At 45.6% G+C, this 60948-nt stretch overlaps 3 protein-coding genes across 5 annotated transcripts; all 3 read left to right on the plus strand.

Moving 5' to 3' along the window:
- Nucleotides 1-28760: 28760 nt before the first annotated feature.
- Nucleotides 28761-34958, plus strand: aay (phosphoserine phosphatase). Its single transcript, XM_084599487.1, has 6 exons — nt 28761-28811; nt 29015-29253; nt 30122-30256; nt 32875-33020; nt 33627-33775; nt 34171-34958. The coding sequence occupies exons 1-6, from the start codon at nt 28776-28778 to the stop codon at nt 34279-34281; spliced, it is 816 nt and encodes a 271-aa protein (XP_084455613.1). The 5' UTR covers nt 28761-28775; the 3' UTR covers nt 34282-34958.
- Nucleotides 34959-36117: 1159 nt separating this feature from the next.
- LOC146197581 (tRNA wybutosine-synthesizing protein 5-like) lies at nt 36118-43160 on the plus strand. 2 transcript variants are annotated; one of them, XM_084599486.1, is made up of 7 exons: nt 36118-36443; nt 40122-40276; nt 40359-40428; nt 41347-41529; nt 42494-42581; nt 42699-42794; nt 42877-43160. In XM_084599486.1, exons 1-7 carry the CDS (start codon nt 36363-36365, stop codon nt 43122-43124), a joined length of 921 nt encoding a protein of 306 aa, XP_084455612.1. In that variant the 5' UTR covers nt 36118-36362; the 3' UTR covers nt 43125-43160. The 2 variants fall into 2 exon arrangements, with proteins under 2 accessions (XP_084455612.1, XP_084455611.1); XM_084599485.1 differs by having other exon boundaries at nt 36119-36443; nt 42699-42815.
- A 3254-nt stretch (nt 43161-46414) lies between these two features.
- On the plus strand, nt 46415-58542 carry Cdc42 (Cell division cycle 42). 2 transcript variants are annotated; one of them, XM_084599488.1, is made up of 6 exons: nt 46415-46557; nt 47300-47355; nt 47444-47564; nt 48894-49076; nt 53003-53200; nt 57076-58542. In XM_084599488.1, exons 3-6 carry the CDS (start codon nt 47460-47462, stop codon nt 57163-57165), a joined length of 576 nt encoding a protein of 191 aa, XP_084455614.1. In that variant the 5' UTR covers nt 46415-46557; nt 47300-47355; nt 47444-47459; the 3' UTR covers nt 57166-58542. The 2 variants fall into 2 exon arrangements, with proteins under 2 accessions (XP_084455614.1, XP_084455615.1); XM_084599489.1 differs by lacking the exon at nt 46415-46557 and adding an exon at nt 46595-46837.
- The last annotated feature ends 2406 nt before the right edge of the window (nt 58543-60948 follow it).

A 60948-nucleotide genomic window follows, 5' to 3' on the forward strand; every position in this document is an offset into this window, starting at 1 on the left:
GCAGAGATGTATTATTTATAGTTTCAAAAGCACTATTACCTCTTTCCGGTACAGAGGTAGTCTTCCTCGCCGCAGGTGTCCCGACAGCGTATTTGGGTTTGCTCGGTACGGTGGCTCCGCAAGGGACAAAACGACAGAAGAGACGAAGAAAGCGGGCTGTTCCGACTAGCATCTACCGCCCCCAGGAGCCGAGCAGCCTAGCGATTAGCGGCGCATGCTTTTTCAATGGGCGTCATGTTGAACGCGGCACTAGCTTGAGAAAGCCAATACTACTGCTACTACTGTTACTACAACTACTACTACTACTATTATTATTATTATTATTATTATTATTAGTAGTAGTAGTAGTAGTAGTAGTAGTAGTAGTAGTAGTAGTAGTAGTAGTAGTAGTAGTAGTAGTAGTATAGAGGAAGACTCGTTTCACTAAGTTGGCCCTGAATTGTCTTTAGGTAACGGCCAAATTAACTGGCTAAATATTATCTTCCCAGTTTTAATTATTAATGATAATAATTATTGGTTCACAGGAAGGGAAAGGTGCAGTATCTGTCACACGCGTGTCTGTGGACACCTTCATCCCTTGGTGTCCACAGACACAAGTGTGATAGATACTGCGCCTTTCCCTTCCTGTGAACCAATTATTATTATTGTTATTAATTAAAACTGTGAAGATAATATTTAGCTAGTTCATTCGGCCGTTAACTAGACAATTCAGTGCCAACTTCATGAAACGAGTCTTCCTCTATACTACTACTACTACTAATGATAATAATAATGTTAATACTACCCCGCCGGGGTGGCGCAGTGGTTACGGCGCTCGACTACTGTTCCCAAGGACGCGGGATCGAATCCCGGCCTCGGCGGCAGCTTTTCGATGGAGGCGAAAAGCAAGGCGCCCGTGTGCTGTGCGATGTCAGTGCACGTTAAAGAACCCCAGGTGGTCGACATTTCCGGAGTCCTCCACTACGGCGTCTCTCATAGCCTGAGTTGCTTTGGGACGTTAAACCCCACAAACCAAACCAAACCAATGTTAATACTATTATTAGCAGAGAAATAATACTGCGTATTATTATTATTATTATTATTATTATTATTATTTAGTAGTAATAGTAGTAGTAGTAGTAGTAGTAGTAGTAGTAGTATTAGTAGTAGTAGTATTAGTAGTAGTAGTTGTAGTAGTAGTAATTGTATTATAGGCTCTCTCAAGCTAGTGCTGCGTCCAACGAGACGCCCACTGAAAAAGCATGCGCCGCAAATCGCTAGGCTGCTTGGCTCCTGGGGGCGGTAGATGCTAGTCAGAACAGCCCGTTTTCTTCGTCTCTTCTGTTGTTTTGTCCCTTGCGGAGCCACCCTACCGAGCAAACCCAAATACGCGTCCCGACAGCTCGTTCACGTGCACGGAGCGTGATCCTTTGCTGCTATGCAGTATAGAAGAGCCGTCCTGGTCAACAACTATCCGTGACGAAGCGTTCTCCTGCGCTCAGCCTCAGATCTCCTTACGAAAGACCCATTGTCTCTCCGCGACACCCGTGACACATGTTCGCCTTGCCTTTAGCCTCCATCCAAACGCGCCGCCGCTGCGAAGATCGAATCCGGGTCTCCCGGCTCAGAAGCCGAGGACCCTAACCTCTGAGTCACCGCGGCGGGTGATTAAACGTAAATTCAACACATATATTTCGATATGCAGCGATCGCTAGCACATAACCTCTGACGTCACAGCCTATGGCGATGAATAGAAAGGTGAAACAAAGTGAATAGGGAATATGACCATCGCTGACCCTCTATTAACATAAATATTGCTAAAAGTGTCGCGTCGGCGCCCAGTCCAGATGTGCGTCGTCCATCAAACTTGAACGTTTTGTGCAAAATTAAGGCGTAATCTTGTATGCAAAGTTACAAAACTTGGCTCGTTTCACTGCGAACAACACAGCCGCAGTCGTAACAACCGCAGTGTCGACTGCGAGGCGCGTATCAGAGCTGCGCAGGTAAACATCTCCGAGAACGACTATATTGTTACGTGGTGACAAGCAAAGAGACGGCACAACATGGCGACAGGATGAACTATGATTTAATGTACGGCCTAGCGCGAGGGCTCCTCTCGCGCCACTGCCGATGTTATTCGCAACAATATGTTTATGTCAACGGTTACTTCTACTTGCGTTAAAGTGTCGACCATATATATACATGGACGTTGTCCCATACTGTTGATCCGTGCTAACAAAACGTTCGGGCCCTTCATGCACTCGCAAAGCACATACAACAGTGTCCGGCTCCGGTGTCCGTCTTCTGCGCAGAATATCTGTCCTGCTCGCGCTGCTAAATATAGCACACATCGGCACGGTGACGCCACCATTCTGCTCTCGCCGGTACGCTTAGTACCTGAAGATCGCGCTCGCTTAAAGAACCCCAGGTGGTCGAAATTTCCAGAGTCCTCCACTACGGCGTGTCTCATAGCCTGAGTCGCTTTGGGACGTTAAACCCCACAAACCAACCAAACCAACCAACCAGGAGCGCTCGCATGTAACGTCCGTGAAAGCTATGTATACCGCGGCCACACTTTCTAATGCAGTGTTTTTCCACCTTGTTTTGTGTACAAATGCCACCAATTATTTGCATTTTGTTACTATAATATTATCACGTCTGTGTATTTTTGGTGTGTGTTGCGCTCCACTGCGCCACTGTTACAGCGTCCGGGCCTCGTCAGGCCAATAGCTTTTTGTCTCGGCTCCTCTTTCTGAGGAAAGGAAATAAAACTTCAATCGGTATATGGAGCAAGAAAAGCCAATTCGCTGAGAAGTTTGTCTGCAATGAGTGCTCGTGGCTGGCTCGTGGATGATTCTGGTTAATTCGAATTCCCGGCTTATTGAACCGACAATTCATTTGTTCCATCGACATCAAACGAACTTAAAAGGGTCCCCATACTTCGAACTCAGTTCGAAGAAGTTTCCGGCTCTCTAGCTTCGGGTTTCAAATATGCACATCCGACTTACGCGCAAGAAAAAAGCTTCGCTAATCAATACAATCAGTGCTCGAAACCGGTGCTACAGCTTCGACAGCCCTGCACGGTTTCTAGCTGGGGTATAGTTATAACGAGAGCGTGCCGCCGGCGCGGCGTGCGAGAAGGCTCGCTCGGTAACAGCAAAATGCAGTGTGCTGCAAAGCAGACCTCCTGCGAGACTGCAGGCCCGATTCTGTCTCAGTTCACGCTGCTACCCACAGCGGGACACCGCACAGTAATCCACGTGCACGCGTATGCCACATGCTTTGCCTGGCGGCGTGTCAAGGTGCACACGCTGCCGGCGAGAGCACTCGATGATGGAACCCTGTTTTTTGAGCTGCATTACGCAGCGTACGACAGACGCTTAGCAACAACACTGTAGAAGCAATTTAGTTGTACATTTTTATCCCGCTTCTTTCCTCGCCTCCGGCGCCGGCACCGCGCCGCTCTCGGCCAGACTGCGTCACCCGACTCCATCTGATGCGTCGACCTCCGTTGCCGTACCGCAGCCGCCACTGCACTTTTTTCGCTCTTTTACGTTTTTTTATTGCTTTCGAATTCTTGATTTTCTTTCTTTAGGCCGCCATAGGAAACGGCGAGGGCTGCAGCAGCGGGAGGGTGAGAGAGAGAGCGATGGACGGGCAGCAGGACGATGGAAAATTTCCACGGTTTTTCAGTACAGTTCCGCATCGCGCTTAATATAACAGGCGAATTTAAGAGGTCGTTAAGGCTTCAGGCAGGAACGCGCGCTAAAATCGACTGCATGTGCAGATGCAATAGTGCACTAATTCTTGCAGCTACAAGATTCCTAGGGCCTCGCGTTTACAATTATGCCAAGAGCGGCTTCGTCCATTGCAAAAACTACCTACGTGGACATCTATTCCTCTAAGTGCTAGAGGTTTACTGTGAGAGTTTTACTTACCAAGGTTGTCGAGTGCCTCATTCATGCTGATATATATGCCGCAGATTCTTTATTACTGCTCCTATATTTTCACTCACCGTTGTAATGAATGAATAAATGAATGATACGCAGGCTGGAGCAACGCGCCCAACTGTGATATACCGTGCTTCAAAACTTAGCATTTGTAGTGAAATATGTCAGCGGTACAACTATTTCCAACTTTAAAAAACTAGAGCTTTTGTTATTTTTTAGCCGTTAAACTCAGGAGGCTCCTTAGTGCTACATAAACTCCACCAGGGTGGTGCAGTGGCTAGGGCGCTCGATGCGGGATCGAATCCCGGCCTCGGCGGCAGCTTTTCTGTAGAGGCGAAAAGCTAGTCGCCCGTGTGCTGTGCGATGTCAGTGCAAGTTAAAGAACCCCAGGTGGTCAAAACTTCAAGAGCCTTCCACTACGGCGTCTCTCTCATAGCCTGAGTCGCTTTGACACGTTAAACCCGATAAACCATACCAAACCGAACCTATTGCCACATAAAGAATGCTTGCATCGACGGTTCCGCCAAGATTCAGGCACAGAGCCTAGAGCATATAGCAGTGACGAGCGTCTTGGGTTTTGGAGAAAGCGACCACCGATAATTTCACAGTCACGAAAAAAGCGCGCAGAGAATGTCCGCATACTCGACATGTATACGCGCGAATCGCTGACGCCTGAGCGCCCGTTCGTGCTCATACATGCGCCTGTACAAAGCGATATCACAGGAAACATGCGAGCGCAGTCCGATGTGGGCCCGTCGCAGTACGTCTCACAGTCGTCACAAAATCCGGCCTTCCACTGGGCCTGATTTCTTTTGTACCTTCTCGATGGAAAATGAGGGTGCAATAAGCACTGTCATGATCTTTAGATGCGCACTGCCTCATTTACCATCAAATAACTGCTCCTTAAACTGTTTATTATTTTGAAATCGGAGGCTGGTCCCGTCGCTAGCAATTCGCAGATCAGCCACAGGCGCGCACCCCATTTGCGCAGGCACACGCTCGAGTATTCTATGCTTGCGTCTGTACTAGTGATCTCAAAAAAAATTTGAGCATGGGACTGTGCAAACACCAAGAGTGTCAAGCTCAACATCCGGTGTCCCACACGCACCCAAGCTAGACACGTGCGCATCCGCTTGCAAGGCGCACCGCGAAACGAAATTTTGTTCATTCGTGCGCTCCGTTTATTTTGGGGGCGCTAGTACGCGCATGTTCGTAATGTGTTCGCGTTCGAATACACGCTATACGCACGCTCTGTCTGTACACACGCCAGTGTACAGGCAGTGCTTACCGCACAGTGAATAACTAACTATATATATATAACTAGCAGCCCATGGTCTTCGGGTAAAGTGTCATTTAGGTCCATGCCAATCTATTTCAGGCGTATCGTCGATTCCCGAAACTGGCGATCGATCAATTTTTTCGCTGGCCATTACACTGCTCAAGCGCTCTGCACAGAGGCGTGTAACGACAGAGCATTTCTGCATGTTTTCGCATCCGTGCTAATAAGGAGAAAGTAGATCGGGAGCGATCAAAAAGTGGGAAAAGAAACGTAAGCCAAAGGACAGGAAACACAAGAGGCCAAGCTACGAAGTGAAAAAGAGTGGGAGATAGCAAAAACAATGCCGCGTCCATGACTGAACGAACCCGCGAAGGCCGACGCGCATAACACACGCAATGCCCCAGCCGGCAGTGCACAGATCGCTGTTCCGATTGTACAAGGTTCCCCTTGAACCGTCAAACGCACTCTCGCAGCTGCACGCCGCTGAGAACGCCGACTGAGGGCGAAGAGAAAAAGGCAGGTAACGCAGGAACAACGCCAGCGTAGGAGGTATGAAATAATGAATGGACGCGTGGCGCGGGAAAAGGCGCCACCCTTCCCCTGAGTCGCCGTGAAACGACAGCGGCAACCGAGGCCTCTGCGTCCACGCACGGATGTCGGCGGGCGAGGTCACCGCATTTGCACAGCTGGTCATGTTCACCTCTCTCGGATGTACAGATAGATACTTCCGTTTGGGCGACCCGCTTAATTTATCATTTATTTATTTAATATTCCCCTAAAGGCCTTAAGCGGTGCACAATACAGAATAGAGAAACAAAATAACAAAATACAAGAACAAAGGTGCAATAAGCAAGTAAAATCACAAAATATAAACCAGAAAATAGCTATTAAAAAGTGCGTTAGATGAATAAGGTACTGTTTGTACGTACAAAAGGACCAATACACCTGGATGAAACAATCGGAAGAAGCAATGAACAATTGCAGAAAGATATTTGTGTTATGTTATGAGGTCCGGAAACTTGGTAAGGTATCTGTGTATCTGTATCTATGTAGAATGGCAGATTATTCCAGTCGACTGCGGTACGAAGTATGAAAGATTTTGCAAAATAAGAAGTGTGGCATGAAATGCGTATAACTTTGAATGGGTGATCGCGGCGCGGAGAAAAATATGCTTCTGATGATTGGAAGAAATCGTCATGGATCATAATATCATTATAAATTTTATGGAAGAGAACCAAGCGGGCAAGTTTACAGCAATGTGATTAGCTGACGGAAACTTAATAATAATTGGTTCACAGGAAGGGAAAGCAATCGTTATTAATTTTCCGTCAGCTAACCACATCGCCGTAGACTTGCCCGCTTGGTTCTCTTCCATAAAATTTATAATGATGTCTTGCTCCATGACGATTTCTGCCAATCATCAGAAGTAACTTTATTTTCCTTTCCCTAACCATCGATTGGTGAGAAGTGCCGTCTAATTTCTTATTGGTTGCTGTCCCCTCCAAGGGCGTAGACAAATAGGCTTTAGTAAAAGATCTGGGTTAAACCAGGGGCTGATTTGGTCTAATCAACGGTTCAGTATTTTCTCCTAGCTCGTTTCTTCTTATTTTATTTATGTCGTAAATAAATAGTTAACCGTTCCTTTCCGCGAGTAACGCGAACATTTGCGAGTCAGAAAAGGCGATGTTAAAGGCATCTACTCTTTAGGTACATAGTACAGAATACTTTAGACGAAGCTTGAGAATGCCCCTTTTTCCCCTCCCTCGTGCGCCCAGAATGTGAAGAGGGATTTACCTCTCTGCACTTTACCAAGTTGCCAATCGAGACTTCACAAGCCAACCCCGGACGCAGGTTTCTTGCTTTGGGCATTGTAGACTGTTTTCAGATATGCCACGCTTTCAATGAAATACTAAGATCAGATTTTTTTGCCGCTCCCGGTCGCGGCCATTTTCTGTCGACCAGCGCGCCGCCGCACGGGCGCTTCCTTGGGGACTGCGGGGCCGCGGTATCGCGGCGGCCGCGCCTGCACGGCAGCCGCGTTTAGCTAGCCTTCGAGGGTGGTCTTCCCCTACATCCCCAAAGGGTGTGTGCCAATTTGGTCGTTACTGCACAGTCGCAATTGGGGCAAATAGGGTCGTAGTACCCGTCCGTAATCAGCTCCCTCCGAGGAGGGCTGGGACCAACTTCTTACCTGCTGTCGTGACCCAGGTTGTGTGTTGTAGGCCCGGTTGGTAGACGGGGCAGAAACAAGGACGAGGCGGCTGGAAACGGACTTCGAAGTGAGATGGGAAACTTTTATGTACAGTAGTTACATGGTAGCGTTGGTTAGTGGGCGACTGACTAGAGGAACAGTCTCCGTTTTACGACCCACGACACACACTTGTCGCCAGTTTTTATAGGGTTGATTCCCTATGTTCCCTAGAGGAGAGGCAGGCCAGATTACGAGGGAGTGTCTTTGTCACCTCACTCTCCCGCACTCTCACATACACGCACCAACACTGCTCGCACTCACTGATACGCCCCTCTGACTGGTCCTGGCTTGAGGGTGAGGAGGTGGTCTAGACTGCGTAGATGGCGTCAGCAGGTTATCGCTGTGCGTGTTTGCACCTGGGCTGGCTCATCGGTCCCAACGCCGCCGGGCAGCATTCAACGAGGCAACTTAGCCGAAAGCTGTCCCCGTGGCCCACACACGGGAAGAAAGGGAAGAATGCACGTCCGCTCTCTGTAGCGGTGCTCGACACTTGAAGGGACCGGAAATTGGTCGTTTCGTGTCCGGTAGCCGACTTGTTGGTGTGACCCCTGGTATGCTCCAAGCAGGTAAATGAAGGGGAAATGAGAGTGCTCGTTATAATACACGAAGGAAAGAAGCCAACAGTCGGCGAGGCCAAGGAAAGCGTTGAGGATTGTACTTTGTCTTTTTTTTTATTTTTACTTCGGTAGTCACATAAATTAGTATAGTAATCTGTTTAGGGGGAAGATAAATAAACACAAAGTAGAAGGAAAGACAACGTGCCGATGGTGGGAACCGAACCCACGACCTCCGAATATCGCGTCCGGTGCTCTTCCGAGCTACATCGGCCGCTGTTCCACTTGCTACTTTCTTGGGTATTAATGTTGTCTGTATACGAACTTGAGAGTGTTCACCAGCGCCACCCTCAGCCATAGCGGCGGACGTGGAACGTCCTGTGTTACCGCCAGCGTCACGTAGAACGTGATCAAGAGCGAAGGCGAAAGTGCTAGAACCCTCTTACGCTACCTATATGGCTTCAAGACTGCCATAACCGAGACCCATAACCGAGCTTACGTGGATCTCGGTTATGGCAGTATTGAAGCCATAGGTAGCGTCAAAAGGTCACACGTACTTGTTCTGTGGACGCCTGAACCACGCAGTAAGGGAAGGCATGAAAGGGCATGAAAGTAGAAGAGGCGCCGTAATAGAGGGCTACGGACTAATTTCGACCACCTAGGAATCTCTAACGTGACATCGCACAGCACACGGACGCCTCTCAGTTTCGCCTCCATGTAGCGGATGTTTGGCTTTTCGAAATGGATAAGATCCTTGGTCCGTGGCCACGACATCCGACTGCCTTCATAGCATACAGGGCACTCTTTAGTTATCCGGCCGGTCCCTTTTCTCTTCCTCTCTTTAATCCCCTTATACCTCTTCTCCAGTGTAGGATAGCTAACCTTAGGCCTTTCTGGTTAACATCCCTGTATTCCCTCCTCTCTATCTATCGAAATGAAGCGTGGCATAATTCTGATTTGAGTTTTTCGTGGTCCGTGGCTCATATTGATGGTGGCATTTAATGTTCCTTGTGGCAAAAAAAAAATAAAAATGAGAACCCTATCGCAGGTCTCCCCACAGTGGCGGCATTGTTCATCCGGGTTAGGACCGCAATGTTTGATGATATTACAGGGCAGAGTATGCAGAGTACCTGTTTGCGGGCTCCTTAAAGTTCGCTCCTCCGTCTTACTCAGACCATTTTCAGGAGAGTTTCAAATTGGGCTGGTGGTTGTTATTCCTGTGCATTGTTGCGCTTACGTAGGAACTGGGACACAATCGGAGACGACACAGAACAGATGTGCGCAAACTATCAACTGCAGGTTTATTTCTGAGTGCATGTATGTATAGGCATTGTCAAAACAAAAAAAACGAAATTAAAACATAAAACAAAAAACAAAAATTCCGCGATCACATCGTCAAGGCAACATATCTTTTAACGTTCTGTCCAGCATTTTCAGGAGTCGAGAAAAGGCAGTTGTTGCTAAAATGTTTTGATGCGACTGGTATGTCTCCGTGGAAAAAGAGCTGTGATGGGGAGCCAGTGAGAAAGCGCTCGAGCAGACGCGTTAGAGGCTTTATTACCCCGTACCAGGAGCCCAAATGATTATTTTTGGTGTTGGATAAGTCGCAGTACGTCGACTAGCCAACAGGGAGATCTCCTCTGCCAAGAAATGGTGAAATGAGTCCATGACGATGATTCTCGAGTTAAGGTCCGCAGCAGCAAGCGCTATTGCTACTTCCTCAGCTCGCGTTGAACTGTGGGCTCGGAAAGAGTCCATAAACGTGCTTTTCCTGGGGGACGACACCGGCCGTGCAAAATACCGTTGTCGACGGCCCTGCTACGTCTAAAGTACGTACAGTGGATCGGGAGCCGTGTTGTCTCTCAAGTGCGCGAGGCCGCGCTCGTCGTCTGCTTTCGTGAGTGTCGGTGACCATGTTACGTGGGAACGAAGAGACCCAGACCATATGACAGCGCGCGAAATCTTATATCTTGACGAGGTTGTTGACGTGAATATTTTTATCTGCAAACATGCGCACTTGGTTGTCAGAACATTTTGTGCATATACGTGTTATTCCAACAAAGCAAGCATTTGATAGATAGCCAGCCTTTCCCTGCCTACTCGCTTGTCCGCTGAGTCTTGTTTAGAACACAGAGCAATATGGCGCCACTGTTAGTAGGTACGCTTCGCCCCCCTCTGTAGGGGCCCGGGAGCCGTCTGCATGAGCCAGTGGCGGCGTCTGACGACACCGAAGCCGACCAGTGTCCTGAAACTACAGTCGTCGCAGCTTCCACTGATCCACTGAAATGGTGACGTCAGCACGGAGAACAAAATGTCACCAATTCACGTTCCCGACGCCAGCTTAATTTCATTTAATTAACTCTCAGGGTATTCTTATTGTGCGCAAGCGGTGAAGGAGAGCGGAAGGGGAAGAGGGGGGTAGTACTGTAATCCCGTAGCTGTGAAGCAACTAACAACACTGACAAAAGGGAATCAGATATCAGATTGGTATGGAAGCAACAGTAACAATAAACATGTTTTGTAAGGGATGAACGAACGCAGCAGATGCCTGAATTTCAAATATATAGCTATGAGAGAAGAGCTGCATACAGTGCGTCTGTTACACATACGCGTGCGTTACAGGCCATAGTTCCTCCAGACGCATATTTGTCGTGCACGTATTTTCTGTACACTGCTACAACTACGTAGTGCACATGTGCAACGGCTCGCCGACACGCGAGACAAGGCATGCTCGCCGATTCCACAGCGCACAGTCCTCGCACTGTCCAGAATTATTAGCCGCCGCCGGCCTGGTTTTGGCGCCAGTCCTGGCAGAGCCAGTTCCGAGCGGAGCCGGCCGGCACCCGGCCTGCCCCTGTTATGGCGCGCTGCACACACGCGGGAAACCGGCGGCGCCGCCCTGGCTCGAGAGTCTCTTTGCTGATGATAGCCTGCCGACAAGGACGACCTGCTGACCCCCCTGCCCTGAGACGACGCCCCGGTTGGGCGGTGCAGCTTCCTGCAATGTCTTGTGAACAACAACGCAAAACACAAACGTACTAGACAAGAGCGACGAACACACGCAGGTATTAAGCACGAAGGTCATTCATCAGCATATAGCGTATGGTAAGGAGGGCGATCACTACCGTCAGCCGGATAAGACAACTGCTTAAAGGCATCTTCCAGCCTTATCCACCTCCTTTAGAGCGACGGCACCGCTTTCACTGCCTGCAGTTTCCCGCCGGTTTTAGCAGCTGCACGTTTTCCTCCTATCGGCGCCTGTTTTCCACCAGCCTGCTGTTAACGAATCCTACCAAGTTCGTTCCCCCTTCTTAATCAGTGCTATCAACGTGCGGCTCTTCCCTGTAATTTCAGCTGCTCTAGTACTATCTTCGCTTTACGCATTTGATAATTTAGCGCGGGCATGGTCCATGAAGTGGAGATTGCAGAGCTGCGGAGAAATGAAGCACGACACTGAAGTGTTGTTAAGCTGTGGTGTTGCGTCCAAATAGACAATACTTCCGAGGTGCGCAGATTAATTGCTCCCTAAGGCGCATCACACGACGTGGCCACGGGCAACAGCCCGCGGGCTGGCATTGTGTCTTAGGTCATCTTGGCGGCTGTTTGTTTACATTCACCCGCCTGGGCAGCCCATGCCGGAGGCACCGGCTGAAGTGCTTCGTCCAACTGAATAAACGGAAGAGAGGTGGAGTTCTGAGGCACGGCATAAACAAAGGCCTGGCGCGGTCTCACCACCACAGCAGATTACGCGCATATACCATAGGCTGGGAGAGGTTATAGGTGGTGATCCTGCACGCTGCCCAAAGGACTGTTCACGTTGACTCGGTGGGAAACGAACCCGGCTGCGCGTTCCGTTGAAATCTCTGCCCGGCGAACAAGGACGCCATTTGTTATCTCGCCATCTCTCGCTGCATTGGCCGTAGTGTAAGTTTGCACACCATGCAGCTGTGCAATCCGGCTGTTGATGGAACTGCTACGCAAGCTGAGGAGCTGCAAACAAAGGTTGTTTTTAAAACGGGGGCCAAATCGATAATGTCCACGCAAACCTGCCACTTCGTCGCAGCAGCGAAAGCGTCAAGCCTACACATTTCGAGCGCTGGGATCACGATACATGAATGACGTGCTTATTTTTTTTTTGGGTTCTCAAAGACATCAACCAGTAGACAGTCTTTTTAATCCAAGAGCTACTCTGTTCTGTACCCTCTCGCCTAGTGCTACTAAAGGTGTTACATTCAATGCGTGACAGCTCACGAAATGATTATTAGCAAAATACGCGACTGTAAGCACAGATTTGTCACACCCAAAACCATGGAGTCAAAAATACATATATGTTTTAGAGCTTAATTCTAAGAAACTAAGAAAGAAATAAAGCATGCTTCAGTCCACAATTCGTTTCCGAAGTCCACATATCTCAAAACTGTCTAGAGCCTATGCGCGGCTTTGAAGAGTGCCTGCAGTAAGTAGCAGTGAGAAAACAACTAGTTGGCTTGTCGTAAGACTTCATAAGACGTACATAGCCGTAGTGCAAAATTTTCTGCATATTGAAGGCTTCTGTAGAAGCCAATCAGCAGACGTCCGGAATTGCAGAGTAGCAATCAATGATATGAGCCAAAGCCACTGAGAAGGGGACGCTGCCCGAGATAAACATTGACCCTTATCTATAACAAAATAAGAACATGGAAGGACCAATAAGAAATCACAAAAATAGGAAATTATCAGTACTTTTTTTTTTTTTAAATAAATATCTGCTGAAGATCCCCTAGTATATACCAGGCTTGGCCGCATCCGTCCAGGAAAGGTGGGGGGTGGGCGAGATCAGTCTCCTCGTTCTGACTGTAAGCGATGTGCACTCTGCGAGCTGTGTGCCTTGGTCGATGACAAGAAATATGGCCGCTTCTCTCAGAGCGAGACATGGAACCGACTTAACGATGTGATCGGTTAAGCTATTGCTGTGTCTGAGCTGTATGTATGTGAGGCGCCGTTGATGCTAAGGACGGCAAGGAAGAGCTCGAAGGCAGATCGCAACCATGGATTTGCAACAAGCACGCGTTCACAAAGGCTGTCGTTGTGTGTGACCGGAGCTCCAGCTTGCGTCGTTACAGATATCCTAACACGGCCGTTGTTGTTGTGGTGGCTGTAGGAAGAAGGAAAAGAAAATGCACGGGCCTGCATGCTACTGGCTCTGTAGCTGAGCCACCTCCGCTGCCTCGTGAGGACAGAAGAGAAAATAAAGAAGAAGAAGAGGGAGAAAAATACGCGCGCCGCAACAACAGCCGTCGTCCACCACCGAAGCGGTGGCGGGTGCAATGACGGCCTACGACAGATAAAAATTCGGTGGCTGGCTAGCCCCCGCCGCAAGCGCCGTTGACCTACCGTCCCAGCCCCGTAGGGCCAGGAAATTACAGGAGGCAACCCTTGAAACGGCGACCTACTCAAGGTACAGCCGCGTAGAAATGACGACAGCATCGCCGGCCTCATGTCGGCTTCAGTTTACCGTAAACCGCCAGTAGGAAAACAACATTATGCACCCGTGAGGAGAAGGCCTACAGACATATGCCAGGACGAGCGGACACGCCAGGAACACGATCTTCTGTTTAGCAGCGTGAGGAACCGTGGTAGCCTGCCAAAGGCTGGTGATGTGTGCGACAGTGCAGTGGCCCACGTGCAGCAACGCGGCGACGGACCTTATGATGCCGTGTGGAAGGAATGAGTTTGTGCTCTTCGATTGTTGCGTGCCCAAGGGCAACGGATTCCCTGCCTAGGGACTCGTGGATATCCCATGGCTTAAAACACGTACCGGATTTCCATATTATTGGGGGCATTCTTGTGAAATATCTACCAACATGCAAAGATGTAAATAAATTCTTTCTATAATTCGCCTACGAGAGGTCCTAGCCTCCGTGGTTCCTCGACTCCTTCGCTGCCCTCGACTGCAACCCTAAGTGCGGCGTCGCGAGGCAACTTGTCATTGAATACATGAGGAGCCTCAAACACGCAGCCCGCAGAGCTGCGGGTGTGCTGTCCGTCGGCCCCACAGATGTTGCGAAAGCACCTGCCAGCTTCACGAGTCAGCTTCAGCATCATGCTTTTTTCCCGGATATAGCAACCAAAAGATATATTTCCAAAGCGATGCCCAGCTCTCCTTCCGGAAAAGAAAAGAAGCAGGGTTTTTAAAGTCTGAGTGAACGTCGGATGGATGTCAGCCGCCTTCAAGAATGCAGAAGCAAGGCTTTGGAACTCCCTCTCTGACTCGTGTCTTTTTTTTTTTTCTTTTTGAGTAGAGCCGACGATGATTTTAACAATTTTACATGTCCGATAGCTGTGTCTGAGCTATCCTGAAGTGACAATAACAGTTCGGAGTTGGCGCTGAAAGAGGCACATGCCCCTATTCCACAAAGAAATGGAGAGTGTGGTTTGGGGACCTTCTGGTTTATTTTGGCGGCAAAATAAGCCTTGCTGACAAGGAGATTAACGCAAATGGTCCATTAAGAGCTTGATTTTTTGTCATTACATCCTCTCTTTTTGCAGACCTTTACAATCTCACAATGGCCGCTTGCTCATGTACCATCAGCAGCTAGCCATACATGGCGCTAAAGCAGGTAGTAATTTTCTAATTGCCTTTATATTTGACATGGTACAAGGCGCAAGAAATGAAGCGGTAATGAATAAAAATCATGAAAGAAAACATGATGAAAATAAGAAATGACATCCGTATACTTCAGGTCAAATCGCGATTCTGGCAGCGCAGGAGAAGAGCGAACAAGCTGAGCCAATTGAACCACCGCATACATTTCTTTTACTTTTGGTCGACGAAATGCAACTCAGCAAGATTCACGGAATGAAAAGACGGCGTTATAGAGTCGCGGCTACAGGTATGCACTTTCCTTTGTCCAAAAACCAACTTAAACAAACAAGAAATATAAAAAGTATTGCCGGAATGAAAAGAAGGAGTTAAAGGCGCTTCGCGACTTCTCTTAAGCCGAAACTTGAACGTCTTCCTAACCTTAGAGCTTTGTTTTCGTCGTGGTACAGGGGACGGAGGAGAATGTTGCTGTTGTCGCTTGCCTGCAGAAAAAGTTCAGCGCTCTCCGAACGACTGTGAGCTACTGCAGAGAACGTAAACAGGTACTAAATAAAATATAGCTATAGCTCGTACATATTATGCGGCTATTTCAAGCATCAGCAATGTACGTGTGATAGAGTATAGGTTATGCGGGTCGCGTACTAACATAGATGCCATACTGACGTTTGCTCCATCTTATCTCTGGGATTTAAAACTATTTTTTATCGATGTCCTCATCTGCAGTGCGAGTATCCGGTCAGTATACCATTTTCGTATTTTATATTTTAAATGAGCGAAGTCACACTAAAGGTGCAAAGGAAATAGATCGCTTCCGAGGATCGATTTGATCATGGCCACAATTAGAACGAGCGAGATGTAACAGTGCCGACGTACTGACATTCTAGCCCGCATTTTAAAAAAATTGCAGGGGTGCACTTAAGCCTACTTACGTGCATTGAGGGTTTCATGCCTGTTCCGTTACGAGTTCTGCGTTTCGTTGCTTAGTTGCATGCCGTTTATATTGGTCAAATTCGGACGAAGTCAAACATTAGGAGTCAAGGGACCAAATTTTGGCCGTGCCCCACCCAAATTTAGAAGTTACCATTGAGTTGACCATATTCAAATTAAATTAGATGCCAATTTTGATCAAATTCGGACGAAGTGAAATGAAATGAAAATGAATATTTAGGGGGTTCAGCTAGCCCACGTAAATTTGGGAGTCGCCACTGAATTAGCCATACATGAATTAGTTTAGATATTGATATTGGCATATATTCTGAAGGGGCCTAATTTTGGGGGTGATCCACCCAAATTTGGAGATCACCAGTGAATCGGACAAATTAGACATAGGTTAAGCATCATATTTGGTCAAATTCTGAATTGAATAAATTGAACAAAACTTATATGTGGGCTAGATAGTGTATACATAGCTTCCGAAGGGGAAATAAAGCGCACCGAAAAACACACACGGTACGAAGAAAAAAAAAAGAGAAGCGCTACTCTCACCTATTTCATTGGCGGCCACGCCGGCAAATATATACGTAAGCGAAGACACGCGCAGAAACAAACGTCAAATCCACAGGCTTTTCACGAGGCGCGTTCAAGATAATCGATTTCTTGCTTCAAAAGCTTTATCGATGTTTTGCTGACGCACTCTCATCCGTTCCCAATACGATATGTCACTAATGAACCAAGAAATGTTTTCGCCTGCCCTCCTTTTCTGGGAACTTTTCCTTGGCAGTAAACTTTGCAAAGTATATATGATTATTAAGAACTCTGACCAAAGACGCGGGCTGCAGGTCGCTTTGGATCTGCTTCTTCTGCCCGCCGATCTTCTGCTGTGGCGAGCTGCGTGAGTAGACTCCGAAATAGCCGAGAAGTGAAGAAAGTGGCAAAGGAATTTCTTCCAGCCCACTATCTTCAGTCCTAAACAAAACTGGGCGCTCTGCTCGGAACCCGCGGGCACATGAAAATAATGACTTTCAGACTTGTTATTACAGTGTACTACAATATGTAGGGCAATCATCGACCGTGAAATAACTATAATTTGCCAATGGAAGGCAACTGCAGGGAGAATTTCAGCCGGGACATTTTGCCAGCTGCATCCCGGACGGACATACTTTTCATGGCATCGCATGAAGAAAAATTACTCGTACGCTGTCGGTAACATGCATATATGGCCCGGCTGGATAGTTTCCACACGTGTATACTGCACATATGTTTACTGGCACATCAAGTATAACGATTCGCAAGCAGTGCACGTGCACCTCTCCCCAAAGGTCGAATCGCGCAAGCAGAAATGTTCGCGTTTGGTGGAAAGCGTTCACACATATAGTAGTAAGTTCATTATCTTTATGGCTCTCCAGAAGAAGCCGTTGTCGACGGACACGTCACAGCAGTTCCGATCCAAAGCTTTATTGCTTCAAACGTTGATCACATGAAAACAAGCGAATACTAACCTGATATACTGACATTTCTACTTGTGCTGCACTGCGGCACACTGCACATTCGCTTAATTTGGTACTTATTCACCGTTGAATCAGATCCAAAGACAAATGTGTGGAGCTTCGCGGACTTGCGCCGAGAGGGCGTCGCTTTCGACCCCCTTGTCTACCGCCACTTTTCCAGTATTAAGCAACAGCGTTAAAGACCCATTCTGCATAAAATCCGGCGGCCATGTTACTCCTTGGCCGTCGTGGTACTTTATATCTACGCCGGGACGACCGGTACGCAGACAAAGTGGTAGCTTAGGACTATATGCTAATAAGAGTGTACAAGATACGTGAGCGACAAATTCATTTTGTGAGCGGCACAGGACTGGACTGGAGCTTGTGAGACAAGCTACTGTTGTGTCTTTCTTCATACCTCTTCTCACTCATCACCACCCATCACGTTCCTCTCCCTTTCTTCTTTTCCCCCAGTGCAGAGTAGCAGGCCAGATATTAAGCTTCCAGGTGACGACCTCTCTGTCTTCCCGTTCAATAAGCACATCTCTACATATACGCGAACGAGGATCCGCGAGAGGAGCCAGCTCCGGTAGCCTGTGTCGCTCTTCGGGCCTGCTTCACCGGCTGAGGCTGATCATCCGGGCGCGAGGTGGTGGTCAGCGCGAGTTCCCCATTGAGCAGAGGAGGGTATGGGACAGATTGCCAGAGCGCTGTGGCATTCCCAAGCGGTGCGACAGAAACGCGTGTCGGCATAGTAGTAGGGGCAAATGTTGCGTGGGGACTTCTCAGAGAGACAGCATGCAACAATGACGCACGTGTCGGATTTCGGAAACAGCCATCATCAATAGTGCGGCAACTAAAGCAGGGTTGCAGTATGGAGACCGACCCCACAGTGCTGTAAATTTATGGCACGCTTATCAGCCTCGTCATTTCTTGATCTAGCTTCTCCCAAGTCAGCTATATGTATAGACACTTTACTAAACCGAAACCCTTGCCTTTCAGTCTTTCACAAAAGTGCCCATGTTTGGGCTGATGCAACGTACAAATGGCAATAGTGCGTCCTCGCGCAACGTGCAAAACACATTTGGATGGGCCGATCGGTAAAAAGGTCGGCCTGAGGGTTTGCGAAGGGCTGTCGCTTTTGGGCTCGCTAGTTGATTCGCCTTATCAAGAACAGTTCGGACTGCAGACAGAGGGTTGGATATATCTCTAAGATATCTGAGAGCATACTTCGCGCCAGTTTTACACGATGCTTCCTGGGAATCTCGCATATGTGCAGTGAGACTATAACGGTGCTGAAAATAGAAGTGCTCACGAAAGGTGCGCCCTGTAAATCCCGTGCGCTTGTTCGTCCCTTCCCGTCCATCCGTCGTTATTTCTTTCCCCTGCTCACCTAATGTAAGCGTTGGTGCACTGCGAAGATGTGTGAAACCGTTGATGATATATCACCTTTGCGAAGTTTTCCAGATTTTGCTTTCGCCTTCCGAATTGATGTCAATCAGTCAGTCAACCAGTCCCGTTTCACATCAGGAATGTAAGAGGCGAGGACAGAAAGCCTATGTGTGGCTTGACATAAGGTCCCCGCCTTTTACAGCAGTTTTATTGTGCACAGAACCTAAAAGAATGCAACACTCCAACACATACGCATATATCGACATATTTAAAACATAAAAGGAACACATGTTTCGTAACACACATATTCAAGACGTAAATAGGGACATAACCATAGCATCATAGCAAGGTTCAACTTTGTATAGCATAGAATTCAGTAGTTGATCGATTTTCGATAACAGAGAATGCACACACAATGGATTCTGTAAAGAAAATCAGAGTTCTACGCCAATTACGATTAATCGACATTGTTGAGAGTTCACGGCTAATTTTAGGACTACATCTGCCAGCCATAGCTTGCGTCCAAGGTAAAGACTCTAATGCGTGTATTGTGCGGGAGGGTTCTCTGCACATAGCCTAGATAAATTAATAAGAAGCACATTTCCTTGACTATAATGCTTGATACGTACAATTATGCATAAAGACAAGGCACAGTTGCATATATAATAGGTACAATGAATAGTGCTTCAAAGGCGGGTTCAACGTGAGCAACATGACAAATGGTAACTGCACAAACTGCTTTTTTGTCACACGGACTCAGTTCGTTGTATCCGAACTTCGTAGTAAGTGAATTTGCTCGATTTGTGAGAAACAAAAATGTAAAGTTCGACAAAAGTGACATTCATTTATTTAATATGTCGCTTGCGGATGTCTGTTTCTTCAAATTAGATACTGTCAAACCACTTTCCAAGCTGCGTGATCATAATAATGCACCCGGCCGAGACACTGACTGAGTGGGATCCAGCCACTTTACGAATTAACACAACAATATCGGTAGAAATTGAGGCATTCACGGCATCTGGTAGTAGATCGGCATTCACCTCTGATTCTCGATGAGGAAGCAGCGGCGAAGCTTGCACAGCACGAGTGCGCGCAGGATGTACAACATTGTGATGCTAGTTATGGGCCCAGGTCCGTTCAGGAGCTCTGGGCAGATACCATATCAGATTCACGGACACACGCGCGCTTTTCTTTTCTTGACCATTAACGTATCGCGGGTCACACACGCATACAGCCTAGCCTAATGTCTAATGGGACATGTCCAAAAAAAACGCCCTACTCCTGTTCAGTCTGCTCGCGGACTCGGCGCCGGTGCAGGCGAGTCCGACGGTGCTCAAAGTCCGGTTGAGGCGAGTCCTACGATGCTCGAAGTTCGGTTGAGGTGACAGAGACCGGTGGCCAGGGTATGACGCGGGCCCTGTTCATGCCCAGGCGTCCGAGTACCCGGTAGCGCGGCAGGCCACGCCCGACGTCCCAGTGCTCGGCACTAGGTACTGCGGTGGGCCACGCCCGGATACTGCGGCGTCATATGTGCGGCAGTCAGGCACGGTGGTGCAGTCGAGCTGCCTCCGGGAGTTGTTCACAGGATAGCGAAGCGCTGTGCGGCACCAGACCCCGGACCAAGTGCCCGGCCGGTGCTGGCGAGCCGGCCTTTGACGCCAGGCCCAGAATGATGGTGGTGGTGGTGAATTCAACCGCCAGCGACGCTCAGAAACGTTCCTCCCGGACGTTCTCCTGCCTCGAACAAACTCACGCGCACTGGCTTACCCCGCACGCGGCCGCACTTCACTTCTTCTCGAGCAACCCGCGCTCTCGCACACACTATCAGCGTCATCACTAACATGTCTGCTGCAAGCGCGCTGCCTCCACGCAACAGCAGCGCAAAAGGCGGAGATTCGACTCAGCCGGCGACTTTCTTCCTAGACTGTTAGGCCAGTGACTAGTATTCAGAAGTAATGATGATTGATCGCCGGCTGTGCGCAGCAGTTCCCTTTCAATCATGCCCCTTTCCCACGCTTATCGCTGTTTTGCTTCCACGTTACATGCTCTACCCTGTTGTAGCCTTGCTACCTTGTCTTTTTAATCAGATGGTCGACACTTTCGTTTGGGGGGACAGAGAGGAGGGGACCTGGGAGATACTCTTCGGTCTTCACGTTGGCTGGATGCGTGCGTCTTTCGGCTCATGGGCCGAGTCTCCGGGTCTCTCCGTTCGTTATAACCGAGTGGTGCGACCACGGTGTTCGTTTTATCTGAGACGAAGTGTCATAGTTCCAATGCATATATTGACGGTAGCTCCACCCTCGCTCGTTATACTTACTCGTTACACTAATTCGTCCTATACTTGAATATAGCATAATCGCCTGGTTTCCATATACGAAATAATTTATGCAAAAATTAGAGAATGTCCAACGCAAATCAACGCAAGATTTATATACGATAGATATCGACGTGATGATTCACCAACCGAACTTTTGAATCAAGCTGGCATTCCAAATATAAGCGGTCGTGCCAAGTTCATGCGCCTTAAGTTTATATTCCTCCTTTTAAATGGTTATCTCAAAACGGACGCCAGTCAGTATCTTGTACCCTTCGACTTCACGCAATACACGTAAGAAACATTGTAAGCATTTAAATGAATATAGGTTCAACAATGATACGTTTAGGTATTCATTCCTTCCCCAAGCGTTAGAGACTGGAATTCTCTGCCTGATGATATTGTTAAGACTACTATGCTTTCTTCATTCATCTCTAAGTTGTGTAGTATTGTATATGATTCGTAAGGACGGTTAAGTTGAAACGCGTCATTGATGTGAGTGTTGTTCAATATGTGTGTGTTTTATTTTAACAGTCCATTAATTGACTAGTTTTAAGTCACTTGTTCGAATTGTTCGATGTTTTTTGTTGCTTTGTTTTGTTCCTGAAGGGCACCTACATTTTCTGTTCCCTCTTTTTGCATGTTCCTTTTGTATAATACAATCTCCCAAACCTGCGACAGCCTCAACCGAGGCTAGCAGTACGTTGTAAATAAATATAAATAAAAGCGGCTGTTACAAGTGGGCTTGACTGTTTATGAAGTTTTGTAATAGTGTAGACAGTGGTTGTGTACGGAACTAAAAAAAAACAGTAATTAATCAGACTGGATAAGAGTGAATTGTAAAGAAGTTTTTATTATGCACTCCAACAAGTGCCGAACTTTGACAGGGTATATCCTGTCTACAGCCCTTGAAACTTTAGCAGCTGTATCGTCTACGTGAATATCCCATAAGTTCCTCTGAAGTGTACCACATAGGATTTTATCTCAAGAGGAGATATGTATCTTTGACGAGCTGGTTGATAGCGCTGGCTCAAAAACAGACTGATTAAAAGGGGTCTTAAGATCACAGCTTTCTTCTTTTCTATATTGATAACCAGTTAAAATGGGACAAATAGTGCAAAGAACGCAAGCATCTTGAAGCCTCTACTTCCAAGCTCGATACACATGGCGTTCTAAAATATAAAATAAAAAATAAACAGGCTGGTGTCGTTAACGTAAATGACAAAAGTTGTATTAAGGTAAATATTACAATATTTATGTTGAGACCGAAAAGCAGCGGTCGTAGTAGGCTTCCCTGGTGTACGCCGGCAAGAATACGGTTGGGGTCAGATAACGTATTATTAATTACAACGTCCTCAAAACGAGCCTCTAATAGAACTTATAATTATTAAGCGGAAAAAAAGCAACCTCAGATGCCGTATGTATCCCAGTTTGCTAGTAAATTTTCGTGGCTTACCCGATGAAACGCCTCAGGAAAATTTCAAAAAATAAAATGCCTAGCATTAGCTCTTCGTATTCAGAAGAATCTAGAAACAGCGCCTTTTGTATCTCGGTGCAGTTTACAGAGTGTTATTGGCTTATGCGTCTCACGGAAACCCAACATCCTATCGCGAAATAAAACGCTACACCACGTACTCCGGAGGTGCGTACAGTCCGTAAAAGGGTGCCAAGGTTGCGCTGCGTGGCGTTTTCCTGGACGCATCTCGACTGCGCTCCTGGAAGGCAACGCCGTTCCTCTTAGGGAATTCAAGGTCACAATCGGCGAAAGTGCCGAAAATAGTTATGCACCGAAATCCCACCGGAGGCGGGGGTACAAATCAGTTGTGCGTTAACTTGGCCGAGTGATGTACGTCCACTATGTCTCTCTGCCGGCTACTGGAACACGGGAGGCATGCATGCTTAATGAATTACGAGGGACTTTAGCGACCAAAGTAGTGAAAGGCGAAAGCGAGTGCCGCATTCTGCTACGCAACTGGCACTAATGAGGAGTTAATCATTTAATTATTTTAGTGATTCTTTAGTTAATGAATTGCTTAGTCATAAATCAGTAATTAATGAGTCAAGTTATTAGTCATTAATTAGTAATTAATCATTGATTGGCACATGGTCTTATAAGGCACGCATTCGCGCATATTGTGGTGATGCTCTGTGATTGGTCCAGACCTCTATGACGTCATCCCGCCTCGGCCAATCAGAGCCGCCGCAAAAGCGGGACACATTTTGTCCACTACAGCATGAGCCATTAAAGGCTTTCGTCTTAAAACACTTAAAACACATCGTCAGTAATGGTTCCTGCTGCGGCAGTAGCAGCCCGCGCGGGGAGGATGCGAGTACCATACATGGTAAAATTCATTTTTAAAAGGAATTAAATTACATTACTAATTACATTGCTGAAAATCGCAGAAAAGTAATTAAATTACATGGGTAATTACTGTTCCCGAAAAGTAATGAAATTACATTATAATTACTTCTACTGAGTGATTCAATTACTTTAAAATTACTTTCTAGTTTTTATCCAGGCAAAAACCAAGTAAAGCTAGTAAACAAAACAACTTGTTTCCAGACGCGAAGTACACACATTATTTCGTCTTCCCGCCGAATACGTCCCAGAGAGCTACTCATTCCCCATTTCCTACAGCGCTTGCCATTACAAAAATAAGACGACAACAAAACAACCAAAGCAGAAGAATGGTTGAACGGTGCTTGGGAAATGGTTGCAACTGTCCATGGGATAGCCGCACTAAGTGACACTGCTAGACAAGAGGTCTCAGACGCCGAGTTCTGCCCAATTCTGTCTCCTTCCGATCCGTTACGCTGGCTTCGGCTTTCCGCACGTCGTTTCTGCTTTCGCGGCACTCTACTGTGAAGGAGTAGGGGTGCACTTTAGTAAAAGTAATTTCCAAAGGAATAAATTACTTTTGCTCCGAAATTTTTTCCAAACGTAATTCATTACATTACAAATGAAATTACCAGAAAAGTAATTAAATTATGGTAATTTCATTACTGTAATTCAATTACTGCCATGTCTGGCGAGTACAGCAGGTAAGAGGTGAAGGAAAAGCCGGTGTAGTACAAACCTCCTCCGAAGATCTCGTTTTCTTTTATTTTGCGCTGTTTTTAGATTTCGCAAAAAAAAAAAAAATACAGCCATGACCGGAGGGTGGAGCGGAGGGGCAAGGAATAGTAATCCACATCGGACGATCTGAATTAAGAAATCAACAATCGGCGCCAGTCGCGGGAGCAGCCGCGTACGTCAGTGGCGGACGCAAAGCGACGGGAAATGACGGCCGGCTCACGCAACGCAGATAACATGGGGTTCTTACCGTCAGCGTCGAAAAGGCGAGAGTGGCGGGAGAAGGAGGAAAAGCGAGATGCGAATGAGGCTTTTCGAGCGGCGCACGACCGTCTCAGTAGCATTCGCAAAAGCACTGTCCACGGGCCGGCCTCAGCGTGCGAGACTTGACGGGGAGGGGCTGCGCAGTACCGCGATATCCGCTATCTTGCCGTCCATCGAGGGTTTCTTTGCGTCTGCCATCCCCACCGCTGTCTTATCTGCGACACGTTTCGAGAGAACGGCCGGAGCAGCAGCAGCCGTGGCACAACGTTAAGTAGGGGCACGAGGCATGACGAAGCACATTTTTTTCTTTTGCATCGACGGCGACCCTCGACTGTTCGGCAACCGCTGGCGTGACGACAGCTTGGCAGCGGTCGGCGAAAACGAACGCTCCTCGAGGGCTCTTGCATGGACAGCAAGATGTGCGCCCAAGGCGGAAACGTGAATTGACCGGCCTGGTCGAACGGTGTCGCGCGTCCACCCAACCGGTCGCGGGAAGAGAGCCACAGGCGAGGTTGTTGAGTAGCTGTTCGCTCCGTGCGCTGGCGGCTGCGGCCAATGAGTACGTATTTGCGCTTTCCGCGGCAATTTGGCTTCGATGTCGTGCAGAGCGAAGTGGAGCGCCGTTTTGCGCGTAATGCGCGGGCGATGCAAACGTCCGAATATGTCGAACGACAGGAACTGCTGCAAAGCTGGTTCCGATTGTCGTGAGCTGTAAGAACGCAGATGGAGGCGTACATTTGGTCGGTTACTGCCCACACCGTTATTATAACTGACATGCAGTTGATTTCTGAGCACGGCATAATCGCTCCAAAATAGACGCGCGCGTACGTGGGGCGCAGCAGAAGGACGGAAAATCGGCGACGAAATCAAGTTCACACATGCAAAGGGACATGAACGCGAAAAAAAAAAAAAATGACGATTTGACCACGTCCGTAGCAGTCCCAACGCAACACATTTCATAGCGGCCATCATGGAGTCCCGGGCCACGATCTTCCCCACCGCGCTTACTTTGGACAGCATAATACAGAGTCATAACAGGCGAAAAATTCTGAAAATAAAGTTTCGAGGACTGCATTGCGATTTAAAAAGTGTATATAGACGAAAAGACCAGCACATAGTTCCTGCTAATGTCGTGCCTATAATTCTATGTTGCTATATGCGTTAGAAATAAGTAACGCGGATAATAAATACGACACGCTCTGCTGAGCAGGAACCAAGATTTATTGATATACGACATACACATGTGTGCGCTCGATAAACCTAGCATAAACTCCATTAAATCACTTCGTTATTTCTTTCATGCATGTGTCCAAGTGGCGTACGTGAGCCATTAAAAATTCTTATGAATAGTCAGCAGCGGGCCCTCTTGAGCAGTTCCACACAACGGACCGTTGTGTGTTCATCGTGAAAGAGACTCAGCTGTGAACAGCTAAACTACTGAGAAATAAAGTTGAACTGATAAATGCCGCTGTCCCTCAACAGTTTACACAATTCGTAACTGACATCGTAGGCACCCCTTCCGGAATGTAAACGGAACGTAACGGGCACACACGACAGAAAGATGACATCCGTGCTGGTGGACCAGTCGTTGCCGCAGATGGGGACTGAATGAAACAGCGGGCAGACGTAGAATATAAATATATCTGACCAAAAACTACTTTGACAAATACACTTCTAATTAAGTTCAGCCAAGCGAGTCATCCCTCTCCTTCGCTCCCTCGTTTCTGGTGAAAGGCACGCCGGCTCTTCTTTTTTTTTTGCTGATTTATTTGTTTTTTCATGTGGGCAAGTAATGTAGAATTTTGTGTGACATGCGCACTAAGCGACCAACGGCCGGTAAGCGCCGCACCTGCCCTCTTCCAAAGCTGTCCCGTTTTTTTTCCGTCAACCGAATAATTAACTGAACGGTCACCGCTGTCCTTAATTTAAATGCGACCAGTCGCGCTGGGCTTGTCCGCCCTGATATCAGCGTACAGGGAATTCCACGCATTTCGTCCACTGTCATCCGGACTAATGCACTTTTATTTATTCTTAAGGGGCGCCTTTGGGGCATTACATATCTTTTATGACGTTCGCCAACGCCGCTGTAATATTATAAGCCGCAAAAGCCATCTTAAAAAATAAAAAGAACAAGTGTATTATTAGACATTAGTAGCGCGGTTCCCTGGAACACCCCGTATATTTATCTTATCAGCGGGAGAGCAAGCCTTTCCAGTAATGGATGCTGCACATGTCAGTTAGATTTACCACCAGAAATCCGGGTACTGAAGTCAGAGTTGGCCCTAGTCGGCTGGCGGTGATGGCGCGTGCAGGTTATGAATTTTAATGCATTTCATGATCGACACGATGTGATTGCGACTGCAGACTGGAGCGCCAGATTTCAGTGTAAAGAATATGCCCAGAGTGAAGCTCAGGGTCAGCGAGGGGACTGCAGGCAACCTTGTCGTCCCACTATGACTGTCACCAGATGATACTTTTCTTTCCTGCGTCTGCTTGCGCGGTTAAACTGCGCATTCCAATTCAAATGACAAACTAGCCCACCTGTGCTAGCTGCCGCCTATCGCCTTGATATCATATCAAGCCGCGTGAGCTAGCCACACCAACCTGATGACGCACAAGATAACGCGCAGTGTGGCCAGAAAGATACGACAGGTTATACCCGGCAATGCGGATAGGTATCGGACGTCTAGCACACAGTCTGGGCATGAAGCAAGGTAAACTCGAGATGCTGATGAAAACAGGAGGAGTCTCGAGCAGTAGGAGGCGGACCAGGCACTCAGTTTCACCTGGTGAAGGCCCGCCGGGCAGCGACCGGAACTTCCGAGAACGATCCCTCTAATCTGAAGAGATGAATAAAATGTTATCTCTCTAGCTCTCAGCCCAAATACTTAAAAATAATTCGATATTAGCACTCAAGGGAAGAAACGGCTGCAGTGATTTGGAGACAAACGCTTGAAGAACAGCAAGCGCATTCACACCGGAATTGTGGCAAGTGATAATTAGTTACGTCGGCTTGAAGCAACCAGGCCATCAATGGACCAGGCATCAGTATTGGAGCTTGTTAATAGGGCAGGTGGTAATAACAGTCTCGGATATTTTATACCGTCTTCATCTATCGATAAAAAGGCATGCAAGCCGGGTGGAGGAAAAAAAAAAAATGCCGTAGGACTGTTTCTCTTCCTTATTCTAAATTTAGCGCATCTTCAGTCTGGCGTTAGCTCAATTTACAAAAATCCCCCCCCCCCCCCCCATCTCTCTGACGCGCCTTTCTGCAAGAGACATCAGTCTACTTTATTGCATCCACTTTCCTTTTCGTGCTTTTCACTTAATAAGTATTTATAGCTTATTCACGCGCAGTATCCAGTCTTCGAGACATCATCTGGTCGAAGTGCCTTCATCTGCCCACAAGACAGATTAGACCCAGTAAAAAAAAAAGAAGAAAATGAGAAAAAAAAAAATGCCCTGCCAGAACTGTTTCTCAAAAGACAACAGGAAAGAGTTGAGAGAATCAATAAGAAAAAAAAAAGTGAAAGTGAGCAAATTGTACGACGGATACACCGTTTCAGGAAAACCGGAGGGGCCGTGATCGCAGTCAAGGTTTCTTTTTTCCCGCCGAAGCTCACTGCGTTCAGCGAATCTGGCTTGGGGGGCGGGACATCTACGTAATAGTAGTAATAGCGATAGCAGCTGTTCTGCCAGCGGAGCTGAGAGGAGGACGCATGAGCGAGGATGAAAAGAGAGCACTCGCGTCTTCATCCGCGTTCACGTGCTCAGCACGTGTTCTGCGCTAACCGGAAATGAGCGTGGCTCTCGCGCCGGTCGCGCGACCGAAGAACGGCTGGCGCGAGCGCGTCTTCGCTGACTCGTTTTTTTGTTTTTGGCGCAAGCGAGTGTCTGATTGATGACAAGCCTTCGGCTATCGCAACCAGCGGAGTGTTATTTATTGGTGCCTCGCATTCCGGTAAAAAATGCACGTCTAGCACGCTAACGAAAGAAATATTACAAACAACTTTGTGTTGTTGTCCGCTACCTTCGAGGAAATGGCGAGGCGGCCGACCCCCTCACGCTAGCGCCAAGGCGAACGACAAGACCCGTAGGCAACGGTCCAAGTTCCTCTCCGACCTCTCGCAACGCCTGCAGTTGTGCAAGATAATTAGGAAGCGCCGATGACGAACTGTAGGCGGTGGCTCGTTACGGGACGATACATAATGGACAGCCATTTACTCTTCGGCTTCGTTTCTTTCTTTTACTCGACAGGGAACGACGGACAAACAAAACTCCAGCGTCTCGCCCTTGAACCTAGGGAAGCCTGGAGACCGTGTCACCAAGGGCACCCAGAGCACGAGAGGCAACGCTCTACCTACCTCGCCCGCTGCGGCCGACGCGCGCCACATAACTGCAAAAGAAAGCAAATGACCGCAAAGACAGCATACCGGCGGCGAGGCCAAACACAGCCGCTGGCAAAGCAGCAGTAAAGAAAGAAAAGACGAGCAAAGGCGATCGGAGGAGGGGAAAAAGGAGTAGTGGAAAGTTCCCAGCTGACTGGCATACATACACACAGTGTGGCGGGAAGAAAAAAATATCACCTGATGAGCGCTGGTCGCCGCCGCCAGGGGGAACCGAGCGCGGAGAGTGGCTGGCCCACCGCCGCCCCGCGCGCGACGGGCCCTGATTGGCCGTTGGGAATCTATTTTACGCTACCCTGTCCTCATGCTCAATCTCTTCGCGAGATTCTTGGCCATCCGTGTAAGTATGGTCATACCCTCTCTCGATACCAGTGCAGAAACCGACGTGTAATCAGCTGTTCGCGCGCGACAAGCAACTCCATTCGCGATCGTCTGCTCGCGAACATCGTCTGCTAGTGCCAGGAGCTTTGGCCACCCTCCCACGCCGCAACAGCTGAGCTCTCATTTTCTCTTCTCTTTTCCGTCACGCTGTACCAACCTCAGACGGTGGGCCACCAACAACGGCAGCTGTGGATTCGAGTAAGCGTCAAGCTGAACAGCACACCAAGCATTAGCACCATGCCCGGGTCGGTGACAGAAAGCAACTTAACCGAGAGCCAGACGCGTGCCATGTGGAGGGCCGCCGACTGTGTCTGCTTCGACGTCGATTCCACCGTGTGCATGGATGAAGCCATTGACGAGCTGGCCCGGTTTGCCGGCCGGGACAAGGAAGTCGCCGACCTGTAAGTAGCCCCCGATGTCTTTACTTGCACCCGACTCGAGTTCGCGCCATTTCTTTATTACAACTTTATTAACACGCAAAAACACCGAATTATCGAAGCCAAGAAAAGTGCAGTGAAGGCAGCCCCTGCGCGCAGGCTCTTCCACAGAGCACACCTGTGATCCTTCCTCGCACTGTAGCCCCCCTTCTCTCCGCGTGAGCGGCCGGCCGGCGCCGTCCTTCCTCATCGCACCATCTGGCCCGCAAGAACATGCCGCAGTTGGTTCCGGAAAGATGTACATTATGATGACGCGGTTTTTCCTTCCGACAGCACAGCACGAGATGCTCTGTTGCTTACAGACCGAGGCTAGGGCGCGCATGACTCGACAATAATAATTCAGGGCACCGATCACACGGTTCCCGGTCTTCGCTTGGAAAAAACAAAATATATGGGAGGACCCATAGCAACGTTCGGTGAACAGGGGTCAATAGACGCGCGCATGAATGCGTAGCTCATACAAGTGTGTTTAGCGGCCAAACTTGAGCCTTGATTGCAACGAACTTGCACCTGCTATCAATATACGCCGCGGCCGACTAGCGCAAACTTGCAGCTGGCCAGAGCCCGTCAAGATAGTTCCGGCCGTGACACCATAAATATAGGCATGCAAATTCATAAAAGATGTATTTCTTATAGCATTTGCCTGACGAACGAAAAAGGTTTTCTGTGAGGGCAGCCATCCGTTTTGTTAAACTTTGAAATGTGTTGCTCTGTGTAATATAACCAATATGTTTCGAGGTCCCGATCCTTATGCAACAGCAGTCTGGTGAGCTGCACTGGAAGATCTAATTCATATTTCATCATTTTTTTTTTTTTTTTTGTTCTTGTGCAGGACCAACAAAGCCATGCGTGGAGGCATGACATTCAGGGAAGCTCTGGAAAGGCGCCTAGAACTCATCAAGCCAACTGCTCGCATGCTTCAGGAATACATTGAGCAGAATCCACCACGGCTGTCTGTTGGCATAGAGTAAGTGTCACAGGATGCTTGCATAAAATTTTCCGCATGCATAATCAACACAGCAGCTAACAATGCCCCCCTTCCCCCCCCCCCCCCCCCCTCTCCAAGTTGCAAGCACTTGAACGCTTTGAGCACTGCAACATTGTTTAGTTTTGAATTGCATTCGTGTGCAACTCATTCCTTAGGTGCAATGAAAATTTTATTTCTGAATTTACATTATGTGACAGCGTCGCGGTAAATGTCTGCAATACTGGAGTGGATGTTTCTACTCGAAATACTTTGCACATTAGGTTTGAGCCGCTTTGTAGGGCCACTAACCCACATAATGACATAACTTCAGTAGTGTGAAAAAATTAATATATTCTTTTATGTGAAATGTTCATTCTGCTTCTCAGTTCAGTACCACCCATTTATTGCCGGAAATAATTTTCTCAATGCCGACTTCTGAGCCTCTGCAATGTAGGATACAAGGAAATGCACTACCTCATCATCATCCTCAGCCTGACTATACTCACTGCAGGGTGAAGGCCTCTCCCATATTCCTCCAATTAACCCGGTCCTGTGTGAGCTTCATCCACTTGACCCCTGCGAACTTCTTAACCTAATCCCCCCACCTAATTTTCTGCCGCCCCCTGCTACGCTTTCCTTCCCTTGGAATCCAGTTTGTTGCCCTAAGCGACCATCGGTTATTCTTTCTTCGTGCTACATGTCCTGCCCATGCCCATTTCTTCTTGATTTCCATTAGAATGTCAGTGACTTCAGTTATTTTTCTGACCCACTCTGCACGTTTCCTATATCTTACATTATCCCTACCATTTTTCTTTCCATAGCCCTCTGCATTGTCCTCAACTTAAGTAGAACCCTCTTTGTTAGCTTCCACGTTTCAGCCCCATAGGTAAGTACAGGTAAGGTAAGGCATTGCGAAATCGGGGTGTAGACAAGCCATACGTGAAAGTGCTGGAAGATATATATAGAGGGTGCACAGCAACCATAGTTTTGCATAAAGAAAGTAACAAAATTCCTATAAAGAAAGGTGTTAGGCAAGGAGACACGATCTCCCCGGTACTATTCACAGCTTGCCTAGAAGTATTCAGAGACTTGGAATGGGAGCAGTTAGGGACAAGGGTATATGGAGAATACTTAAGTAATCTGCGATTTGCTGATGACATTCCCTTGCTAAGTAACTCGAGGGATGAAATTCAAAGAATAATTGATGACCTAGACAGGAAAAGTAGAAAGGTAGGCTTGAAAATCAATATGCAGATGACTAAGGTAATGTTCAATAGCCTAGGGAAAGAACAGCAGTTTACGTTATGTAGCGAAGCACTGGAAGTAGTTGGCGACTATATCTATTTAGAACAGGTAGTAACCGCAGATCCGGACCATGAAGGAGAAATAACAAGGAGAATAAGACTGGGATGGAGCGCATTTGGCAAACACTCCCAGATAATGACTAGCAGCTTACCGGTATCGCTCAAGAGGAAAGTATACAACAGTTTAATCTTACCTGCACTACCTCATATGTGTGCTAAGGCTCCAAACATTTGGCATCCAATTTAAAATTGCAGTTCTTTTCATGCACTGTGGCTTCCTTATTGTAATATGCAAACATTGTTGTTTTTTTTTTTCTTTGAAGTATGACAATGTAGTCATTGGTGTCAAATCTTAAATGGCATTCAAAGTAGAGTGGTTGACCATGCAACACTCACAAAGGAAAAGTTTAGAGCCTGTTGAACCTACACTAGCGGATACAAGCCTCTTAACAATAAACAGGTAGTAACCGCAGATCCGGACCATGAAGGAGAAATAACAAGGAGAATAAGACTGGGATGGAGCGCATTTGGCAAACACTCCCAGATAATGACTAGCAGCTTACCGGTATCGCTCAAGAGAAAAGTATACAACAGTTTAATCTTACCTGCACTACCTCATATGTGTGCTAAGGCTCCAAACATTTGGCATCCAATTTAAAATTGCAGTTCTTTTCATGCACTGTGGCTTCCTTATTGTAATATGCAAACATTGTTGTTTTTTTTTTCTTTGAAGTATGACAATGTAGTCATTGGTGTCAAATCTTAAATGGCATTCAAAGTAGAGTGGTTGACCATGCAACACTCACAAAGGAAAAGTTTAGAGCCTGTTGAACCTACACTAGCGGATACAAGCCTCTTAACAATAAACATCTAGAGTTGGCACAAAAAAAGGCAGTTTAGTATGCATGTAGAACATAGGCATATATAGGTTAAATGTGCTCCAATTTATTTGTGTGCTATCTCAGTATAAAGATGTCTAACCACACTTCACTATTTTGTCTCAGAAGTGCCTGAATTTGCCATCTGCAGTGTGACCTTGTGTTCGACTTCCATAATTACACCCGATTATATTTTAACAAGGTTTTGTTAGTGAACGTGAATTACTTTACCGGCAGAAATCTTTCATTTTGTGCAGTGGACACATTAATTTTTCATACCTATTCAGAGACCTTGTGCAATATGCTACTTTGACTCCGTAAGCATTCATTTCTGTGTGGACTTTGTCGCCCCAGAGTGTGTTTTCCGTTACCACATGTCAACATTTTAACGTACGTGATTATAGTGCTCTATAACCGTCTTTACTTTGCTTCGCAGGGAACTGGTGGCACAGCTACAATCTCGCGGAGTAGCTGTTTATTTGGTCTCTGGAGGTTTCCGGTCCATCATCGAGGGAGTGGCAGACGAGATTGGCGTTCCTCGCAAAAACATTTTTGCCAATCAAATAAAGTTCTACTTTAATGGTATGTTACACTATCCCACATATACTTGCTTTATATATGCTATGTAGCGAGTTTCCTTTGCAGTGAAGTAGCACACAGGCATGTTTTGATTTACATTAAGTTGGAATAAATATTTATGAAGAATGCATCCCTCTTGACAGAATGGTAGAAAAGAAATGCAGCAACATCTTGCAAAATACTCAGGCTACTTGAAACTTCTTTGATGATGTCCTAAAGCTTAAGGCTGTTCAAAGGAACAGATCAACTTTGCAGAGAAGTATTATATATGTGTAAATAATGCTGAGCTGCTTCTGGTAGGACCCCTGTTGCAGTCATGTCTGCTTTGTACAAATCAAGTTAAACTGTTGAAGTACTCTTGCATGCATTTCAGCCAACAGACACTACCAGCTTCCCAAATGGTTGCTCTGTGCCTGTCAGAAGCAGTACTAGAGTAGCGATGTGACTGTCAAATGCGTTGCTGAGCGGTTATCAACCTCAAGTGTTGCCATACTTAGAAGCCTGTGGTGTTCCCATCTCAACACTGATTACATTGTACAGACTGGCTAGATAATGTAGTGTGCTGCATCAATTTTTCCGTGCTGACTGAAGGCTTTTGCTTTTTTCCAGGAGAGTATGCTGGTTACGATGAAAAGCAGCCAACATCCCATCAAGATGGCAAAGCACGGGTTGTGTCATTCCTAAAGCAGAAATACAGTTACCAGCGAGTCGTTATGGTTGGCGACGGGGCTACAGACCTGGCAGCCTGTCCTCCAGCGGTATGCCCATCAGCTTGATCTGATATCTCTGATGTCAAGATACCTACCATAAACAAATAAAAAGACTAAGGCATGCTATTTAGACAGCACTGTGAACAATTATTGGAGGGTATGTCACCATCACGCACTTAGCAACTAGCAGTTTGATGTGGCAGCGGTATCGAGTAGCTTCTGAATTAAATTTTAATTGTACCTCATGCAAACTTTTCTCTTTGGTAACAAGGTACTGCAGAAAAAATGTTGCTCCTTATCATATTTAAAAAAAAATGTGCAAGGCATTTTTTAAAACTAAAATAGATTAAGCAACCTTGAAATACTTGGCTGACTTGAAAAGTGTAAATCATCAATATTTGCACAGTACTTATGGCAGCTTCTGTTTCCCACTTCATTTTCAGGATGCATTTGTCGGATATGGTGGAAACCAAGTCCGTGAGAAAGTCAAGAAGGCAGCCTCGTGGTTTGTGTACAGCTTCGATGAACTTGTGCAAGAGCTGAATAGGAACTGACCCGACACTAGACATCTGTTTGTTGTGCTGTGTATTTATTTCTGTACAGTCTATTGTATTGCCCTTTAGCCTGTCTTTTAAAGTCTCATTTCTTCCTTTACATGCGGAAAAGCTTTGTGAAAAGTAGTAGCTCGTCATGGCTGGACTTCACGACTTTGAAGCAGTGGCATAGCTGTTCTCACCGGCTGCTGTCAAAATTTCAAAACAGCTGCCGGGTTGCAAATATTTTTCGCTGTGTGCTATTCAAAATAATTTGGCATGACACTGCATTAACTTTCCAAGATTACCGATCATGCCAACCGAAGGCAGCTCGGGCAATCAAGTCAGTCACACCCTCCAAAGAAGTGTAGTACAGCTAGTACTTTCTAGTGCATTTTTTTATCCATTTTGATTGCAAGGAAAGATCTGTTCCAACACAATTGCGTGCATCCATACTTTCTGTATTGTTTTTACTTTATTTTTTAAGAGTACCTCAGATAGTGACATCATCGAAGGGTCTTTCACTGAAGGCTAGAGTTTTCTTCATTACGGCAAGTCAAATGGTACCTGAGGGAGAACGGCAAACTATCAGTTTGCTCCAGGCGCGCAGGGGTTAAACTCGGGACTCCCGTCCGAGTGCAGTGAAACATTAAAAGGCCTTTGACCTTTGCACGAAATAAAAATTTTGCGACCAACGACTCATGCGCTTTTCTCGCGCTTGACGCGTAGAGCAGTAGGCGGCTATGGCTAAATGGATACGCGCATGGAACCGAGCCGCTCAGACAGGTACGTGCATTCGAATCCCCGCAAAGACTCCCATCGCAATTTATGGCTGTGACATCTTGGTATTAACGCCATTTAATATAAACACGGGTATTTGAAACTATGCCCGAGTGAAAACTGCATTTTAAAGGTGAATTTAAAGCAAATCACCTGAACTAATGTTTCAACTGAACTGTGATGTTGTAGCCGAGTGACGTTTGATAGATCCATGTTCAAGTAATTTCTCTGACCAATCCTTGGAGAACAATTCTTTTACTACATCTTTACACATTTATATTTTCACGCAAGCTAGAAGAGCCAAATTTCTTTACTTGGCATGTCCCGAGGCGATAATTCCGAAAACACGAAACCATTCCATACTCGGCTTACGGTTTCCAAAAGTTGGTTGCAGAAAGTGGTCGAACAGTCGGCGCTGCACAAGCGAAAAAACAGTTATGTTCGATTGCAAGCGCGAACAGTGGAGTCTTCTCGGAATTCTGAAAGAGAATAGCTTCCACGACCTGCCCTACTGCTTCACCAACGTTCTCATCTTTTAGTTGATTCAAGAAAAGCGCAAAACAATGTAGACGAGAGAAACGGATGCTCGTCTTCGCGTTCTTTAGCGTTGTTCCTTGTAGTGTTCTGTCCCTGTAGTGACTGTGTCACACGGAGAGTTCTGATTAACAAGAAAAGAAACGCGCCAAATTTGAATGGTTAGGCCGCGCTTACACAACAAGGAGCAAATACTGTCCTTACTTTTGCCACCACTCACAGTAATTGTTCCAACGACGAACGGTGACACCACGGCATATTACTCGCCTACGGTACGCCATAGAGAAAGAATGGCTACGCGATCAGACAAAGATATTCGGCTTGTTCGCATCTTGTTTGTGTGCCATCTTGTTCAGCTTTCTTCCCATGTCAACAAGCTTGTGAATAATTATCACAACTGTCATAAAACTCCACGCGGTCTTTTATTTTGACATTTTATCAAACCTTTTTGTGGAATTTTTTTATTTTATAACAATAATTTAACCCTTTTAGAAACCCTATTGAGCAGATTAGTGGCGCCATCTTGGTGTGCACACTGCTGTTTCTTGTGTCGCTGGTTTCGAACAGCTCACGTGCGTGAACTGTGAACATAGCAATAGCGGTGCTTACGATCTACCCTGGTGCCTTGGTTACCTTGGTGCTTACGATCTGCGATACTTACGAATGCTGCCGCAGCAGTGCCTTTGTAGCATGAATGTATGCACGATTTATAAGCCGTTTTTTGGCCCCTGAATCCTGATTTCGCAAAGAAAGACGCTTACGTTGTCAACGAAAGCTCAAAGGCAACGATGGCTGCTACGGCCGTGAAACCCATTGCTTGTTGGGATAAGGTTGACGAAGAAACTTTCCGCACGGAGATATATCCGTTGGTAGGTGTGTGTATTTATTTTTTGTCGTGAAACGAATACGCCCTATGTCATTGTTCATTTGCAAACGCTGCGGGTTATAACTGGTGCTGTTTCCTTGCTCAGTTGAGTCGGCGTTGCAAGCACGGACTTGCGCACACACGCTGTTAGTGTACGGAAAGCCCTGGGAATGAATGATGTGATCATAATCAGAATTATCTATACTAGCTTGCACTTAGCATAAAAATTATGGGCATCATGCTATAGAGAGCTAGTAACGTTGTTAGAGAGCTTGCATGAAGCGATGCATGCTGGGTAATCTGCCATGATGATGTCGTTGGCAGCAGACGATGAAGCACAGCACTACCACTGCATGGTCGCGTAGTGCGCGCAGGCGATGCTGGCGCGATCGGACCGGCCGACTGCGGGAATTCTTCACGATTCCAACAATTCGTCTGCATGAGGGCGAGAAGGCAAGTGATTCCTCTAGCGACGCCGATGCGAATGGCTCGCACGGGCCAACGTACGCGAGAACGACGCCAATCCGGACAAGTATAAAACTACTTGCTAGAACTAGAAATCATGAATGTCGACGCGGGCGGCCAAGTCCAGACGCATAGGGCATTCAGTCGTCGCGTAGCTTGAATAGGTCCGCGTCATTGCATTGCATTTCTTCATAGTGCACCCGATTTTCCGGGCACAGCGTCGACGCGTACTTTCCTCAGGTATCTGCTGACAATTGCACGCACGTAAGGGCAGCGCGCGAAAAGCCGAGTATTTGCACGGTGAACCATCGAAAATACAAGGCACTCAGCTCAATTCACCCCGGCTGTGCTGCCCGCCGTCTGCTGCTAGCGACAACATCATGGCGGATTACCCGGCATGCATCGCTTCATGCAAGCTCCCTATATATTTCGGATGAATGGAGCACCTCACTTGCGTGTCGTTTCTCGGCTGCATAAATATTATGGGCATTAGAGTTGTTCGTTTTCGAGTAAAACCCTTTCCGGTTTCTGGTACAAATGTGCCCACGGAACTTGTTTAAAGCTCGTTTTAAACCACCAAAGCAGAAGCTATTCGAGTGATACATTCTGATAAAAAAAAAAAGTCCTTTATGCGAAGGCAGTCTTAATGAGAGATGCACTCGGGCCACTTTTATATGTCTAGAAAAAGCTTGAAAGTCTGATACTAAGCTTCGATCACCTTGTAAACGTCAAGCTACAGCAGACTGTCAATGAGTTTTCCCCGATGATCGGTAAAAGCGATCGAGCAAAAGGTGTTTCGTCTATGTTACCTAAGAACAGTGACACATTAGTAAAAACTTGTGAAGAGTTTTGCGCAAAAATCTCCATAAAATGGGGCTGCGCTCTAAAACCGAACGTGTAAGACAAAGAAAACCAGTTGACAATGTGGAAACTGGGTGCCGTACACCAACCATTCCAGAAGCGGCTGCTGAGTCAGTTGTTTGATGACTACCGACCTATTTCCGTGACGGACGATGTAGGCTCGCTTCGCGGAGAGTTTCTGGAAGTAAGCCCCACAAATAGAAATTGCACTAATGGACTATTGGAACTACGCAACTGTGCGCTACCTCAGGCTAGCAAATGCAGCATTGACATTGTTGTGTCTAGCTAATGGCAGTTATGACGTTGAACGAACATTCTCTCATGTAAGATACCTCCAGGCACCGGACAGGTCTAGGATGGAAACCGAAACGCGCCTGCAGATGATTATGTATGTTAATAAGGGTGTGTAAAATGTCTATGACCAGCTAACATTGAGTTAAATGTTTCTTGTCCAAGGAGTGACCGTTGCACATCACTGAGAGTAATAATTACGACAGAAACGCCGAAATATGAAATACTTTTTTAAAAGCAATCCAGAATGTAACCCTAAATGTTACCCATCATTTATGAGAAATTGAATAAATTATTAATTTGTTAATTTAACCCGATGAAACCCGAATTTTGTAGTGTTTCCACAGAAAACCAAAATTTCTCCCCTATTATTAGGGTTGTTCGTTTTTGGGTAAAACCCGATTTTACCCAGTTTTTGCACCCCGAACATCTTCCTAAACCCAATTTTTCCTGGTTTTTTGAACAACTGTGCCCACGGAACTTGTTGAAAGCTCGTATAAAAGCACCCTAGCAGAAGCTATTCGAGCGATACTTTCTCATAAAGAGGTTCTTTATGTGACAGCAGTCTTAATGAGAGATGCACTCGAGCCACTTTTAAATCTCCAGGAAACGCTTGAAAGCGGAAAACTTCTGATGCCAAACTTCGATCACCTCGTAAACGTCAAGCTACAGCAGACTAATTTTCCACGATGATCGGTAAAAGCTGTCGAGCAAAAGGTGTTCTGTCTATGTTACCTAAGAGCAGTGCCACATTAGTAAAAACTTGTGAAGAGTTTTGTGTGAAAATCTCCACAAAATGGGGCTGCACTTTGAAACCGAATGTCTCGCGCAAAGAAGAAAACCAGTTGACACTGTGGAAACTGGGTGCCTTACTCAATCCATTGCAGAAGCAGCTGCTGAGTCAGTCGTTTGATGACTACCGACCTCTCTTTATTTCTGTAACGGGCAATGCAGGCTCGCTTTGCGAGGAGTTTAACCAGTTCTTCCTGGAAGCAAGCCCCTCAAATGAAAATGTTGAAGTGATAGACTATTGGATCGACGCCATTGTGCGCTACCCCAGGCTAGCAGATGCAGCGTTGACATTAATTGTTCTCTAGCTAATGGCAGCTGTGACATTGAGCGAACTTTCTCTCAGCTAAAATACCTCCTGATACCAAACAGGTCTCGGATGGAAACCGAAATGTTGCGCGTGCAAATGATTATGCATGTTAATAAGGGTGTGTAAAACGTCGACGACCATTCTCACGTGAATAAAATGTTTCTTGTCCAAAAACTGACACATAACTGAGAGTAATAATTACGACAGAAATGCCGAATTATGGAATACTTTCTTGGAAGCAAGCCAAATCATAATCCTAATCGTTACGCACCGATTAGGAGAAATCGAATAAATTATTAGTTTCTAAATTTAACCCGATAAAACCCAAATTTCGGAGTATTTCTATGAAAAACACGATTTCTTCCCTATTTTCAAGTCGAAAAATAATGCCCGATTTTAATCCCCGAATTTGAAAAAATATAAAACCCGAAAATGAATAACCGTATATATATTTCAAATGAATGGAACACCTCACTTGCGCATCGTTTCTCGGCTGCGTAGTGTTGGCGTGCAATTTGCTGTTTAATTGACACAAAGACTTGTATAATTTACGAGGTTTTGGTTGGTTGGCTGGCTGTCGAGTCTTTACATTGCAGTGATGATTGCACGAGACGAACGTGTGCGCACACACATGCGCTTACTTTCAAAAACATTGCGTCTGAGCATTTTCTCTTACCTGTCTGAAAAGGGGAGCTAAGCATGACATATAGAATTTGAAGCACATGAAATTCGATCGCAATCAATGTACATTGTATGGTACCGCCACTGCTATTGACTTGGCAGTGTGAGTTGTGCATATTTTCCTGCATTGACACATGCTGGCTTTCATAAGGTTATGGCTCAGTCATGTAGGGAGGGCGATAATTTGATCCCTAGCTTGACCGGCAATATGTAGTTTTCCTCTCTTTATTGTTCGACTAGGGTTACAGACTTAAAAGCTTTCTATTGTGCTCTCTTGTGCTGCAGAGGCAACCTGCTGTTTTGAGAGGTGTACCTGTCGGTCACTGCACATCTTTATGGGACAGAGATTACCTGTGTGCTCGGGGTGGTACTCGCACTGTCAAAGTGCACGTCTCACAGGATAGGCATATGGATTTCCTTAGCAAGAACTTTGTATACAGGTGAGGTCTTTTATTTTATAGATCTTAGAACCGTTATAATAGTGCACGGATAGAAAACTGATTCAGCTGCACCATTATGCAGAACACTGCAATTTTGCGAGCTTGTACAGCGGGCATCACGTACCAAGCAGACCGACTACTTCATCAGTGAGGTGAGTTGCTGAATTTGGATTCTGGATTGAACAAGGGAAGTGCTACTTTAGTGTGGTGGCAACATTTGAATAGGGAAAATTGTTTTTATCATTTGGACTTGGTATAAGTTTTCCAGTGAAGGTTGTCAGGCCGGTCCACATTTTGAAAAGCTCTGAATGCTAGCTAATAGCTTTAGGGCAGCATCACATAGAACATTAGTACCACTGAAAGTGTAGCAAAATGTTACATCTTACAACATTATATGCTGCACAAGGCTAAAGGAAGTTTCAGTACATACATCAGTACAGTACATCAGTACAGAGAGGAAAAGTGGTATACAACACACAGCCGATTGGGGAGCTCGTGAACACTGCATTGCGACGCAATCTAGCAGCAGTTATCTAATCGAGGCAGTCACGGGGGTGCCCCATTTTATCGACATTCATGTATCGCTACTGCTAGATGGCATTTCCATGCAGTTTTCCTGAGCTATGCCACAGGCTGCGTGTCGTATACCACATTTGCTCATGGATGTACATATCTTTGCAACGTAACAAATATTTTTGTCTTAAGCGAAAAAATTCATAAGTGGTGTACACTTATGCCAAATTTCCTGGCTGTACATAAAAGCATGAGATCATGTTTTTATAAGCAGCCGTGTTGCTAGGGGAAGGCGCATGCATTCTTGATGCTGTGTATGCCTGCTCATGCAGGGTGCTTGAGTGCAATATTTCTTGAATCATCACTGTATTTTTTATGACCAGGAAGAAACTTGGCACCATTGAGTTTTCCTGAAGCCTTTCAATACAGTTTTTAAGTTGTAAATTTTTTGTTCTTGGGTATAATACCAAGCTAGAAAACATTCTGCTTAAATATATAAAGACTGCTTAACAAATCATTTACTAACCTGATTATGTGCATTTTTTGTTTTTCAACAGACAGAATTCTATTACTTGAGAACGCTAGGCACTGACTCCAGAAAAGAGCCTGCCAGCATTGCCGTACAGTTTCCTGAACTTGCTGAAGATGTCACCTTGCCTAAGCTGTTTCCTGAAGAAGCATTTTTTTCAAGTGTACTTCGGATTGCATCTCCACAGCTTTGCTTGTGGACCCATTATGATGTATGCTCATATTTTTATGCAATACATTGTGAAATTACCATGTAAAGGAATTTTCTTCTTTAGCTATAGATTTCTGCTGTGAAATGCATATATGCTAAGGGGACCTTTGATATATCCTGATGTGAAGTGGGACACCACTCTTCATCTAAGTTTTCTCGAAAACCTGGCAGTACCGTCTACAAGACAAAGTGGAGTACTACTACTTTATTAGCAGCTTAATTTGCTTTCATTCCACATGTTTTTGGCTTGGGAGCCAGCGAGGTGCTGTGCAGAGCACATGGCAGCCATTTCGCTGTTTGGCTAAATTGGCAGCATTTCAGGGAAAGAGAGACACAAAATGCCTATGTGTTATTATTTCACTCGGACTCTTGGTTTGTTGAACATGAAATGGTGTCACCACCATCATAAGGAAACTTTTGTTTTTGATTAGATCAAAAATTCAGAGGACGTCAGTCACTGATGAGCTGTTTTGCCAGTGACGTATTTCTGCAGTTGCATGAAGGCTTTATTGTTGTGCGGAGCATATTACTGTGATATATTATTTACAACATTATCACATGTAAATTCAAATTAAGACTTTCATTGTGCTTGCATCGTAAGATTGAGCAAAAAAAGGAATGTTGCTAACTTGTGTCAATTTTTGTCAGTAAATGCACCACTGCTGCACCTGGTATCAAGCCCTCAATACTGAATGTGAACATCTTGTGGCCCTCTACATTTTTCTTGGATGATGTCACAGTTGGCCCGATTTTGACAAGACAGGCTACTAAGCTTAGTTGAGGAACAACAACATTACTGAAAAATGTCATCTAAGTTTTGGATTTATCATATGTCTAGGGTAAATATATCACTGAATTTTTCAATGAGCCTTGATGGCTAAATGTCTGGTGAATCAGAACTGTGTGCATGAAATTTGGACAGCATAGTAGTCTTCATCATGCTTCAAATTTGCTTGCACTTTCAGGTGATGGACAACATTTTAATTCAAGTTCAAGGCAAAAAGAAGGCTGTTTTATTCCATCCAAATGACTTTGACCACTTATACATAAGAGGCAAGTTGTGCAACAAAAAACATTCCTGTCATTGTGGCTAATATATTCATTTTATGATTCCAGGCTTCTATAAATTGATATTTTTTGATGTGGTGCTTTTCTGTATTCTTATTTTAGGTGATAAATCGCTTGTTTTGGATGTTGATCATCCAAACTTGGAAAAATATCCCAAGTTTCAAAAGGCCACAAAGTATGAAGCCATACTGAATTCTGGTGATGTATTGTTCATACCAGGTGAGCTTCAATGCAAATGAGCTAGCATCTTCATTTTTTACTTATGTTGGTTTGTTTACAGCATTGTGGTTTCACAACATGACTGCTCTGGACTTTGGAATAGCTGTGAATGTATTCTGGAGGCACCTGGATGCAAGTTTATATGACAGGAGTGATCCCTATGGAAACAAGGATCCAATACCGGCAAGCAGAGCACTTGCTTCGGTGGCAAAGGCAGTAAAAGAGCTTGATCTTCTTCCATCACATTATCAGCAGTTTTATGCATTGAAAATGATCTCGCAAATAAAAGAAGTGTTTCATGTTTCCTAATTAAATATTGCATGCTGTCAAACCGAGCAATGAATACTAGAGGAGTCTTGTTTATTTAAATACACATAATTCACTAACTGATGCCTTGGCCCTATCAACGTGGTGTATTAGAGCCATGTTGGTCTTTCATTGGACCGTGCGGGTTTGAATTATGGAGTGATTAAGCATTTACTGAAGTTCGCGGCATGCACATGTAGCTTTGCGGCAGGCGTCATGCCGATGTGTCAATCGCTTGAGAACTATTAATGTAGACGTGGGTTTCAGATATTAGACCACTGCAGTTGACGATCAATTTGAATAGTCATTCTTTGGTTTGATTTATGGGGTTGTGCTTCTCCCCTTTCCGTGTCGTCCTTTTACGCTACAGTTATCCTGTTAAACCATAAACCAACAAGCCCAGCTTGAAGTTTTGCTGTCATTCTTGAACACTGTTTTTTTTTTTTTTTTTTTTTTTTTTTTTTTTTTTTTCTATTTCCACCATCCAACTATGTACAGCCTTTGTCAAAATTTTACAGCCCAGGGGGTCTACTTTCGAGCGATAGCGTGTTGCACAATTAGAGGCGCGATGTAGAATGCTGCTCCCAGCTAAACCGCGGAAACCTCGCTGTTCAAATTTTGCACAGAAATGGTATTTTGTTGCTAGTATTTTTTAATACCAAATTTGTTTGGGGTACTTGCCTGATTCGATCAAAAGAAGTCAGATGTTTCCATCTTATGCGGCGGCGACGATGCCAGACGAACCGCTGCCCCAGCGATGGTACTGGTGGCGCAACCTCATGCTGCTTACAACAACTCAAACCTGCCAAAAACGTTCGCCGCTTCCCGATACAGAGTAGTTGTAAGCAGCATGAGGTAGCGCCACCAGTACCATCGCTGGGGCAGCGGCTCGTCTGGCGTCGTCGCCGCCGCATAAGATGGGAACATCTGACTTCTTTTTATAGAATCAGGCAAGTACCCCAAACAAATTTGGTATTAAAAAATACTAGCAACAAAATACCATTTCTGTGCAAAATTTGAACTGCAAGGATTCCACGGTGTAACTGGGAGAAGCATTCTACATCGCGCCTCTAATTGTGCAACGCGCTATGTGGCTCGTAATGCATTCCCAGGTTTCCATACTTGCTGAAGGCAAGAAGATTTTTCGTCCTACCCTCTCCAATGGCTAGGACTTCCACGATTATTACAGAAGTCTTACTATACGGCTTAAAAGCAAACCCTCTGGGCTGTAAACTTTTGATAAAGGCCGTACAATGGGTTCACTGTACCACGTAATACGTGTCGTCTGCTTTCAGAGTTCCCAAGAAAAACATCTTTTGTCAGCCTGCGGTAAGGACGCAGCTACCGCAGCCAGATAATGCATGTAACCAGCACAAATAGAAAACCGCTTGTCGTGGGTAGTAACCGCAAAATTTGCGAACGGCGTGACAAAAGACAAACCGAGTTTCCCGCGCTTCGTCGGTCGTAGTGGCAACCAGAACAAAGAGTTAGTTAGAATTGAACTCAGATTCATTTTTATGAAGCCAAAATGTGCTTTGTTTTAACCGTTGCCTACTTTGATGTGTTAGTGCACAGCATACGTGAAACTGCCGACAGTGGAACTCGTTTTTCGAAGCAGTACTCATCGCCGCTACGGTTGCTCGATGGCTAGTGTGAATAGTGTGCCGACAGCCGGGGAGCAAAATATAATTCGTTGCTTCACCGCTTCGTGACAGCAAAATTGGCGCTGCGGACAGTGCCTTCTCGCAAAGTGGAGCGCGTCGTCTGCTTGTGGAACTGATTAACCCCTAAGATAACGCATCTAGTTTACGAGTATATCATATATAAAAATCCCTGTTAACACAAAATAACCTGAGATAGCTGTTCAGATGAGACATATTTTGTTCCAGTTCTCTGAGAGTCGTAAAGTCTGGCATATGCAAGCGCAGGCATAAAGTGATTCCTTTCTCCATTGGATACTCATTTGCTTCGGGGCATTACAGAGGCAAGGTAGCTTTACTGCACAGTCAATATGGTCAAGATTACACCAGAAACCAGCCAAAACGGCGATACGTTGAGAATTTAGGGCGAAACATGTCGAAAGAGCTATTTCGCTATTGGAATTGTTTTCGGCTTAGCAAGGAAATAACACGTTCACCAACAACAGATGAGTTGCTGCGATAGCCTCTGTAACACCGCCTTTTCAATCCTCGGTTTTTCATAATTTTTTTCTTTCAGTTAGGTTTTAGGAAAAGAAGGAAATAGTGGACATTTAATCGGGTCAGGGTCATGACTTCATTTTTTTTTTCTTGTAAATTCGTTTATAAGAAAGGGAAGTTGCAGCATCTGTCAGACTTCTCGTGCTCCTGCATGCGTATCTTTCGAATCGTGAAGAGCCTGCAGCCTGTCCGATCGCGGTATGCCGTGCGGTGCTGCGTCGTCTGCTGCAGTGCCTCCTGGAGGAGGCACTCTCTGCTGACAACGACGACAACATGGCGGATTACATAGCATGCGTCGCTGCCTTCACTATAGCCGCAGCCACGGAGGAAGGACCTCCATTGCAGCAGCGGCAACAAGCGGGTCTTTCTTCGGTGCTACACTTGTCATGGAGTTTATTCGGGTGTGGCGTCGTCATTAGCAGCCGATTCACACCTTTCAGTAGCATCAAAGGTGTTTGCTATCTTCGATACTTTTGCCGGCGAGCATCCCGTCGAAGGTTAAATTTGTTCAAATTGTCTTTGAGAAAGTTTCTCAGCTGTTAGTTGTCGCGGGTGCTCTTTGGTAACATTTAATTACTACTCCATTTGCACAAGTGCGATATCACATGTCCGAAACTGCTGTTGGTTCCTTGGCCTCCGTAGAGTGAAAAAAAAAAAAAAAGTTGATCCCTTACTTTTACGACGAATTTAAATTCGGCGGGTTCGTTTAGTTTTCTATAGCTTGGGAGAGGTTTCAGTTGTTCTGGAACAATCTGAGGGTTGTCCTTGCACAGAAGTAACCGCGGGATCTCTCGCGTCTTACTAAGCAAGCGGCAAAATACGCAGCAGGCCGTATCGTCGGCGCATTTGCAGACGATTACCGGTCATTCGTTGATGCAACACGCATATAACTGGCGCAGTATGTCTACTTTATTAAAAGGCGCTAATAAACACCATTCTAGTTATAAAAGCTTATCGCGAGAACTATTTATTAGTAGCAGACGACACGCGCCGCTGGTCGCAGCGCCACACTTTTCACAAGCGGAAAGGCAGTGAAGTACTATTTCCTCTTTTGGAAGCACCGTGCTTGGAAGTCTTTCTGTTGGCATGACTAGCACGACTGCATGTTTAGCCACCGCATCGATGCTCCCGTTCTCATTAAGAGCGGAAGCGGATGTGACGCCACTCCACTAGTTACGCCCAGTAAGGCGAGTTTGTGGAGGCCGGGTGAGAAATAAATCGCTGATCTCCCCCCAAAGGTAGGTCTCTTCACGCATTTGCATCGTAGATTCTGTTAAGACAGCGCTGAAACAGGCGGTATTCGCAGCGATGTATTGCCGCGAAGCACTGTCAGGTTTCCTTTGCCGTTTTTGACAAAGCTATCAAGATGGCGGTATGCCATAGAACTGCGCTTCACAGAAGTCGTTGTACTAGGCCTAACATACTTGTTAGTTTGCCGAAGAGCGCCTGTCCTCGCAATCAACGCGGGCTGAGTCGCGCGCGGACATTACTCCGACTCCCAGCTTGACAACAGAATCGGTATGCAGCGGCGTTCGGGTGTTGGGTAACCGTATTGCTTGGGGCCGAATTCTTGCTCGGCCCGGGCGCTGCAGTAGTAGCCTTTTGGATAGCTGAATGTAATCAGTAAAGGAGACGATGCTTGCGAGCTTATTTTTCGGCGGTAGCGCAGAGTTGTTCACATTTCATGACAGTAAAAGGTGGGAATATTCGTGGATTTTGCTTTCTCGGGCATGTCGTTTACTTAGTGAGCGTGAAAGTCTCGTCGCCCACTCGAGTGTTTGCGTCCTCTAGAGTGCGGAGGTGTGCCGGCATTCCTTCGTGTTTGACGGTGCTGTTTCGTCGTTTCCTTCTTCCGTTCGCGTCTGAGCGCTTTCTTGTTTATTTTCTGCAGTTGGTTTCACTCCGCTTTATAGCGTCCAGCTGGAAAATCTTTCCTATTAGTACTGTTTGTATCACACTCCGCTCACGCTTTCTTTTCAGCGACAGCGAGTTGAAGGCTAGGCCCCCCTCCACCTTGGAAAGGAGTAGCTTTCCAGGCAAGTGCCAGCATTTTGCTTTGACAACTGTCATCTTTCTCGCCTGTAGTCCAGCATGGATTCCAAGTTTTCCATTTTTCATTTTCAGGGACAGTGGCTTGAAAATGCAAACCATCAAATGCGTTGTGGTTGGCGACGGTGCTGTTGGTAAAACATGTTTGCTGATTTCGTACACAACAAACAAGTTTCCATCAGAATACGTCCCCACGGTGAGTATCGTGTCGCTTTTGTCCTGCATGTGTTACTCCTTCATTTCCTAATATCAAAGGGGGGAAGAAATCGCCTCCTGGTCACCCCGTTCACGGAGGCCGTGTCTCGACGGAGCCTAAACGAAAGGCGCCAGTCGGCTGTGCGGTATCAGTGCACGTTAAAGAAACTTAAGTGGTCGAAGTTAACCCGAGGGCCTTCATTATGGTGTCTTCGTAGCCCATGTCACTTTTTGATGATAAACCTTAAATACCGTACTAATTGCTGTTACGGCTATCAGTTGACACTTGTGCACGCTTTTAAGATGAGAAGGCCACAAATCGATGTCCAAATGCATGTAGTGGTTGGGTTCTTAATGGACCTGTGCTCTGAAAGTTTTCAGCTCTACAGGATAATTTCTGGATTGATTTGATGCCATTGCTGTTTCAAGATCGATGGGGTTAGAAGTAGGAATTCATGTGGCAGCTGTTGGATAGAATTGGGTACTTGCAAATAAGCTTAGTTTCACTATCATCACTGTGGAGTAAAAACTGTCTGAAAGTTAGCTGCAATAATCTCCAAATTGATTCCATGGAAAGCTCTTCCCTATCATGCAGTACAAAACAAATTGTATCATTCATAGCTGCTGGGGAAGGGGAAGGAGTGTATGCCATTTTTTGAGGTTCAAGGAAAACTGAGTACATGCATGGAAGTTGCATACATAAATTTGTTGTATCTTATGCTTATTTATTTTAGGGGTATTCCTAAAATTTATCAACTTTCTTAAAATTGCTTTTTGGGGTATTAGAAATGCTTTTGACACTAATGTAAAAGTGACGCCAGTGTTATGAGCCTTAGGGACATAAACAGTTGCATTGTTGCAGTTGGGTTGTGTTGTTGCAGTTGGGTTGTGTGGGGCCTGTGCCCCTTGAATTCCTATGTGTTAATAAAGTTTTTCTGTCTGCTTATGAATGTCACTTAGGTATTCTTATCTTGAAGTTCTTGCAAACCGAATGATCTTTGTAGCTCCCTTAGTCATCTCTAGTCAGTCAATGGCTACATGGTCTTAACACACATCCAGTTGCAGATTGCTCCCTTTTTACTTGGCCACATTTTGTTGTCAAGGTTAATTTTATGAACCTGCCTTATTCGTGTACTCACATTGTAATGCGCTGGCCTTGGTTGGAATATATTTGGCAGTTATTTCTTATGCAGTTCTATGTGTGAGACAAAGTTCGTGACTGGCAAACTGTAGTCCGGCACTTTATTATTTTTTCAAATTTTGAAGTGCCCATTTGTAAGGCAAACATGCAAAACTCTTCTCCTTCGACTTTCTTTCCTTTGTTTCCCAGGTGTTCGACAATTATGCTGTGACAGTAATGATTGGTGGCGAACCCTACACCTTAGGACTTTTTGACACAGCTGGTCAGGAAGATTACGACCGGCTGCGGCCTCTCAGCTATCCTCAGACAGATGTTTTCCTTGTCTGCTTTTCTGTCGTGTCTCCGTCCTCTTTTGAAAACGTCAGAGAAAAGGTGAGCAATACTTTAGGGCTAACTGCATGTGGCGATGGTTCCCGGTGACATGCTGCACGATGGCGTAGCTCAATGAGCCATTTGAAACACAGAAATTTGCATGTGGCATATGTTGACGTATGAATTGCTGCCTATGGGGCAGTCTCAAAAGAGTTAAAGTGATGTTGACGACAAATTAAAGTTGGCCTGTAGTGACAGAGTACCTCATTTTAATGACTAAAACGTTGGTGTTATTGTAACCAAAACTCTTACAAGCTCGAGGAGGCAGTAAACAGGAATACCAAATTGCCGCCACTAACAGATTTCCCTAGTAAACTGCAGTTCGCATACATACTTTAGGCTCAGATCTTGGAAAATGGAAATCGCGGAGTCCATTTTTGGTTAAGGTGTCATGAATTGCATCTTTTGCTGTCTTACAAGCAAGTGGTGCAGCCATTAACGGTCATAAAATTTGGTTTTAACTAAAAACAAGAATTGGATAAACTTTCCTCAGTCTGTGTGTGAGATGTAGGGAGAGAGGAAAGCGTTTTTAGGGAAGAAGAGATTGAGGCTCTGCAGCTGGGAAGGTCTCGTACCCGAGATTTTTGTATTGTAGATTTTGCAAATTCAGTTTGGGCTGAATGGGTTAGTTATTTGGCCTTGAGATCGAGCATAGTTGCCGCCTTAGGGCACAGCAGTGAATCCTACTCGGTGTGGATGCACGTTCGTGTAGTCTGCTGCCAAGCATTGTTTTACGTGCACGCGTACGGCCTGTTGTGTGCTGTTTGTCTTGCGATTCAGTGCGCTTTTATTTACCTGTTTGCCTCTTATGACAGAAATATGACCAGGCTATTATCGCATATTACTGTGAAGGCATTAATTGACCTTATTGAGTATTTCGGGCCAGATAATGATATCCTTCGTCAGTGTTTGGTCCTGGAGATACTTTGTTGCACAACGTGTCGAACACAGCGATGATGTCGTTAGGCACCCTGTCAAAACAAAAGAATAGATTGCCGGTTTCTATAAAACCTAATGCATTTGCCCAGAAATTATAGGCTCTTGTTTCTGTTTGAAATTGGACAGCTATTGAAGCACGTGCCCTCTGGACGTACAATCAAGTTGTTTGAGTGTTTTCTTCTCGTCATGTTAATTTGGCAAAAGCGTTAGTAGTTGGCTAAGTCTGTTGCTCTTTTCTGTGCAAAGCAATTGTTTCTGAGAAATGGAGTAAAACAGCACCATATGTCATGCACGGGCTTAACTATCTCTCTTCTCTTCTTGCTTGACAGTGTTTACTTTGGCAATAAATAGATTTCATAGTCATAAGAATATGAAGGTAGTCCATTTCGTTAAAAACAGTTTTATATCTGGCCCCTGTTCTGATAATAATCCCAAATTTTTGCTTTGCATCAGAGTGGCTCACTGCACAGATATTCTCAATGTAGTCACAGCGACCAATATTTGTAGCTTGCACTTCAGTGAAAACATAATTACAGGAGGATCCTACATTTTTTCGAGTGTGCAATATTCCTGTCACACTGAAAAATTTATTTGCATTTTCAAAAACTATTACACACTAATTTATCATTTTTAATAAACACCATATACACAACGTTCCCATAGCTTTTTTTCTTTTCTTTTTTTTTTTTTTTTTTTAAGTGAATAGCCTTCTTTATACACGTTTTTGGATTCATTGGCCCAGCGTCATATCAAGTTTGCTGATGTATGCAAAAAGTACTCGTCTAGTAGAGTTTGGTGAATTCCCTTGAATAGTCAGCTTTACAGCTTTCCTGTGCGGCGAGAATTTCTAAAGAGTATTGACGCGATTTCGTTGCAGGAGAATAACTCGCAGCAGTGCCGGCGTTGTCTGGTCAGAGTTGATATGTAGTCACGTACAGTTTGTGGCAAACTGGCCTAGCAGAACGCTGTCTGAACTATATTTAATCCTCAAGTTAAAGACTATATAGCGAGCTGGCCATGTCTCCTTTCTTAAGTCTGGTCAGCGTGCAGTTTGCACCTGCTTGGGCTTGGAGGATGCTAGCACAGGAACTAGCATATTGTCCCGCATTTCGTTGTGCGCTGCAGTGCACCAGTCATGGAAGACAGGGGCAGTGGCTTGACCTTATAAAATTAGAGGAGGACGAAGGAAAGCGCATCTGTAGTACTTTGCTCACAAAAATTAAAATTCAGATTAAAGTTTTCTTCGAAGTGTAGCACCGTGTCGCCACAGTGAGATCTTACGACGTGAAACACACTCGCTGGAAATATGACACTGAATTTGCATTTCTTACACCCGTATTACGCATGTGCAAATGGTGAAAAGGTGAAGAAAAAAAACTGGGACCGCTTAAGTTTCTGCGAGTGCCGCCGGCTGCCGATCCACACTGGATGGATGAATGGATGGAAAGAAAGGATACATAGTGGTTTAACACTAGGCAAGCATTTAAAGAAAACAAACCACTGTAGGCCACTCCTCTGTGAAATTTGAGTTCCCACAAGCTAGCTGCTTAATGGGCAGAAGAATTTTATGAGTTGCTCTGAGTCTCGCAACGGCTGATAAGCTTTCTGATAATGTTTTATGATAGGGGCTCCTGAGAGCTGGGGATAGTTCCGCGCTCACAATCATAATTCTTTGTAATGGACTCATTGCACTGTTTGAGGACTTTAGATAACCTGCCTTTTTGTTGTAACAGCAGTTAACTCCTCGCACGAACTGCTGTAGAAACAGTGGTGTACTTGTTGTGTGATGTGGGTTAACTCTTTCAGAACTGCCCCATAGGCCATAGTAAAAAATGCATTGCAAATTTCCATGCACTGCCACGCTAATATTTTTGCATGCTGGACACCATCGCCATCTAGAAGTGGTTTGACATGTTAACTTTCGGTTTTGACTTAGTTTGCTTTTTTTTTTTTAACAAAGCTAGAAGTTGAGCTAGCAAGACTGGGCAAGAAATTCGCGTTGGTTCGCACAGGGACTCTAGCATCAATCGCAGCATTCAGCCGCTTTGACTCTGGGTTCTTTGATGACTTCAGTAATCTGAGGAGTCAGGAAATTGCTTTGATAGCTTTGACTTCAGCTGGAACAGTGGTACATGTGCACAACAACCCAGACCTTAATGACTGAGAAAATTTGCGGAAATTTTTAGTTTCTGCTACCTTTCATAATTTCTTCATAATTTCTGTACAGAAATGTTTTGTCTAAAACACCACTTTGTTGGTGTATTAAGGTATGAATATCTGACATATTGCCGGCCCCCAAGTCTTGGTTCATTAAAATTTTACTAACTTGCTGTAGTATTGGTATGGTACAGCACTTTTCTGACTTGATGGGTGCTCTTTCTTTTCTTACTCCTGATGTGCAAAATGATCTGAATATCATATTGTGCGCAGCAGGATGTAGGGAAGTCCATACCATTGAATATCAGACAAATGTACAGCGGCACCACAGAACATGTTAACAATTTCCTTTTGGCGCATGCTGCTCACATACCAAGGAAAGTTGGCCTTTAAAAAGAACGTCAAAATAGCACTGCTGGTGTCGTTTCTTGTTCATTGAAGATTTCCTTCTGCTCGTTTTGTGCGGCATGTCATAAATTTCAAAAACAATGCCTAAAGCTGCTAATTTTATTGTTGCCAAGCCGAGCCCGTGATCCTTGGCAAATAATGTGTTTACTTCCTTGTTTTATATCCCACAAGAGTAGTATTACACCAATAGTGTCGATGATGCAGCCTATTAAGGAAAATGTGCTATCCAAGCTGGTAATTAGGACACACAGTTAATAATCTTGCTTTCCCAATTTTACATCTGTTACATTTCTGTTGTGATTGGATCATCACTGCTCTGTTATTCGCTGGCACGACACTCTTGACAGGTGCTGGTTAATGCGGAGTAGGGGAGCCCTTGTTTGTAGCTTCTGCATTGTGCCTGTCCTTCTTGTGTGCTGCAGTGGGTGCCAGAGATCACACATCACTGCCAGAAGACACCGTTCCTGTTGGTCGGCACACAGATCGACCTGAGGGATGATGCGGCCACCCTCGAGAAGCTTGCCAAAAACAAGCAGAAACCCATCTCCAATGAACAGGGCGAGAAACTTGCCAAGGAGCTCAAGGCTGTTAAGTACGTCGAGTGTTCAGCCCTCACACAGGTATGGATGCATCACGGGCTAGTGTTTGTATCGTGCAGCTTTTTATGCAGGTGGCTGGCTGATTGTTGTCGGCACTCCGGTTGTATCATGCCACATGCTGACGAAAGGGTAATGGGAAAGAAATGTAAAAATTTTGGGTCATTTTGGCATTGCGACAGGATGTGATAATTAGGTGCATGTTGTAGCATGCAGAATAAAAGGTACTTTATTATTTTGGGTGTTCGTGCTTTATTCTAGCAGACATAGATGGACTTGTAGGAGGAACGTGCTGAAAGCCTTAGAAGTGCTGCACGTAGCTGTCGCGCAAGTTTATCAACTCATTCGCACAGGCTGCAGGATGCTCGCGATAGGAAAGTGTGCAAGGAAATTTGAATAAATGTCAACTGAAGCCTGGCAGGGGATGAGATCCTAGTGACGTGAGGTGCTGCTAATATTTTTTGCAGCATAAGGCAGGCCACTTAGGGCTGGCTTTTTAATGATATAATGCTGTTATAATTTTAGTTAAAATTGTGTGTGACAAGAGCCCTCAAAATGAAGCTTGGTGTGTTTGTGTAGTAATGTATCTGATCCTTTGAGGCTTACATTTGCTCTGTGGGACTAGAATAGGTGGTATAGATCTTTAAATGGCAACTCCAGGTTTTTTTTTATGTCGGCGACAGAACATTGCAGCTCTTTAGGAATGGGGCTGAGAAAGGGAATGTGGTTATAGTTGCATCGAATTCTTTAGTTCCTCAGTCGGCTACAACAGACCTTTCTTTCTCTCTCTCTTTCTGTCTCTTTTTCTTTTCCTCTTACTTTTTTCTTTGTCAAAATACAGAGAAAAAAATGAGAAGCAGCTATCCGAAATCGAAACTTTGTCCGCAGCCAGAGACTGCGCGTCACATGGCATAGAGGTGTCATAAATGTTACTGCTTTGAATGGCTGAAGTACCATATTTACTTGAATATACTGCGACCGGGCGACTTTACATAGTGCCCAATGGGTAAAAATAAAACCACGAATGTAGTGCGTGATAAGTGCCTGAAAAGGTACTAATCAGGCCCTTGTAGTCTCATCAGAAACGCTCAATCATCTTCGTTTTCAGAGGCAGAGTGCTTGAAAACAGTTTTCCTTTTCACTCTCGTCCTCCCAGACAATGTCGTTCTCAGAAGCTTTTGCGGTCAGGCTCACATTGAAAAATCGCTTCCCAGTGCATCCGCCCCCCATGTATGGTAGATTAGTTAACATTTATCCGCAGCTCAATTTCCAATTTATGCTATCTGAATGGCTTTTTTTTTTAAGCGAGCGTCATATTGTGCGTGGCTTGTTGCCTTCGTGCAAAATGCGATAACAGAAGTAACTGCACTAATCCATTGTGAAAGATGTGACAAGCACAGGATAAAGCTGACACCAGGATTCTGAGCATACGGGCAAAAAGCGCAACATTTTTACTTCTGATGAATTGTGATTTCGCTTCCCTGGTACCCACGTTGCCAACATAACATCATAAAAACGCAGAAACGGACTCAATATGGCTGCACCCCGGCGCTGCTTTCGACCTACCGAATCGCAGTATTCGATACTTGTGGGTAGACTTCAAAGGTCAAAAATATTGAGAAAAAAAACTTTCTTTACATTCCAGTCAATACGGTAGTTTGAGATTGATGAGTCCTTACATAAAGTGCCCGAGAAGCCATGAAATCTTGTTGCTGAAGCGGGAAGGGCAATAACATGTGGAAAATGTCTGTCATATATAACATGCAATCTTGCCTGTAGAAGTCTGAACTGAAGCCATGAAACTGCAAGGTTTAAAATCAATTTGCACCACATTAAATATCACAGGGCTGCTAAAGTTGACGGAAATAATCAGAAGTGAGAGAAAAGTTTATAAGATTTAATAGAAAATGGTTGCCATGGAAAACCAAGGAACTTTTTTTAGTGATGCAGGTTTCATGTGAAAGCACTTTTTTTTTTTTTTTAACTGTGTGAAATAGCCAAGACAACATCATTTCTTTTTTAATTTCAGTAATATGTTCTTACCAATCATATAGGCAGCCAGCAACAAAAAGCTTTGGGCATTTAATAAGGACAGGGCACTTTACTTCACATTCAGCTCCCTATTCCGTCCAGGGGGCTTTAATGCTGAGGTGGTTTAGCAGGCTTTCCCCAGCGCTTTGCAAATATATGGGTAATTGTAAAAATTGAATGCTGGGATGTCATTATGTATGTTAATGCGTAGAGCTGGAAAGGAATTTGAGGCCTTCCATTGTGGCATTTGCTCACGACCCAAAGCGTTATCTTCAGCTTTATGGTAGTTTCCTTTGATGCAGGAATCACTTCAAATTTAATTGCTTTTAATGCTCTAAATAATAAATTAGAGCATTAAAATAATTTTTGAGCATTTTCTGTTTTACGGCAATCTGGCCAACATCTTTCTGCAGGGCATCCAACTGCACAAGTGCAGGGGAAGTTTTTTAGCAAAGACAGTCCTGTAGGGAGTCTATCATTCTCAGTGCTTCCTGTTGACTCAACCTGCACTGTTTCCGGTTTGTCGTCGCTACTGTCACCGTCCTCTGCGCTAGTGACTGCTGCGACAATAGCCCTGTCTGTCAGGCTTCATTTGTCGCGACTGTATCGTTGGCATGTAAAAATTAGTCCCAACGCGTTGCCGTCACTACCGCTCACTGCGGACCAAAGTTCGGTCATCTCTGTGTCTGCAGGAGCTTCAAGATTTTCCGCGTCGCATGCCTCGCCTACGACTACCTTGTAGATGATTCCATGTCTCCCCTTTAACAGTTGAATCTAACCACCACCAGGCTGGAAATGGGTGTTTCGCAGGAGGTATGCGAAGTTCTTCGCCTTGTCTGCTAAAATCTGACAACTAATCGGTAGGTTCGCTGCACGGACGCTCAAGAACCACTGTTAGAGCGCCTGTGCCCCCGTCTTTGTAGGCCCCATGCCAAACCCTTTTCCGGCCATTGTCCATTGCATGGGCAACACTGACATCGCTTTCATTCTCAATCTTGAGCGCGTTGCAGATGATTGATTGTCGATACTGTCGGTCGTACCTGCGCACCAAGTTGCACTTTCACGCCGTCCTTGTGCTCGCGTACAATGTTCCACTTAACTTCTAGCGGCATTGCTGTTCGCTTCCTCTTCTGCTCCGGTTGTGTCATGCTTCTTGAAGGAGGATCCTCCGTTGCTGTTCACGAAAAATCCAGGACCAGCAAGATCATGGCAACATTGATGGCACACTAGGAGAACCACACTAGAAAGACATGCATGAACGCTGCTGCATACCTGCTACAAAACGTGCAGCCGCGAAGCGGGGGCCTGGACAAAGCAAATGGGGGAGGATAGTGCAGCGCACCCTGAGAATGGACTGCTCCACCGTGCAGAGGCAGAGAGGGCGCGACGGGGAGTTCTTAAAGCTCTCCCTCAGAATGGCCGTGCCTAGCAGCGTGTTACGCTTTCTCTGCGTCTCCGCGGCATGCAAGCTTCCCGGCGCACCCAACCAACGCGTTGGCGCGACGCGCCCTGTCCCGATTTTTTTTTTTTTATTGTCACTGCATCGGTGTTGTCGCATCTCTGCATACGCGCGTGCTTCTGTGGTCGCCGCATTTGTCAACTTTTAATGACCATATTTGATTGTTATAACCTATAATATAATATGAAACCATTGTAATAAGTGTTTATTTTACCTTAGAACTCTTAACAAACCTGACGGTGCATTGGCTGCCCAGTATTGGTAAACGAGATATTGTTAAAACGGGTAAGTGGGTTTGACTGTATATTGAGTGATTGCACACTGGCCATTCTACAGGCCAGAATAGTGGCCAGTGCCTCAGTTGTCTCAATCTGTTTAAGCAGCCTCTGACATTTTTTGCTTCTTACAGAAAGGACTGAAGAATGTCTTTGATGAAGCCATCTTGGCAGCCCTGGAGCCTCCTGAGCCTAAGCCCAAGCGGAGGTGTGCCCTTCTATAGACAGTGGCCAGGGAGCAAGAAGCAGCACAAAATAGAGGGCGAGAGAAAAATTTCTGCAAGGACCTGCAGCAGCCAGCTGTGAGAGGACAAAATGGGAGCTGCCGACAAACATGGGATGGACCCTTGGGGGTGATTCCAGCCGACGATGGGAGGGCCCACCAGCCACACGGGGGCAGCCAGGGGCCAACAACTCGCAAAAGGGGGAGATGAGAGACACCATTGTGTGCACGCACCCTTCCCTGCTGCTTTGGTGTCGCTCGTTGTGGAAGTCTGGCTGACGAAACAGTCTGCAGAGTCCATAGGAGTAACTGCCCAAACGGGGGTGGGGAATAGGGAGTGGTGGGGCCGGGGGGGTGGCCTTTAGTAAGGAGCAGATGGCACTCACTGTAGCAGCAGCAACTCTCAATGCCCGCCACATAGGTGTCTCTTGCTTTAGCGAAGTGTGTGGCTCGCCACCACAATCTTTTTCAATTTTCTTCTCGCGCCTTTAAGGGAAAACAAACTGCCGTGAAAGAAATGGGAACCCTAGGCAGCGCGTGCTTCTCCAGGCGAGAAGCCAGTGGCAGCTGCCGCTGCCAAAGCCTTGTTGTGTTAGCCAAGTACTACAGTATTTGAATGGATGTGCGTCGTCGCTTTTTTTTTTTTTTTTTTTTTTTCGAGAAGCTTGTCTCCGCCTTCTCCGACACGTTTTTTTTTTTTTTTTTTTTTCCCCTCTAGATATGCAGGTTTAGTTGTCGTTCTGTTCAGTGCAGTGTCAAATGTACAGAGAGCCAAGCCGATACTGGACTGAGTTTTATCCGCAGTGCTTGACCGACTTGGTCAGGGGGTTTTTCTTTTTTTTTTTTTTCTTTTTTTCTTTTTTTTTTTTTTTTACACGTTTACCCTATTTGTGAAAGAACTAGTTGCAGAAGCATCCTATATAAAAGCGTGTGCGATGAAAACTGCCGCCCTGCTGATGTAGTGCTGTCTGCCATTTCAGGTGTCCTTTTCTGCAATTTTGTTTTTCATGGCAATGATGATTTTGCCTAGAAAATTGCTTTGCCTCATGAATAAGGCATTTATGAAGCCTATGTTGGTGTATCGAGAGCTTTTTCTTACGTTGGTTGGAGGATGCAATGCTATTTATTTACTGTTGTGTGCAAATCGAAACTTGCATCTTTCTTTTAGTTGCCTCGAGTGGCCCTTTGTTGTTTTGATTTTTTACATTGAAGAGAGGAAAAATACTTAAGTGAGCTTCCTAACAATGATGACGCACTTCTTAACAGATTAACATTCAGTTAGCAGTTCTCTGTGGTAACAGTTTAAAGACAGTGTTTTTGGTATACTGTGAAAAAAAAAAATGCGAATTTTTATAATAAACTTGACCTTCAGCCTCAATTTCTGGTCTTGTGCTAGCCTCTCATCTCTTGCTGCCTTTTGGGAATAGTGGGTGTGAACTGTCGCCATGCAGCACCATACTTCAAGCATCTTCCGAAGCTACAGTTTCTTAGCTCAGTAGTGCAGAAGTTTTGGTTGCTTGATGCAAATTCTTGTGAACAGCAAAGATCAGAAGCACAAAAAAGAATTCAGTCTTCTCTGTTGTGCATGGCACAATAAGTGGGCATGCAAATATGCCTTATGCAAGATTGGCTGTTGTGTTGAGCTAGAGCAGGGGTTCTCAACATCTTTTTACCTCGGAGAACCCAGTAGCTGTCAACATATGCCAAGGAACCCGACCCCCCCAGAAGCATCTTGGTGTGATGCCAAGCTGTGTGCTGCGGATGGCGCCTACGATGTTGGTGCAGAACTGAGAAGCAAGCTAGGATAAACTAAATTGAATTTCAACGTACCAGGTGCTGTTCCTGGCCCGAAAACATAGCAAGAAGAGGCAGAGGAATGTGGGGTGGGACACTTTAGTGGGAGCTTGCAGAACCCAGTTGGAGAACGCCTAGGCTAGAGTATCATGGGTTTACACTGAATGGGAGTTCCATTGCACAGAGCACAACCAACATTCTTTGTAGATTTTCACTTGTTCAAGTACAAACTACACAGAACTATCTATGGTTGGGGTACCTGTCTGATTCAGTCAGTTTGTAGGAGCATAGACTCCTTATTTTTGGTTCTGTTTTCTTTGGGAAGACTGCAATTGATGTCGGTGCACCGTACATCACCCAAAGGTATATGTCTACATCCACTAATTTTGAATTTATAATTGATGCTGTTTCAGTTGTAAAACAATTGGCGCGACTTCAATTTTTCTAGGTCACAGAAATCATGAGTGGAATCCTGCCAATATGACATTCGTCATCTTGCTTGAAGCAGACTGGCTTGTGCCTTGTAGTGAATTAAAATTGCGCCTCAATGATTATATTGGTTTTTGAATCACGTGAGCTAAACATCTACAGATAACAGGTTAAATGCTATGGGGGTCGATTTTCGAAATAATGCGTCGGGAGGGGGGGGGGGGGGGTCTAGACGCTATAATCTCCTTCTAGCCTCTGCGTGCCAGTCCTAAAAGACAGTGCTGTGACCCTCGACTCGCGGTGCGAGAAGTCACCACTGCGGCGGGTTCGGGCCAGAGGGGACAAACAGAGTTACTTATTCGAACAGGGTTTGTTGTGCTCGTGTACATGGCAAGACACAACTTAAATGCAACCGCCGTAGCGAGAGACCGTCCCGCTCGTGTACAGGGATGAAATGAAACCACCAAATGGAGAACCTTAGGACCACCGCGGCTTTCGCCTCATCGCATTTAAGTGGTCGAAAGTGCCCAATATTTTTTTTTTTTTTTAGATAGTTGCTTTTATGAATAACAGAAAATGACGCCCTCTCCATGAGGGCTGCCTCTGACCACGTATGGAGAACCAGTGCGACCTGGCTCTCGAGGTCCGCGGCCCGCTGGACCTCCGCCCAAGGTTGAGGTGAGAGGGGAATAAGGAAACTGATCTGGGAGCTACGGACGCCCACACCAAAATATTCGTTTACTGTACCGAATCACATTTGTACAAATCAGTCTCTGAATTGTTGAATTTTAACTACTATCGGCTAGGGATGTGTGTGTGCCTCGAGCGGCGTGTTGTCGACGTAGCCGGATTTCTCCTCAGCCCAAAACGATTTTTCATTACGAGCTTAAAGAAATAGAAGACCACGCACAAAACCTATGCGAGCAAAACGGGAGAGTTTCTAGATGCTAAGAAACTTTTATAACGACTCGATAGTGGAGCTAATTTCATGCTGCGAAACGGGAAATCCCAGAAAAATGAAAATTTGCTGAGCTAGTGCTAATACCCAAACCCGGAAAACCTCGAACGGTCGATAATTTGAGACCAATATCACTAGCATCACGTGTAGGTAAACTATTCGAACATTTCATAAGACACCGATACATGGAGGAGAATGAGCTATGGCCCCGGGAGGTCATAGGGTTCAGGCAACATCTTAAGATATTGTGCTCAGGATACACCATGACAGTAAAATGAAGATCAAAAGATGGTAAAGTTATCTTAGGATTGGACACCTGAAGAAGACATTTGACTGTAAAACACGATGCCATTCTACAGGGCCTCACGGAATTGTAAATGTAGGGGAAAGGATGTATAAATATATAAAACTTTTTAACGGACAAAGCGAAAATAAGATATCAGGCCATAGAATCTGGGAGCAGGGGCACACTACAAGGAGCGGTTCTATTGCCCGCACTTTTCAACATAGCCATGCTTGGACCCCCAGAAAAGCTAAGGCAAATAAAAGACAAAATTCAGCTTATATGCGTATGATATAACGATTTGGACAAACAAAGGTAGC

The sequence above is a fragment of the Amblyomma maculatum genome, chromosome 3 (genome assembly GCF_055883805.1).
Source record: "Amblyomma maculatum isolate TAMU_Amacu chromosome 3, ASM5588380v1, whole genome shotgun sequence".
In the NCBI taxonomy this organism is placed as follows: domain Eukaryota; kingdom Metazoa; phylum Arthropoda; class Arachnida; order Ixodida; family Ixodidae; genus Amblyomma; species Amblyomma maculatum.

Excerpts from the sequence above, each read along its gene's own strand:
- aay (XM_084599487.1), top strand. The coding sequence starts at position 28,776 with ATGCTCAATCTCTTCGCGAGATTCTTGGCCATCCGT. Across the intron at positions 28,812-29,014 it reads CGAGATTCTTGGCCATCCGT|ACGGTGGGCCACCAACAACG; the intron begins GTAAGTATGGTC and ends TACCAACCTCAG. Across the intron at positions 29,254-30,121 it reads GACAAGGAAGTCGCCGACCT|GACCAACAAAGCCATGCGTG; the intron begins GTAAGTAGCCCC and ends GTTCTTGTGCAG.
- LOC146197581 (XM_084599485.1), top strand. The coding sequence starts at position 36,363 with ATGGCTGCTACGGCCGTGAAACCCATTGCTTGTTGGGATAAGGTTGAC. Across the intron at positions 42,582-42,698 it reads TGACCACTTATACATAAGAG|GTGATAAATCGCTTGTTTTG; the intron begins GCAAGTTGTGCA and ends TTCTTATTTTAG. Across the intron at positions 42,816-42,876 it reads TGATGTATTGTTCATACCAG|CATTGTGGTTTCACAACATG; the intron begins GTGAGCTTCAAT and ends GTTTGTTTACAG.
- Cdc42 (XM_084599488.1), top strand. The coding sequence starts at position 47,460 with ATGCAAACCATCAAATGCGTTGTGGTTGGCGACGGTGCTGTTGGTAAA. Across the intron at positions 49,077-53,002 it reads TTGAAAACGTCAGAGAAAAG|TGGGTGCCAGAGATCACACA; the intron begins GTGAGCAATACT and ends TGTGTGCTGCAG. Across the intron at positions 53,201-57,075 it reads AGTGTTCAGCCCTCACACAG|AAAGGACTGAAGAATGTCTT; the intron begins GTATGGATGCAT and ends TGCTTCTTACAG.